Source organism: Mustelus asterias, assembly GCF_964213995.1.
Source record: "Mustelus asterias chromosome 26 unlocalized genomic scaffold, sMusAst1.hap1.1 SUPER_26_unloc_17, whole genome shotgun sequence".
Classification (NCBI taxonomy): Eukaryota; Metazoa; Chordata; class Chondrichthyes; order Carcharhiniformes; family Triakidae; genus Mustelus; species Mustelus asterias.
In genome coordinates this window covers 254,756-326,844 of record NW_027590084.1, presented here as the reverse complement: position 1 = coordinate 326,844, position 72,089 = coordinate 254,756, and positions in this window count along the sequence as shown.

The window sequence follows — 72,089 nt, the reverse complement described above, 5'->3', positions numbered from 1 at the left end:
TGCACAGTATGGTTGTCCATATTTATTGGTTCATAAAAACAATATCACTGCACATTTCTGATCCCTATCTCTCAATTAGGTTACAAAAAGATCACAGTGCACAGTTCTCGCTTTCATGCGACGCACTTAGACAAGATTGAGATCATTGTGCACTACTCTGATATCAATATCGTACATTTAGACAGCAGAGGGGACGATATACATAGTTAAACGGCACACTGGCATAATGGTTAACACTGCTCCCTCACAGCACCAGGGACTCGGGTTCGATTGCCAGCTTGGGTCATCTGTCTGTCTAGAGTTTGCACATTCTCCCCGTGTCTCCGTGGGTTTCCTCCGCATGCTCCGGTTTTTTTACCGCAGTCTGAAATACATGCTCGTTGGGTGCATTGGCCCGAACAGGCGCCGGACTGTAGCGACTAGGAGAATGTCACAGTAACTTCATTGTAGTGTTAATGTCCGCCTTACGTGTGACTAACAGGTAATCGTTAACTTTACTTTATCTTCTTCACATACTTTTGGACCGCACTGGGACTATTAAGTGCTGCACGTTTCCCACATATCTTTTCTCTTGAACACATTTGGAATACTGCACATAGTTCTTATATCCAAACCCTTCATTTTGAATCCTCTGGGTTCATTGTGCACAGTCCGACCATCGATCACCCTCAACTGGACAAATCCTACGATACTATCCTTTGCTGCCCATATTTCTATTATGCATTGCCAGGAGTTATGAGCACATTTTAGGTCTCAATATTAATTACTCTGACAACAATGTGTCAGAGCAATGTGTACAGTTCAGATATTAAATATCTTCTGCAATATTGGTTGTTGTGCGCACAGTATCGTTATCCATAATCCACAAAGGCAAAAACTAAGGTATTGCTAAGAACAGTGGCAGGCTAGAAGGTTAGGAAACTGTCAAACATAAAGTAAGGAATAAAAAAGTAATGAAAGGAGCTAAGGTAAATTACAGAAGAAAACTAGCGCAAAATAGCATGAAGGATAGCAAAAACATCCATATAAAAAGGAAGAGAATCACTAGGGTGAAAGTTGCCCATTGGAAAATGGAACCGGAGAGTTAATATTGGAGAACACTAAAATGGCAGTGATGCTCAATCAACTACTTTGCCTCAGTTGTCACGGTGGACGACAATAGTACCATTCCTATAGGAACGCCAAGTCATAGTTAATAGAAAGGGTAAAATTTAGAACAATCAACATCGAAAGGGAAGAGGTACGCAGCAAACTATTAGGATTGAGGACAAATAGATCCCCGGGGCCTGATGGCCTCCATCCCAGGATTCCTCGAGACAGGATTTACTCCGACATGGAAATAACTGGATGCATTATCTAGAGCAACGTGTTTTTTGAAGGGGAGGTCCTGTCTCACTACATTGATCGAGTTTTCCAAGGAAGTGACGAAGATGATTGATGAGCATATGTCAGTGGATGTTGTTCAGTGGGTGGACTTCAGTAAGGCCGTTGACAAGGTCCGTCATATAAGATTGGCACAGAAGGTTAAGTCGCAAGGGATCACAGAAGAGTTGGCAAGATGGATACAGAACTGGCTTGGTCACAGAAGACAGAGGTAGCAGAGGAAGGGCGCGTTTCCGAATGGAGGGCTGTGTTAAGTGGTGTTCCTCAGGGATCAGTGCCGGGACCTTTGTTCTTTAAAAATGTATAAATGATATAGAGGAAAATGTAATTGGTTTGATTAGTAAGTTTGCAGAGGTCACAAGTGTTGTGGAATTGTGGGTAGCGATGAGGACCGTCAGAGGATACAGCAATGTATAGACCGTTGGAGACCTTGGTGGAGAGATGGCAGATGGAGATTAATCCGGAAAAAATGTGAGGTAATGCATTTTGGAAGATCCAATACAGATGGGAAATATATAGTAAATGGCAGAACCCTTAAGAGTATTGATCGCAGAGGAATCTGGATGTAAATATACACAGTCACTGAAAGTGGCAACACAGGTGGAGAAGGTAGTCAAGAAGGCATACGGCATGCTGGCCTTCATCGGCCGGGGCATTGAGTTTCAAAATTGTCAAGTCATGCTGCAGCTTTATATCAACTTAGTTAGGCCGCACTTGGAATATAGTGTTTATTTCTGGTCGCCACACTACCAGAAGGATGTGGAGGCTTTGGAGAGGGTACAGTAAATATTTACCAGGTTGTTACCTGGTATGGATGGCATTAGCTATGAGGAGAGTTTGGATAAACTTGGTTTGTTCTCACTGGAAATTGAGGAGCGACCTCATAGAAGTCTACAAAAATATGAGAGGCATGGACAGAGTGGATAGTCAGAAGCTTTTTCCCAGGTGGAAGAATCAATTTCTCTGGGGCAGAGGTTTAAGGTGCGAGGGCAATGTTGAAAGTAGATCCACGAGACAAGTTATTTACATACAGGGTGATGTGTCCCTGGAACTCGCTGCTGGGGGAGATCATGGAAGCAGATACGATAGTAACTTTTAAGGGGCGTCTTGACGAATACACGAATAGGATTGGAATAGAGGGATATGGTCCCAGGAAGAGTAGGGGTTTTTAGTTCACTCGGGCAACATGGTTGATGCAGGCTTCGAGGGCCTAAGGGACTTTTCCTGTGCTGTAATTTCCTCTGTTCATGGTTCTCTGTTCTTTCTTCAATACTTCAAATACATTTGAAATGTCAGCATAAACGTTTTAAATCATAATTACTTGTTTAAAGCTCTTGCTGCATTTAGGTGCGTGTAAACTGTTCTCTTGTTCGCCTATGTTCCTTTTCTTTTAGAATAATTGAACACTTTGCTGGTTGTTCTGTCAGTGCCTGAATGTCTCATGTTTAAAAATCGTGTTAACCGATGAGTGCCCCAAATCCATCCCCCCTTCTGACCATTGGCGAGCCCAATACTGGGCCAGTAAATAGAATAGCCTAAAACTTCAGCGGTGATTGGTTCTTGATTTATTCCTTCTCAAACTTGATAGTCATTGCTAATGTTATATAAATTGTATATAACTGCATTTAAAACATGACCCTCGCTAATCCTAAAAATCCCAAGAAAAAACAATATAATCTCATGTCGTCCTTCAGACAGATGTCTGACAATACATATTTTCATGTGCTGGAGCAGAGCTTGGTAATAAGGACAGTTCCTTGTCCACCTGGATCGATCCAGGAGAACACGGAACTGTCGTTGTTACCAAGCGCTGCTGCACCCTCTATGGATTTTGCTGCTAAATAACAGCAGCATTTAAAAATTTGTATAAGCACAATGAACATTAAGATAGCAATGAAGAAGAACACTAACCCTTGCATTATGTTTGATCCAAAATAACCCATCCAGCCATTTGCCCAGTTCCGGAAGGAAAATTATGTTGGTTGATTACGTTTTTCGACCTCATTTCGAATGTGTGTGACCAAGTCGTTCTCTTCTCTGAAGTGTCAGGCATGAATGTGCAACACTTTGATCCAATCAAAGCACACGGTCATCCCTTAGCCGCCAAAATGAAGAATAGTATCGTTCAAATCTGCAGCACAACAGTCCGCATTGCAACCATCTCGTCACTCCACTCAATGAGAGCTGCATCAGTGTCATTTGCAACCTGTTTCAAAACGGACCTAACAGTTTCAATATCGATTAACATTCTTTCATATGCAAACGGGGCATCATTATACCAACGAATTGGTGTATTCTCACAAGGACACGTCGAACACTCCCAGACGGAAGAATGATACAAAAATGGGACTACATATCCAAGGAAACACGATGCTTTCCATCGAATAGGGAGCGATGGATATTCCTTGTTCCCAAAAAAATGCAGTAAGTTCAATTGAGAGTCCGATAAGTGGGTCTCCCCTGAAAGCAATATGAAAAGGTGTCGAACAGATCTTTATGATTTTATTATTTTATTATTTTTATTAATGACTTAGAGGAGGGGGCTGAAGGGTGAATCAGTAAATTTGCTGATGACAACAAGATTCGTGGAGTAGTGGATGAGGTGGAGGGCTGTTGTAGACTGCAAAGAGACATAGATAGGATGCAAAGCTGGGCTGAAAAATGGCAGATCGAGTTTAACCCTGATAAATGTGAGGTGATTCATTTTGGTAGGACACATTTTAATGTGGATTACAGGGTCAAAGGTAGGGTTCTGAAGACTGTGGAGGAACATAGAGATCTTGGGGTCCATATCCACAGACCTCTGAAGGCTGCCACTCAAGTGGATAGAGCTGTGAAGAAGGCCGATATTGTGTTCGCTATTATTATTGGAGTTTAAGAGTAGTGGGGTTATGCTGCAACTGTACAGGACCTTGGTGAGGCCACATTTGGAATATTATGTGCAGTTCTGGTCACCTCACTATAAGATGGATGTGGAAGCGCTGGAAAGAGTGCAAAGGTGATTTACCAGGATGCTGCCTGGTTTGGAGGGTAGGTCTTATGAGGAAAGGTTGAGGGAGCAAGGGCTGTTCTCTCTGGAGCGGAGGAGGTTGAGGGGAGATATAATACAGGTTTATCAAATGATGAAGGGGATAGATAGAGTGAACGTTCAAAGATTATTTCCTTGGTTGGATGGAGCTATTACAAGGGGGCATAACTATAGGGTTCATGGTGGGAGATATAGGAAGGATGTCCGAGGCAGGTTCTTTACTCAGGGAGTGGTTGGGGTGTGGAATGGACTGCCTGCAGTGATAATGGAGTCAGACACTTTAGGAACATTTCAGCGAATATTGGATAGGGACATGGAGCACACCAGGATGATAGGGAGTGGGATAGCATGATTTTAGTTTCAGATAAAGCTCGGCACAACATCGTGGGCCGAAGGGCCTGTTCTGTGCTGTACTCTGTTCTCTGTTCTCTGTTCTCTGTTCCACGTTCGATCATTACTGAATGGGTTCAGAAAAGAGAAACGGCCTGGTTACATCTCCTGAGTGTTAACATTTGCCTGTGCCCAAGTTCACACCAAGGCCTTTTTTCATTCTTCACAGGTAATATTCCTTTTGGTTTTGTTTCTGCTTGTTCAACATAAAGTTGGGTGCTGGACTGAATGTGTTAAAAACAGAGGAGATTTCAGCAGTCTCTATCAATCCTGACAGATGATCGCCTCATCTAAAACCCACAACGATGATAACTCAGGGCCCACTCCAATATCCAATGAAGATTGAAGGTTTATGGTCGTACCCTCTGTTATTTCCGTCTTTCCATCCTTCCCTCACAGGTGCCATCCCATGCAGACCGGGTTACTGTTGTATTTTGTGACATAAAAAGTGCTGGATTGAATGGGGTTAATTGAAGCTGTTTGTCCAATGACTGTGATTAACATCAGTCTCCATGGATACGGCCATTGTCACTGGAGGATATCCATCTTCTATTAATAATGCATTCCGTTCAGTGTGTTATTCCATAGAGTCAGCGGGAGTCACAACTCCGAGACTAACAGAGATCATCAGTTGCAGAGACAGTGGGAGGAGCGAGCAGACTCTGAGAAAAATGGACTGGAACGTTTCAACAATGGATCAGAATCTGGGAACAATGCATCGGAACATTCCACCCCCACCACCCCCACCGCCTGTTTATTTTGATACAAGTGGCACTTTCACCGAGGGTCTTTATTTCGTGACAAGTGATGGATTTTATCGGCTACCATTGTCACGGCGGATTCTAAGTGTACTCTACTTTGTTCAAGGATTTTACTATCCCATTCTGGCTGTGATTGGTGTCCCTGGTAAGTGTCAAGTCCAGTACTTACTTCTGTAAACCCTATTTAACTTTATTCCTGATCTTGCCATTTGTTCTGCACTGCTACTGTTGTTACCGTTGCTGTTGTGTCTCTGTGTCCATTAGTGAAGCAGACAAAACAGTGAAAACTGTTTGAGTGTATTTGATAGCTCAGATTATCTAAATTTCTCCCATTGTGGTATCGGGTAAGCCTCTATATCAGCGATTATATTTGTAAACTATCTTTCAATGTATTACTGTCTTTGTTAGTTGAGGATTGGGAACATGGGCATTGACTTCAATGGCTCTCCCAATCTCGTTTCCCTATCTACTGACAACATCCCTGTACCTAAGGTTAGTTCACAATGATTGCAGCCTCTGCTAACTCTTTTACCCTGAGCTGAAATCTGAACCCATATCCTCTCCATCATTAATCCTGTTACTGTTGCCTTCGGAATGTTATACTCTAGCTTCCCCAGCTGTCATTCCGAATACCGGACACAAGTATATCAGTTCTCTGATGACCAGCCTCCCACTTAGAAAGCTGCTGAACCAAAGCACATCTGTTGTCCATGTACCAACTCCCACCAAATCCCATTTACCCATCATTCGTGTGCTCATTGAATTCTGTCACCAGTGCTCTGGAAAAGCCTGAGGTTACTCACTCACCTGATCAAATCTCTCCATGATTTGTTCATCTGATTCCCCCATTCTCTATCAATTTCACAAAATGTCTCTGTTTGTTCACAGCCATACAGTACCTGAAAATACACACTCAACTCAATCTCCCTTTCCCCAGTCCCACAACATAAATCTTCCTGACAGCAATGTTCACTGCTACAGCCCCTCTCGTACCCATGATATGGAAATCTAGATCCACATACACAACAGCCACACTGCTCGTCTGCTCCAGTGTGTCCAGTACATCTCCCCATGCTAGGAAGGTTTCTTCTAATGGCTGTATCGAGCTTGGGCTGGGAATAGAAGGCGAGCGCCAAATGTGACATCAACAAGCCAGTTCAATCAATCTAACAGTACCCGAATTTAATATTCCCATTCTTACGTTTGAATGTTTTCTCTAGTGTGTTGCAACCCCTTTTTCCAGTTCTCTGGAGTAGTTCCGTTTAAGTATTTTTGGAATTCCCTGATTAAAGTGAATGTATGTCCCTCTATGTCTCGGGTTTGTATTTTGTGCTCTGTAGAATCATTGGTGACAATGTGACAGAGTTCTGGAAAAAGGAAACCCTCTGGTTTGTGTCCCTGTTGTCTCCCGTGTGGAGCTCCATGATGGACAGGAGGTTTCAGCAGCTCTGTCATATGTGTGCGAAACTTGGACGTGGTCTGTCCACTGAACGTATGTGTTAGTCACACGCAGGTTAATTTGTGTTCTGCAACATGATGAACCTGGCATGGGAGCACAGTGGTTAGCAGTGCTGCGGCCACTGTCTGTGTGGAGTTTGCACGTTCTCCTCGTGCCTGCGTGGGTTTCCTCTGAGTGCTCCGGTTTCCTCCCGTAATCTGAAAGTCGTGCTGGTTAGGTGCATTCACCCGAACAAGCGCCGGACTGTGGCTTCTCGGAGAATTTCACAGTAACTTCATTGCAGTGTTGATGCCAGTCTTACTTGTGACTAATAAATAAACGTTACTGAAATTTAAATATTCCATGAATCGAGCTTGCAGCTGAGGAGCTATTGACTGACTCTTGTGATTGGAAAGTTATTGGAGGTGATGTGGATAGATTTCTGGAGGTTGTTTTGTGAGTTGCTGCATACCCTCAGGGAGGACCGAGGATTTGCTGGCTGAGCTCTGTAAGATGTATAATGATGCATTTGAATCTGAGAGCATGGTCCTGAATTTCAGTAACGATAACTATGATGGTATGAGGCATGAATTCTCCATGGCGGAGAAACATCAGATTTAAGGAAGACGCATACAAATTGGCAAGAAAATTGGCAAGAAAAGGCAATAGGCCTGAGGTTTGCAAGCCGTTTAAAATTCAGCAAAGGAGGATCAAGGGATTAATTAAGAAGTGAAAAATATGGTATGAAAGCAAGCCTGCAGGGAACATTAAAAAAAAAACTGACAGTAACAATTTCTGTACATATGTAATGACGAAAAAGATTGACAAAAACGAATGTAGTGCCCTCGCAGTCAGAAACTGGGGAATTCATAACATAAGAACATAAGAACTAGGAGCAGGAGTAGGCCATCTCATCCCATGGGCCTGCTACGCCATTCAGTCAGATCATGGCTGATCTTTTTGTGAACACAGCTCCACTTACCCGCCCGCTCACCATAACCCTTAATTCCATTACTCTTCAAAAATGTATCTATCCTTGCCTTAAAACATTCAATGAAGTAGCTTCAGCTGCTTCACTGGGCAGGGAATTCCACAGATTCACAATAGTTTGTGTGAAGAAGTTCGTCCTCAAATCAGTTCTCAATCTGCTTCCCCTTAATTGAGGACATGCCCCCTCATTCTAGTTTCACCCGCCAGTGGAAACAACTTCACTGCTTCTATCTTATCTATTCCCTTCATAATCCTATATGCTTCTATATGATCTCGCCCCATTCTTCTGAATTCCAATGAATATTTTCCAAGTCTACTCAGCTTCCCCTCTGAACTCCAGAATCAACCTCGTGAATCTCCTCTGTTACCCCTCCAGTGCCAGTGGATCCTTTCTCAAGTAACAAGACCAACACTGTACACAGTACTCCAGGTGTGGCTTCACGAGCACCTTTTACAGCTGCAACATAACCTCGCTGTTTTTCAACTCCATTCCTCTGGCAATGAAGGACAGAATTCTATTTGCCTTCTTAATTACCTGCTGCATCTGCAAACCAACTCCTTGTGATTCTTGCACAAGGACACTCAGGTCCCTCTGCACAGGAGCATACTGCAATTATTTACCATTGAAATAACAGACCATTTGCTGTTATACCTACCAGAATGGATGACCTCACATTTCCTCACATTGTACTCCATCTGCCAGACCATTGCCCCCTCATTTAGACAATCAATATCCCTTTGCAGACTTTCACCGTCCTCTGCACACTTTGCTCTGCCACACATCATAGTGTCACCACGTCACTTGATCCCCAACTCCAAATAATCTATGTAAATCGTAAACCATTGCGGTCCCACACTGACCCATGAGGCACACCACGATGCACTGATCACCTACCAGAAAAACAACAAACTTTACCCCCACTATTTGCTTTATGTTAGTTAGCCAATCCTCTATCCATGCGAAGACATTACCCGTAATACCATGCACCTTTATCTTATGCAGCAGCCTTTGGTGCGGCAGCATGTCAAATGCCTTCTGGAAATCCAGATACACCACATCCACAGGCTCCCCATTGTCCACTGCGCATGTAATGTTCTCGAAGAATTGCGCCAAATCAAGTCTATGTAACATCCTGGTAAGTATTTTCTGCACTTTTTCTTGTTTAATAATATCCTTTCTATAATAGGATAAACGGAAGTGTACACAGAATTAGAAGTGCAGCCTTACCAATGTCTTGCACAATTTCAACAAGACGTCCCAACGCTAGTTTCCAATGTTCGGTCAACGAAACCAAGCATGCTGAATGCCTTCTTCATCACTGTGTTCAACTGTGACTCCAATTTGAATGAGCTATGAACTTCTATCACTAGATCTCTTTGTTTTATAACTCTGCCCAACAACCTACCACCCTGCCATAGTTCGATCTTCCAAAATGCATCACCTCGCATTTATCAAAATTTAACTCCCGCTGCCACTCATCAGCCCAATTGATCAAGATCGTGTCATCTTCAAACTTACTAATCATGCCTCTTAAGTTATCATCCAGATCATTAATATAAATGACAAATAACAGTAAACCTGGCATAGATCGCTCAGGCACAACGCCGGTCACCGGTCTCCAGTTTGTAAAACGAAACCATACAACTACCTGTTGTCTTCTGTCATCAAGACAATTTTATCTTCAATTGGCTACCTCACCTGGATCCCGTGAGATTTATCTTTATGCAACAACTTACGTGCAGAAACGTGTCAAAGGCCTTGCTAAAGTTCATGCAGACAGCATCAACCGCACTGCCTTCATCAACCTTTTTGGTTACCACTTCGAAAAAATCAATCAAATTCGTGAGACATGATTTTCCACTCACAAAGCCATGCTGACTGTGCCAAATCAGGCCTTGCTTCTGTTTAAGCCTGTAATCCTGTCTCTCAGAATACCTGCTAACAACTTACCCACTACAGACGTTAGGCTCACCGGCCTGTAGTTTCCAGGCTTTAACTTCCAGCCCTTCTTAAGCAATGTCACAATAATTGCTAAGCTCCAATCTTCAGGTACCTCACCTGTGACTAATGATGATTCAAATATCTTTGCTCCGGGATCCGTTATTTCCAACCTCGCTTTCTGGGATACATTTCATCAGGTCCCGGGGATTTATCTACCTTGATGCGCTTTAGGATTCCAACACCTCCTTCTCTGTAACATGTACTCTTCTCAGGACATCACTATATATTTCCCCAAGTTCACTGAATCCATTGTTTTCTCAGCAGCAAATACTGGTGGTACGGTAGCCCAGTGATTAGCACCGCTGCTTCACAGTGCCAGGGATATGGCTTTGATTCCCTGCTGAGGTCACTGTCTGCGTGGAGTTTGCACGTTCTCCCCTTTGTGTGCGTGGGTTTCCTCCACGTGCTCCGGTTTCCCCCCACATTATAAAAGACGTGCTGGCTATGTGCATTGACCCGAATAGGCGCCGGACTGCGGCGACTCGGAGAATTTCACAGAAACTTCATTGGCAGTGTTTTTTAAGCCTTACTTGTGTCGAATAAATATGTTTCATTCATTGGAAATGTTGAGTTAGTATCTCACCCAACTCTTGTGGATCCTTATGGGTCCCTGCTCTCTCCCTAGTTACTCCTTTGCCCTTTATGTATTAGTAAAAGCTCTTTGGGTTCTCATTTTCTTGATATGCTTAAGCAATCTCGTGTCCCCTTTTTGCCCTCCTGATTTCTCTGCTAACTATACTCCGACACTCCCTATAGTTTCAAGGGATCCCAATTGTTTCAAGTCAAATGCCTCCTTCTTCTTCTTGACCATGGCCTCAATATCCCGTGTCATCCAGGATTCCCTAGTTCCGCCAGCATTGCCCTTCACTCTAAAAGTAATATGCTTACCATGAACCCATGCTGACACACTTTTGAAAGCTTCCCTTTTACCAGATGTCCCTTTGCCTGCCAACAGGCACCCCCACGCAAATTCTGAAATTTCCTGTCCAATGCCATCAAAATTGGCCCTGCCCCAATTTAGACTTTCCACTTTGGGCCAGCCCTAACTTTCTCCATCACTATCTTAAATACAATGGAATTCTGGCCACTGGTCCAAAAGTGATCACTCATTAACAATTCTGTCACCTGTGCTCCCTTATTTCACAAGAGGAGGACAGGTTGGCCCCTCTCCAGTTGGGCTTTCCACACACAGAATGACAAATTCATTCTGAATACTCTCACAAATTCGTTCTCCATCCAAGCCCCTAATACTATGGCTGGCCCAGTCACTGTTGGGAAAGTTAAAGTCTCCATCTCTTACCACCCTATTTTTCTTGGTGCTCTCATTAATCTTCTTACACTCTGGAGTTTCTGATCTGGATTAGAACATTTGGCTGCTCTTTGAAAGGTTGAAATCTATGTTAGATAGATCGAACAATACAGCACAGAACATGCCCTTCGGCCCACGATGTTGTGCTGAACTTTATCTGAAACCAAGATCAAGCTATCCCACTCCCTATCATCCTGGTGTGCTCCATGTGCCTATCCAATAACCGCTTAAATGTTCCGAAAGTGTCTGACTCCACTATCATTGCAGGCAGTCCATTCCACACCCCAACCGCTCTCTTCGTAAAGAACCTACCTCTGATATCCTTCCTATATCTCCCACCACGAGCCCTATAGTTATGCCCCCCTGTAATACATCCATCCACCCGAGGAAATAGTCTTTGAACGTTCACTCTATCTATCCCCTTCATCATTTTATAAACCTCTATTAAGTCTCCCCTCAGCCTCCTCCGCTCCAGAGAGAACAGCCCTAGCTCCCTCAACCTCAATGTTCCTACGTTTATTTTTGATTAGGGGACTTCAAGGCAGTGAGTGGTGAGCATATGTGTGTTTTCATTTCAGATGCTGTATTCAGGTTTACATAGGGATGATTTGTGAAAAAATTGCACTTTCAGAGGCTACGAAATTTCTGGGAGTGGAAGAATTCATGCAGATTGTTTTGCAAAAGGTGACTAGGACAAAACTTTTGGAATTGGCAAAAAAGTTGCTGTTGACATTACCTAACAGTGTAAGGAAAGGGGAGATAATTGTGGCGATAACACAGCATCTAAAATTGCCAAAAATACATTCAGAATCATTCGAAATGGAGTTCAACGACAAATGAAAAAAGCTGAAACATGAAGAAGAATTAAAGCAGCTTGAATTCGAAATAAAAGCAAGAGAGTAACAGCAAGCAACATAATTGAAACAGTTTGAATTTTAGCAAGAAAATAAACTGAATCTGCTTGAATTCAGATAAGAAAAAAACAAAGAGAGTGGATAGCCCAAGTGGAACAAGAACAGTCAGAACCAAAACTTTGGGAAGCCGATAGTAAGCAAGAATCATATCATAAAGTTTCCTGTGCGGGAACGCATATTGCAACTTCATGAATGGGCTCTGGAAGGAACATGTGCCCTGATGCGGGATCACGTGTCTATCCAGTTTGGCAATGATCCGGTGGGAACGTTCACTTTGACACTTATAGTGAGCGTTTCGGGCAGTGGTTCCCAAAGGGTGCAGAGCGCCACACTGGCACGACGAGAGAGGATGGCAAGTGTGGCAGGAAGATTCAAGGACAATCAAAGAAACATTTAAACCTAGATAGATATTTTTCCAAAGTGAGAGCAAGAGCATCAAGTGATGCTGAGGACGATGTCCCATGATCATATTATAAAGTAGCTGTGGTCTATGTTATGAATCAAGCACTGCTAGGAGTTGGCTTTTTTGTTTTTGAATGTATTTCTTATCAATAAAAAATTTGGTGTGGGGCGAGCAAATTTTTATTCCGAAATTGCAGCCCAGTGAAAAAAGTTTGGGAACCACTGGCCTAATAGATAACGATTTCATCGCAAGAGAGACGTGTCCGTGCTTGTTTTTAGAATCTGTTTCACATTTATCACCCACAGTCGTCTGTGTTCATAAACTTGTTTTAATAATTTTATTGCTGTAAACGAAAAGAATGCAAAATTCTGATAAATCAAATGACATATGACTCAATATTGATAGAAACAAAACAGATTAAGTATATTATGTAATCACTGAGGCAATTGATTATTCAAGAACCTTCTTTCGCATTTAATGCAATTAAACTCAAATTCGTAAACCCATCGCAATTTATTAGAATCCAGACCCGAGGGCTGCTGCATAAGAATCACACACCTCACAGAATCATCGAATCCCTCCGTTGCCGAGGGAGGCCATTCAGCCCATCGCGCCTCCACACACAAACATCCCACCCAGGTCCTATAACCGTAATCCCACATATTTACGCTACTAATACCCCTGTCACTAAAGGGCAATCTAGCATGACAAATCAACGTAATCCGCACATCTTTGGACTGTGGGATGAAACCGGTGCGCCCGGAGGAAACCAACGCAGACACGAGAGAATGTGCATATTTCGCACAAACAGTCAACCAAGGCCGGGAATCGAAACTGCGTGCCTGGCGCTGTGAGGCAGCAGTACTAACCACTGTGCCACCGAGCCGCCCCATCTTGTAAACCATAATTTTGAGGGAGGTTCCAAAGAATTGAACGCACCAGTGCAGTGACTGCACAAAGGTAATGATGACACACTGGAAGAAAAGGCTAATAAATGCAAGCACAAATCTATCAGCAGGCTTGAACACAAGCGGTTTCAGTAACAGCACGGACGCAGAGTGGTTAGCACTGCTGCTTCACAGCGCCAGGGACTTGGGTTCGATTCCCGGCTTGGGTCACTGTCTGGGCGGAGTCTGAACGTTCTCACCCGTATCTATGTGGGTTTCCTCCAGGTGCTCCGGTTTCCTCCCACGTTCCGAAACGCGTGCTGTTTCGGTGCATTGGCCATGGTAAATCCTCCCTCAGTGTACCCGAACAGGCACTGGAGCGTGCTGACTCGGGGATTTTCACGCTAACTTCATTGCAGTGTTAATGTCAGGCCACTTGTGACACGAATAAAATAAACTTTTAAACTAACATTTTTATCAACAACCTTTCTTGATTAGTGCCCTGCACCCTCAGACGCTCTCCACCTACAGGGAAACATCCTTTCTCTCGATCCAGAATTTCAGTGACTTCCCATTCACAGGAAAATAGATCGACATATTGATTGTAGTCCTTCAGTACTTTTAATTCACAGAGATATACATTCTAAATATGTCTCTTTGTGCATCTTTATCCACACCACCCATCCATTGACTCTGTCTACGGCTCGTGCTGCCTTGGAAAAGCAGCCAAATAATCAAGGATCCCACGCAGCCCGGACATTCTCTCTTCCACCTTCTTCCATCGGGAAGAAGATACAAAAGTCTGAGCTCATATATCAACCAACCCAAGAACAGCCTCTTCCCTGCTGCCATCAGACTTTTGAATGTACCTCCCTCCCGTAAAGTTGACCTTTCTCTAGACCCTAGATATGACTGTAACATCCAGCACCCTCGTCTTTCCTTAGAATCATAGAAACACGACAGTGCAGAAGCAGGCCATTTGGATCAACGGGTCTGCACCAAAAACAATCCCTCCCGAGCCCTATCCCCGTAGTCCCAAATTTTTACCCAGCTCATCCCTCTTCCTACATATCGTCGGATACTAAGGGGCAATTTATCATGGCCAATGCACCTAACACGTGCATCTTTGTATTGTGGGAGGAACACGGACCCAGAGGAAACCCACGCAGACATAGGGAGAATGTGCAAACTGCACACAGATAGCGACCCAAACTGGGGATCGAACCCAGTTCTCTAGAGCTGTGATGCAGCAGTGCCAACCATTGTGCTGCCGTCCCACTCACCACTGTGCAATATTCATTCTCTGTATAGCGGGCAAGTAACAATAATTTTCACTGTTTACTAATAATAAATCAAATCAAATCAAAACAAATGAACGCAAAATTCAATAATTTAATTCATTCCTCCATCTTTCAACTTGTTACCCATTCTGTTATATTAAAAAAGAGATCTGGTTCACTAATAACCCTTAGGGAAGGAAATCTGCTGTCCTTACCTCGTCTGGCCTAAATGTGACTCCAGAGCCACAGCAATGTGGTTAACTCTCAACTGTCCTCAGGCAAGTAAGGTGGGCAATAAATGCTGGCCAGCCAGCGATGTCCATGTCCCATGAACGAAAAATAAACTAACCATATACCTACATCCCCGGCACTAATCTTTGCAATACTTTATAAGTTACAGCCAACCAGCCTGAATGTGCTTTTGTATCCCGACTCACTGTTCCGTGCCTGCTCACAAATTATCTATCCAATCCAGGCTGTCAACCTGAGGTCCATGAGCCACAATATGACACCACAACTCTTTGCGCTGCACGCTGTGGGATTGTTGTAATCCAAGTCTATGACATCGACTGGCTCCATCGTGTAGGGCAGTTAACTCACTTGTCTACATGGCAAGTGTGTGATTCAGTATGCTACCAATGATATGAGTTTAATCCCCCTAAAGGCAGCAGAGATTTGTAAATATTATCTCCACACCTTGTCCAAGAGTGGCATGGGCAGAGTGGATACTCAGATGCTCTTTACTAGGGCAGAAAAGTCAAGTACTCGGGGACATAGTTTTAAGGTGCCTGGGGAAAACGTCAGAGGAGATATGCGAAGCAAGTTTTTTTACACAGAGGGTGGTGAATGTCTGGAATGTGTTGCCCGCAGAGGTAGTGGGAGCTGGTCCAGTAGCGGCATTTAAGGGGCAACTAGAAAAACACATGAATAGGATGGGAATGGAAGAACACGGACTCTGTAGATGCATATGGTTTTAGTTTAGGGAGGCATCATGATCGGCGCAGGCTTGGAGGGCCGAAGGGCCTGTTGCTGTGCAGTATTGTTCTTTGTTCTTTGAGTGGTGAACTGAACTGGGCGACACAGCGGCACAATGGTTAGCACTGCTGCCTCACATTGCCAGGGAGCCGGGTTCGATTCCTGGCTTGGGTCAGTGTCTTTGGAGAGTCTGCACGTTCTCCGTGTCTGCGTGGGTTTCCTCCGGGTGCTCTGGGTTCCTCCCACAGTACGAAAGACGAGCTGGTTAGGTGCATTGGCCATGCTAAATTCTCCCTCAGTGTGACCGGAACAGGTGACGGAGTGAGGCGACATGGGGATTTTCACAGTAACTTCATTGCAGTGTTAATGTAAGCGTACTTGTGACACTAATAAAAACATTGCATTTACCGTATCTGTAGCTATCTATTTCAGAGCAGTGAAGTTGGCTTTCGATTTTGGCGATGTTATAGGGTTTTAATCCCTCGATTTATTCCCATACTTCCTCCTCCAGATGTTAACTTATTGGAGATCCTTGTTCTTATGAGTAAGTCCATTGGTTATCCTCTATTACTGCTATAGAAATTATGTGTTCCACTGTGAAAACAGATGCAGAATACAGGATCCTAGAAATAAAGATACAAAATGGTCCAGACGGGGAAATATTTCACACAGAGGGTGGTGAGTGTCTGGAACAAGCTGCCAGAGGCAGTCGTAGAGGTGGGTACAATGTTGTCTTTTAAAAAGCATTTAGACAGTTATATGGTAACATGAGTATCGAGGGATGTGGGCCAAATGCGGGCAATTGGGATTAGCTTAAAGGTAAAAACTAGGCGGCATGGACAAGTTAGGCCAAAGGGCCTGTTTCCATGCTGTAAACCTCTATGATTCTATAACATAGGAACACAGTTTACTCAATCTCTGCTCATAGCTAATACCCTCCAGACCAGGCAACATCCTGGTAAACCTTTTCTGTACTCCCTCCAAAGCCCCGACGTCCTTCTGGTGGTGTGGCGACCAGAACTGGACGCAGTTTTCCAAATGTGGCCGAACCAACGTTCGATATAACTGCAACATCATATGTCAACTTTTACACTCTATGCCCCGTCCAATAAAGGAAAGCATGCCATAAGCTTTCTTTACCACCTTTTCCACCTGTGCTGCCACCTTTAAGGATCTGTGGACTTGCACACCCAGATCCCTCAGTATGTCTATACTCCTGATGGTTCTGCCATTTATTGTATTAGATCCCCTGCAGTGGATCAATCAAAATGCATCACTTCGCATTTATCTGGATTAAATTCCATCTGCCATTTCTCCGCCCAATTTTTCAGCCTATCAATATCCTGCTGTATTCTCTGACAATGTTCATCAATATCTGCAACTCCAGCAATCTTTGTGTCGTCCGCAAACTTACTAGTCAGATGAGCTGGACCGGAGGATGCAAAATGTAGTGTTAACGTCATAGTTAGGGTTCTAGAGAAACGTCAACTTAATCTGAGGGAAGTCCATTCAAAAGTTTGATGGCAGCGGGAAAGAAGATATTCTTGTTTCGGTTGGTACGTTTCCTCAGACTTTTGTATTTTTTTCCGAGGGAAGAAGGTGGAAGGGAGAATGTCCGGGGTGCATGGGTCCTTGATTATGCTGGCTGTTTTTCCCGAGGCAGCGGGAAGAGTAGCCATAGTCAATGGATGGGAGACTGGCTTGTGTGATGGACTGGGCTTCAATCATTACCCTTTGTAGTTTATTGTGGTCTTGGACAGAGCAGGAGCCATATTCAAGCTGTGATACAACCAGAAAGAATGCTTTCCATGTTGCATCTGTAAAAGGTGGTGAGAGTCGTAGCAGGTGTGCCAAATTTCCTTAGTCTTCTGAGAAAGTCGAGGTTCATTGTTGAATGCACTAAATTACTAAACATTTATTACTTTTCCTTTTGTGCTGTACTTATTCAAAAGAGAAATAATTGAAAAGATATTACTCTGCTCGTTGCTGGTGTCCTTTTGTTAGTCTCGATTTAAATTAGTTTCTTATCCATTCGACGGACATGGGTATCTTTGGCTGGCCAGCATTTATTGCCCATCACATAATTTTGAAAAGAATGCAGCTCATAACAAGACTAGTGAAACAAGGTAATACATAGAACATAGAACATAGAACAGTACAGCACAGAACAGGCCCTTCGGCCCACGATGTTGTGCCGACCTTCATCTGAAACCAAGATCAAGCTATCCCACTCCCTACCATCCTGGTGTGCTCCATGTGCCTATCCAATAACCGCTTAAATGTTCCTAAAGTGTCTGACTCCACTATCACTGCAGGCAGTCCATTCCACACCCCAACCACTCTCTGCGTGAAGAACCTACCTCTGATATCCTTCCTATATCTCCCACCACGAACCCTATAGTTATGCCCCCTCGTAATTGCTCCATCCACCCGAGGAAATAGTCTTTGAACGTTCACTCGATCTATCCCCTTCATCATTTTATAAACCTCTATTAAGTCTCCCCTCAATCTCCTCCGCTCCAGAGAGAACAGCCCCAGCTCCCTCAACCTTTCCTCATAAGACCGACACTCCAAACCAGGCAGCATCCTGGTAAATCTCCTCTGCACTCTTTCCAGAGCTTCCACATCCTTCTTATAGTGAGGTGACCAGAACTGCACGCAATATTCCAAATGCGGTCTCACCAAGGTCCTGTACAGTTGCAGCATAACCCCACGGCTCTTAAACTTCAACCCCCTGTTAATAAAAGCTAACACACTATATGCCTTCTTCACAGCTCTATCCACTTGAGTGGCAACCTTTAGAGATCTGTGGATATGGACCCCAAGATCTCTCTGTTCCTCCACAGTCTTCAGAACCCTACCTTTGACCCTGTAATCCACATTTAAATTAGTCCTACCAAAATGAATCACCTCACATTTATCAGGGTTAAACTACATTTGCCATTTTTCAGCCCAGCTTTGCATCCTATCTATGTCTCTTTGCAGCCTACAACAGCCCTCCACCTCATCCACTACTCCACCAATCTTGGTGTCATCAGCAAATTTACTGATCCACCCTTCAGCCCCCTCCTCTAAGTCATTAATAAAAATCACAAAGAGCAGAGGACCAAGCACCGATCCCTGCGGCACTCCGCTAGCAACCTGCCTCCAGTCCGAAAATTTTCCATCCACCACCACCCTCTGTCTTCGATCAGACAGCCAGTTACCTATCCAATCGGCCAACTTTCCCTCTATCCCACACCTCCTTACTTTCATCATAAGCCTACCATGGGGGACCTTATCAAACGCCTTACTAAAATCCATGTATATGTCATCAACCGCCCTACATTCATCAACACACCTAGTTACCTCCTCAAAAAATTCTATCAAATTTGTGAGGCACGATTTGCCCTTCACAAATCCGTGCTGACTATCCCGGATTAATCCGCATCTTTCTAAATGGTCGTAAATCCCATCCCTAAGGACCTTTTCCATCAATTTACCAACCACCGAAGTCAGACTAACCGGTCTATAATTACCAGGGTCATTTCTATTCCCTTTCTTAAAGAGAGGAACAACATTTGCCACTCTCCAGTCCTCTGGCACCATCCCCGTGGACAGCGAGGACCCAAAGATCAAAGCCAAAGGCTCTGCAATCTCATCCCTCGCCTCCCAAAGAATCCTAGGATACATTTCATCAGGCCCAGGGGACTTATCGACCTTCAGTTTATTCAAAACTGCCAATACATCCTCCCTCCGAACATCTATTTCCTCCAGCCTATTAGCCTGTAACACCTTCTCTTCCTCAAAAACATGGCCCCTCTCCTTGGTGAACACTGAAGAAAAGTATTCATTCATCACCTCGCCTATCTCTACTGATTCCATACACAAGTTCCCACCACTGTCCTTGACCGGCCCTAACCTCACCCTGGTCATTCTTTTATTCCTCACATAAGAGTAAAAAGCCTTGGGGTTTTCCTTGATCCGACCCGCCAAGGACTTCTCATGTCCCCTCCTAGCTCTCCTCAGCCCCTTTTTCAGCTCGTTCCTTGCTAACTTGTAACCCTCAGTCGAGCCATCTGAACCTTGTTTCCTCATCCCTACATAAGCTTCCCTCTTCCTTTTCACAAGACATTCCACCTCTTTTGTGAACCACGGTTCCCTCACTCGGCCATTTCCTCCCTGCCTGTCAGGGACATACCTATCAAGGACACCCAGTATTTGTTCCTTGAAAAAGTTCCACTTTTCATCAGTGCCTTTCCCTGACAGTTTCTGTTCCCATCTTACGCCCCCTAATTCTTGCCTAATCCTTCAGAAGGAGGAATACACTTCAGAAGGAGTGGTGATTAAACCCTATCATGGTCGAGTCAGGCCAATCGTCTTACATTGTTGGGGTCAGTCTGCAATGCAACGTGGTCAAATAACCCATAAATGTTCACTCGGGGGCCATCGTGGCCGCTTGAGTTGCTTTTGTTTTTAATTCCCATTGACAAATATGGAAATAATGAGGCGGTTCAGTAAATTTGACCACACAGCTGTCAGAATAATATTTTCCTTGGGACAAAAGGGATCGAGGGATACTGGGGGGAAGGGGGGATCAGGATACTGAATTTAGTGATCAGCCATGAGCATGATGAATGGTGGAGCAGGCTCGAGGGGCCTACTTATGTTTCTATGTTTTTAAATATTGCCTCTCAATCTCAAGGGACTTCTCTATTTGAATCCTATCAGGAAGGGCATAAAATATTGTAACTCGAGAAGGAGCAGGCCATTCGGCCCTTCGAGCCTGCACCACCATTCATTTTGACCATGGCTGATTATCCAATTCTGTATCCTGATGCACTCTTCCCCCCATCACCCTCGATCCCTTTCGCCCCAAGAGCTGTATCGAATTTCTTCATAAAATCAGACAATGTTTTGGCCTCAACTACTTTCTGTGGTAGTGAATTCCACACATTCACCTCCCGCTGGGTGAAGAAATTTCTCCTCACCTCAGTTCCAAATAGTTTCCCCCTTATCCTCAAACTATGACCCCTAATTCTGGACTCCCCCACCATTGGGAACATTCTTTCTGAACCTACCCTGTCTAATCCTGTCAAAATTTTACAATTGATCTACCTTTTTGGCAGATGGGGATTTTTCATCATTTCACTTCAAGTTTAAAGTTTTATTTATTGGTGTCACAAGCAGGCTTACATTAATACTGCAATGAAGTAACTGTGAAAATCTCCTATTCACCACAGTCTGGCACCTGTTCGGATACACTGAGAGAGAATTTAGCACGGCCAATCCACCTAACCAGCACGTCTTTTGGACTGTGAGAGGAAACAGGAGCACCCGGAGGAAACTCACCTCTACACTGGGGAGAACGTGCAGACTCCACGCTGACAATGACCCAAGCCAGAAATCTGTCCGAAAGATGTGCTGGTTAGGTGCACTGGCCATGCTAAATTCTCCCTCAGTGTACCCGAACAGGCGCCAGAGTGTGGGGACTGGGAGATTTGTACCGTAACTTTATTGCAGTGTTAATGTAAGCCTACTTGTGACTCTAATAAATAAACCTTTATTTTTGAAATTACTGTTTTTTGCCCGCTACACAAAGCAGAACGGACATAGCGAAGGAAAGGAGGGGGTGCAGAATGCACTGTTACAGTCATAGCTAGGATGTGGAGAAGGATCAACCAAAATCACAGAATGCCTGCAATGCAGAACGAGACCACCAAGCCCGTGCCGACAACAATCTCACCCAGGCCCGATCCCCATAACCCCACATATCCCTGCTAATTCCCCTGACTTAACCTGCACATCACTGAACTGTGCGAGGAAACCGGAGAACCAGGAGGAAACCCACGTAGACACAAGCAGAACGCAGAAACTCCACAGGGACATGACCCAAGGCTGGAATTGAACCCGGTCTCTGGTGCTGTGAGGCAGCAGTGCAAACCACTGTGCCATATGAGGTAGGTCCATTCAAAAGTCGGAAAGCAGCAAGGAAGAAGCTTGAGTCGGTTGGTGCGTGTCCTCATACTTTTGTATTTAATTCTCAACAGAAGAAGGTGGAAGAGAGAATGTCCTGTGTGCGTGGGTCCTTGATTATGCTGGCTGCTTTTCCGAGGCAGCGGGAAGTGTAGACAGAGTCAGTTGATGATAGGCTGGTTTGCATGATAGGCTGGGCTTAACTCACGGCCCATTGCAGGTTAGATGCAGCTGTGGTTGTAAGGTGGACATTTGATTTGATATTTGGGGTGGCAATATGGCACAGTGGTGAGCACTGCTGTCCCACAGCTCCTGGGACCCGCGTTCAATTCCGGCCTTGGCTCACTGTCTGTGTGCAAAGAACAATACAGCACAGGAACAGGCCCTTCGTCCCTCCAAGCGTGCACCGATCATGTGTTCCCAACTGGACCATCCGTTCGTATCCCTATTTTCCCAGTCTGTTCATGTGGCTATCGAGATAAGCCTTAAATGATCCTAGCATGTCTGCCTCAACCACCTTGCTTGGTACTGCATTCCAGGCCCCCACCACCCTCTGTGTAAAATATGTCCCCCGCATATCTGTATTGAACCTTGAACTTGTGACCCCTTGTGTTTGACATTTCTAACCTGGGAAAAAGCTTCCAACTGTTCACCCTATCTATGCCCTTCATAATTTTATAAACTTCAATAGGTCGCCCGTCAACCTCCGTCTTTCCAGGGAAAGCCTCGTTTACTCAATCTCTCCTCATAGCTAATACCCTCCAGACCAGGCAACATCCTGGTAAACGTTTTCTGTGCTTCCTCCAAAGTACGTCCTTCTGGTAATGTGCCGACCAGAACTGGACGCAGTATTCGAAATGTGGCCTAACCAACGTTCTATATAACTTCAAAATCATATGCCAACCTTTCTACTCTATGCCCCGTCCAATAAAGGGAAGCATGCCATGTGCCTTCTTCGCCAACTTTTCCACCTGTGCTGCCACCTTTAAGGATCTGTGGACTTGTACACCCAGATCCCTCTCCTCTGTGTGTCTATAGTCTTGATGGCTCTGCCATTTATTGTATAGCTCCCCTCTGCATTAGATCGACCAAAATGCATCACTTCGCATTAATCGGATTAAATTCCATCTGCCAATTCTCCGCTCAATTTTTCAGCCTATCTATATCCTGCTGTATTCTTTGACAATGTTCAACACGAGCAGCAACTCCAGCAATCTTTGTGTCGTCTGCAAACTGACTAATCAGACCAGCTGGTGCCACTGGGAGAATGCAATCTTTGTGTCGACCACAAACTTACTAATCAGACCAGCTGGTACCACGGACAGAACGCACCAACGTGCAGTTGGTACGTTCTCCCCGTGTCTGCATGGGTTTCCTCTGAGAGCTCTGGTTTCCTCCCACACTCCAGAGACGTGGGGGTTAGGTTGATTGGCAATGCTCAATTGACCCTAGTGTCAGGAGTAAATACATGGAGTTATGGGAATACGGCCTAGGTGGGATTGTGGTCGGTGCAGACTTGATTGGCCGATTTGCCTCCTTCTGCACTGTAGGAATCTGTGATTTGATGTTTCATATAGACGTAGATTTGTAGCATTAGTCGTGATTCTCCCATCGCGACCCACAACTTTTCTGTTGGGTCGCGGTGGGAGACGCGCATCACCGGCCGGGAACGCATGCGCATCTCCCAGAGCTGGCGAACAGTCGTCGGTCAGACCATGCTGGAAACTGGCGGGAAGGCAGGTAAGTCATTGAATCTGTTTTTAATGCATTTTAAGTATGTTAAGCAGTTCATTATTGGGACCTTTCAGTTCCTGATTGTATCTCCTACCCTTCCAGGAGAACTTCATTCCGACGGGTTTCAGACTAGCTCCCCACATTCGGGGAACTAGTGGGAGACCCCGCTGGAGTGGAATGGGGGGCAATCGGGACTCCCCAGGGGGTAGGGCGGCAGGGGCTGGTGCCCCCTGGGCATGGGCACCCTGGCAGTGCCAGTCTGTGCCCCGTGGCACTGTCCAATGGGAAAAGTGCCCATGCCCAGGGGGCACCTTGGCACTGCCTCATTGTAAGCTATACTAGTTCCTTAATAGAAAACTAAAGATTAATTCCTGTAAAATTACATTGTGCATCATGTCATTGAGTTGACAGCAAATTAGCATCATGGCATTGCTGTTTTAACGGGAGAATCTGGCCTAAAAATCTCTTACTTATAATGTTGTGCGGAATAAAAAAAGACATTCCTTCTCATTTTAAACATCGGCAGTGTGTGAAACATGGGAGCTACAAAAACTTAGCACTGGAGTTATTCATGATGAAGCTTTGCCCGGAAGGCTCCCTTCTCATTTGGATTGAAACCATCAAGTAATTCCCGGTGGCCACATGATGGTTTTGCCTTGTTAAGTTTTGCATGATTTGGGGTTGAATGGAATCCAGTGGTTCAGTTCCATTTTTCCATTGGCTTCAAGCGGATCGAGTTTATACAGCTTGAAATTCCATGGCATGACTTGAGCATGATCTTTGTCTAAGTGGAAACCGGTGTCTGTTTTATGGTTCCTTTCCCAGTTAACTCTTTGTGTGCCAGTCCGTCATTTTAAAGTGTGCTTTCCTTACGTTTTTCCCCTTACAGTCCCTCCTTTTGGTCGGATTATAGCTTCAACAATACCTAGACCAACAATTATACATTCACATATACAAATTTTAGTTCTTCTCTGCTTCTTCGTTTACTCTGATGTCTTCATTTCTTCTGATGTCTTCGTTTCTTCTGATGTCTTCGGGGATCTTCATTAGGTGCTCTTCTTCGATGTACACACGGACTCCTGGCAAAATTCTCGTCAACATTATTTTAAAACAGAGTTTAAGTCATCCAACAGTTAGACAACAGACAATTATAATTGCAATGAGGATGACCAGTCCATGTAACAGGTACGACTCCCAGGACCCCCCCCCCCCCCCCCCCGGCCACTCGCCATTCCAGCCAACTACGTCCTCTCTTGGGTCCCTGTCTGAAGCAATCAAGTTGTTTCCTGATGTCGTTGATGACCTGTGTAATGTTGTAAGACTCATCTGTGACGGGTTATGCATTTATTGCCCATGATTGCACATACTCCCCCTTGTTGTGCTAACTGGTAGTCCACTGTGTATCCACTGTGTATTTTGCCATTTCTCAAATTAAATCGGGATAAATTGGGATAAATTGTTGAGCTACCTTCTAGTTGAAAATCGAAATGACCTGGAAGATTTATTGATATCACATGGACAGGTAGTTGGGAATATGTACACGTGCTAGAATTGTGAAACCTGATGTAGATGAGGGAAATGCTGTTCCAATTAAATAGCATCCTTATAAGTTTAACACTCTACAATTGGCGCAGTTTCAAAAGGAGATTGAAAGTATGCTCAAAATGAGATAATTAAATTGACTTTCAGCGAGGGGAGTTCACCCAAAGTGATAGGGCCAAATGCAGATGGCACAAATAATTATGTGTGGACGCCAGGGAAATTATTGCTGTTACAAAATCAGGCTCAGTCTATTCCTCGGTTGACCGACTGCATTGAGAAGGTGTGACAATCTTGTTTTCTCTCAAGACTTGATTTACTCAAAGTTGACTGGCAGGACCTGTTGACTGGTAGAAATAACAGTTAAGAAAACTACTATTTAAATGGTAAAAAAAGTGCAGCATGCTGCTGTGCAGGGGGACCTGGGTGTCCATGTGCAGGAATCTCAAGGAGTTGGTTTGCAGGTGCTACAGGTAATTAAGAAGGCAAATGGAATTTTGTCCTTCATTCCGAGAGAGATGCAGTTTAAAAACAGCGAGATTATGTTGCAGATGTATAAGGTGCTGGTGAGGCCACACCTGGAGTACTGTGTACAGTTTTGGTCTCCTGGCTTGAGAAAGGATATGCTGGCACTGAAGGGGGTGCAGAGGTTGATTCCGGAGTTGAGAGGGTTGGCTTAGGAGGAGAGACTGAGTAGACTAGGGCTATACGTTTTGGAATTCAGAAGAATGAGGGGATATCTTATCGAAACATATAAGATTAAGATGGGAATAGATAGGATAGAAGCAAGGAAGTTGTTTCCACTGGCGGGTGAAACTATAACCAGGTGGCATAGCCTCAAAATAAGGGGAAGCCGATTTAGGACTGAGTTGTGGAGGAACGTCTTCACCCAAATGGTTGCGAATCTGTGGAATTCACTGCCCAGTGAAGCAGTTGAGGCTATCTCATTGAATGTTTTTAAGGTAAGGATAGATAATTTTTTGAAAAGTAAAGGAATTAAAGGTAATGGTGAGCGGGCGGGTAAGTGGAGCTGAGTCCACAAAAAGATCAGCGATTATCTTATTGAATGGCGGAGCAAGCTTGAGGGGCCAGACGGCCTACTCCTGCTCCTAGTTCTAATGTTCTTATGTTGTTATGTACCCTTATCCGAAAGGGCACAGGATATTTCAGTCTTTCTGAAACCAAATGGTTTTTACCACTTCAGAGTAATTAGGGAGCAGAAGTAAGCAAATGCAGACTTTCGAACCTGCTCTGGTATTCTATCACATCATAGCTGATCTCTCCCTGGTCTGAAATGCAACTTCACGATCTGTTCCCTATATCCATCTTTCTTTTTGTTTAGAAACATGTCTTTCTTGGAGTTTATGACCGTTTGAAGTATGGTAGGATGACTGATTGGCACACCAGGTGGGATAGTTCTTTTTTCACCCAAGAGTGCTTAGTTCCAGTGTGCTTGCTGATTCGTTAGAAGGTGCGTAGATTTCGGGCTGGGTGCAGCGTTCTGCATCCCTCTCCCTGGTATTTTTGGACGTTTTTCTGACTTCAAGCATATCTGGGTGTGCTTTAAATTAGCTGCAGAATCCAATAACAAAACGTGAGAAAAGAGCTTTCCCTGCTAACCCAAACAGAGTCTGTTTATGGGGATTGTTGGAATGGAAGAGTCCATTTAATTGTTAAGGTTTATACAAAATCGTGGTGTTTCGTTATTTGTAATTGATACAAGTTAATGCTAATTTGCTTTCTATGTGTTAACTATTTCAAATAAAATGTATTTTCTAAAAGCTCCTTCGAGGATCACTCGAATCATGCCTGAAGTGAAACATCTCATGCTTACTCTTGCAAACTTCAAAGTGCAAAACATATAGATTATAAGAACAGGGGGCAGATCCAGGATTAAAATGTATCTTCCTTGCTTACATTTGGATTTTTGGACTCAACGATTGTGAGGGGTGAGCATATTTGTGTTTTCATTTCAGATCTTCTATTCAGGTTGAAATAGGAATAACTTGTGAAATTAAGGGTTACTCGGATGCGAAAGAGTTCTTGGGGTGGAAGAAATCAATGAGGGTGGTTTGCAAGAAGTGACTAAAACGAAGAATTTGGAATAGGCGAAAAAGTTGCAGTTGACATCACCTGAAGGCGCAAGGAAGGGTAATAGATAATGCTGGCGATAGCTCAGCGTTTAAAATGCCAGACACACAGTCAGCATCATTGGTAATGGCTTGAAGTCAATTTGAAATGAAGCAGCTCGAATTCTATGCAAGGAAAGACAGAGATCACCAAAGCCAAATAAAAGGATGCAATTACAGCAGGAAAAGATAGAGAAATGGAAGAACAACAAGCAAAAGAATTGAAACAGTTTGAATTCCAGATTGAAGAAGAGATAGGACAGCTTAAATTGCAGGCTGAGGAAAAAGTAAATGCAAGGCGAGCCCTAAAAAGTAAAGTTTATTTATTAGTCACAAGCAGGCTTACATTAACACCACAATGAAGTTACTGTGAAAACCCCCTAGTCGCCACACTCTGGTGCCTGTTTGTGTATGAGGGATACTTTAGCATGTTTAATTCGCCTAACCTGCACATTTTTGGTTGTGGGAAGATACCAGAGCACCCGGAGGAAACCCACGCAAACACAGGTAGAATGTGCAAACTCCACACAGACAGTGATCCAAACCGGGAATCGAACTTGGGTCCCTGATGCTGGGAGGCATCACTGCTAACAACTGTGCCACCATGTCACCCACACGGCGCCAACAAAAGCAAAACAAATCGGAAAAAGAGAGAGCATATGAAATTCGGAAACCGGAAATAAAAAGTGAACGTCAATTAAAATGGCGGCGGTAAAGGGAAGCGTATAGGTTGGAGTCGTGATGCAGGCGTTGAGGAAGAGCGCGACCGTGTTAGTCAAAGGCCAGGTGGGGTCAATTTAAATATGTGCAAGCGTCGTCAAGCTTTGATTAGGAGAATAAAGAAGCAAAATCAGTTTCTAAGTAGAGCTCATGAGGTGTTTGCGTCACTATCGGAAAAGCTGTCTGGGAATTCTGACGAAAAAAGCCATCGTGGGTGCATCTGAGCTTATGTCAGAAGCCTACAGACAATGGGTTCGAAATCTAAGGAAAGAACATTGTCAAACGTACATAGAATTTGAAAGCATCAAACCGAATAGTTTTGACAAGTGGATAAAGGCTTTGAAAATAGCTGAGACGTATGAAGCTCTTAGAGAAGGGATTCATGCGCAGGATTTTAAAAATGCATTTTCCGATGCAATAAGAACTCATGTGGAAGAGCATCGGGGTAAAAATGCTTGATGAACTTCAGAAATGACAATTGAAGAAAAATCAAAGAACAAGGACAATTATAGCAATGGAACAGGTCCTTCGTCCCTCCAAGCCTGAACCAACGAAGCTGTCCAACTGAACTAAAACTCCCTACCCTTCCAGGGACCATATCGCTCGATTCCCATCCTATTCATGTATTTGTCCAGACGCCCCTCAGAAGTGACTATTGCATCTGCTTCGACTATTTCCCAAGGCAGCGTATTCCAGGTATCCACCACTCTTTGTGTAAAGAAACTTGCCCCATACACCTCCTTTCAACATTTTCCCTCGCACCTTTATCTGATGCCCCCTCGTAATTGACTCTTCCGCCTTGGGAAAAAGCTTCTGATTATCCACACTGTCCTTGCCCCTCATAATCTTGTAGATTTCTATCAGGTCGCCCCAACACCCCCGCCACGTCTCACCCCCCCCCTCCCCGCCATCGTTCCAGTGAGAACAAACCAAGTTTATCCAAACTCTCCTCATCACTAATGCCCTCCATACCAGGCAACATCATCTCTGTACCCAGTCCAAAACCTTCACATCCTTCTGTTAGTGTGGCGACCGGAATTGAACTCTCTGGGCCCAATCTTACCATTGCGTCGCGCGCGTTTCCAGGCGGGAAAACGTGGTAAATTCGGGTGTGCGGCCAATAACGCGATCTGCGCCCAAATCCGCGCAGGTGGCCACTTTACCAAGACCAGGGAATGGCCGTGATCAGATTCACGCCCGAAACGGGCGCAATGGCGACTTAAATGCATTTGCATGCATTTCACTTGAAGTAATGAACTGCCTGCCCAACTTTATCAGCATTTCGCCCTTTACCACAGCGTTCGCCAATCCAGGATCGCGCTGAAATGGACATGCTGAATAAAAGTCTAATTCTGGCGCTCCAGCTGCTGAAGACGTGAGTTCAGAGCTTCCAACGGCTCTCTGACTCAGATCGTTGTCTGATTTGGGGCGGCGGGGGTGGGGGGGTGGGGGTGGGTGGGGGGAGGGAGGCGGCCACTCATTCTCTGGCGAGGGGGGTGGATGGAGGAGGAGGTGGATCGGATGTACCTCTGCGGTGGCGGGGGGGAGTGTCGGGGGAGGGGAGTGCATCCAGATCATTGTCTGGGGAGCGGGGCGGGAGGGAGGAGGAGGCGGGTCAGATGTATCGCTGGCGGGGCGGGGAGGGAGGGGAGTGAGAACAGATCATTCTCTGGGGGTGGGGAGGAGTGAGGACAAATCAATCTCTTGGGCGGGGGAGGGGGGTGGGGGGGCAGGAGAGAGGCGGATAAGATGTATCTCTGGCGGGGGGTAGCGGGGAGGCCAGATGGATCTCTGGTGGTGGGAATGGGGGAGGGCAGGGGAGGGTCCGCTGCCACTCTGCGGGCGATCTGTGGGGGGGAAGGGGGCAGGGGGTCAAGATCGGTCTGGGTAGCGGGTGGGTGGGTGGATAAGTGGGACCGTGATGTCTGTTGGGGCCATCACTCCCGGTTTTCACTCCCGGGTCACTTTCTCCGCAGTTTATGGCCCGGGAGCGAACTGACATGGCACGCTTTTGAAATTTATTTTCTAATTGCGCATGCGCAGTTCAGAGCTCCGATCGTTTCGGGTGCGCTAAGCCCCGCCCACAGCGCGAATGGGACTGGCGATTGTTTTTTTTTTCAGTCTAAGTGCTAATAGGAGCGCCTGAAAGCAGATTCCCAACTCGCATCTAAATTGTGCCCAAATTCAGCACTTAGAATGAAAATGGTAAAATCAGACCGTAAAATTTAAGTGGGCCTCAACTAAGTTTCGAAAAGGTTGCAACATGGCTTGGCAGTTTTTAAACTCAGTGCCCCGGCCGATGAAGGCAAGAATGCCATATCCCTTCTTGAGTACCTTCTCCACGGCATTGGCACATTCGGTGGTCTGTGTGACTGTACCCCCAGATCCCTCTGTCTATCAATACTCTTAAGGTTTCTGCCATTTATTGTATATATCCTATCTGTATTGGACCGTCCAAAAAGCATTACCTCACATTTGTCCGGATTAAACTCCATCCACCATCTCTCTGCCCAAGACTCCAACTGATCTATATCCTGTTGTGTCCTCTGACCGTCCTCATCAATATCCAGAAATCCACCAACCTTTCTGTCATCTGCAAACGGACTCTTCAAACAAGTTACATTTTCCTCCAAATCATTTCTTAAATTACAAATAACAAATTTCCCAGCACTGATGCCTGAGGGGCGCCATTTGTCACAGCCCTCCATTCAGCACAGTGGTTAGCACTGCTGCGTCACAGCTCCAGGGTCCCGGGTTCGATTCCCGGCTTGGGTCACTGTCTGTGTGGAGTTTGCACATTCTCCTCGTGTCTGCGTGGGTTTCCTCCGGGTACTCCGGTTTCCTCCCACAGTCCAAAGATATGCGTGTTAGGTTGATTGGCCAGGTTAAAAATTGCCCCTTAGAATCCTGAGATGCGTAGGTTAGAGGGCTTAGCGGGTAAAAATGTGGGGGTAGGGCCTGGGTGGGATTGTGGTTGGTGCAGACTCGATGGGCCGAATGGCCTCCTTCTGCACTGTAGGGTTTCTATGAGAAACACACCCTTCCACCTCTACCCTCTGCCTTCTATGACAGACATGATGCGAAGATGCCGGCGTTGGACTGGGGTAATCACAGTAAGAAGTCTCACAACACCAGGTTAAAGTCGAACAGGTTAATTTGGTAGCAAATGACACTAGCTTTCGGAGCGCTGCCACTTCGTCAGGTGAGTGGGAGTTCTACTCACTCACACGGTATTCTATACACAGTGGGAGTTCAAACTGTTTGTGAATGGAACTCCCACTCACCTGACGAAGGGGCAGCGCTCCCAAAGCCAGTGGCTTTTGCAACCAAATAAAACTGTTGGAATTTAACCTGGTGTTGTGAGACTTCTTTCTATGACAGAGCCAGAGCAGTATCCGTCTCACCTCTGACCCCATGCCACTTTTCCTTCTGTGCCAGTCTGCATTAGGGGCCTTGTCAAAGGCCTTACTGAATTTCATTTAGACAACATCCACTTCCCTACCGTCATCAATTATTTTCGTCACTTCCTCGAAAACCTCGATCACGTTAGTGAGACACGACGTCCTCTTCACAAAACCATGTTGCCTCTGGCTAATACGTCAACTTATCTCCAAGTGGGAGTAAATCCTGTATCGAGCAATCCTCTCCAATAACTTCCCTACCACTGATGTGAGGCTCACCGGCCTGCAATTACCTGGATTATTCTTGCTACCCTTCTTAAACAAAGGAAGAGCATTGGCTAATCTCCAATCATCTGGGACCTCCTCTGTCGAGAGTGAGGATACAAAGATTTCTCTCAAGCCCCCAGCAATTTCCTCCCTTGCCTCTCTCAGTATTCTGGGGTATATCACATCAGGCCCTGGGAACTTGTCTATAGTAATGTTTCTCAAGAACCCCAATACCTCCTCCTTTTTGATCTCAACATGACTCAAATTATTTACACACCCTTCCCCAGACTCATCATCCACCAAGCCCTTCTCTTTGGTGAATACTGACGCAGAGTATGCATTTAATACCCTGCCTATTTCCACTGGCTTCACACATAGATTCCCTCCTGTTGTGGGAAAAATCCACTATTAGTCAGATCTCAAGGTTCCAAAAAATAGAGTTTCTTCAACGGAGCTCCGTGGAGACAAGGCACAAGTCAGTAGCAAACCTTCTCTCAGTAAAATGACGGGAATGGCGGTCCATCTTTATACTTTTTACACAATAGATGGACCGGAGATTTGAACATTATCACATCGTTATAGGCAGATACAAACAGATACAAACATTTAACATAGTATTGTTCTTATGAACGGGTACATTTCCTATGTCTGTGGCTGTCAATGGTTGGTTTCGGCTCATTCAGGTTCTCATCGGTTTTCCTGCATTCATATTTTCCCGCTCTTTCTATGACGAATCTACTCCCTTTGTCTCGGGTTTTCCTTGTCTAAAAGATGTCTCGATCTTTGGCTGTCTGTGATTCTAAATGGCTTGTCTGTTGGGTTTGATTTCAAGTGATCTTTGTCTAAGTGGAAGCCGGTGTCTGTTTTATGGTTCCTTTCCCAGTTAACTCTTTGTGTGCCAGTCCGTCATTTAAAAGTGTGCTTTCCTTACGTTTTTCCCCTTACAGTCCCTCCTTTTGGTCGGATTATAGCTTCAACAATACCTAGACCAACAATTATACATTCACATATACAAATTTTAGTTCTTCTCTGCTTCTTCGTTTACTCTGATGTCTTCATTTCTTCTGATGTCTTCGTTTCTTCTGATGTCTTCGGGGATCTTCATTAGGTGCTCTTCTTCGATGTACACACGGACTCCTGGCAAAATTCTCGTCAACATTATTTTAAAACAGAGTTTAAGTCATCCAACAGTCAGACAACAGACAATTATAATTGCAATGAGGATGACCAGTCCATGTAACAGGTACGACTCCCAGGACGCCCCCCCCCCCCCCGCCCCACCACTCGCCATTCCAGCCAACTACGTCCTCTCTTGGGTCCCTGTCTGAAGCAATCAAGTTGTTTCCTGATGTCGTTGATGACCTGTGTAATGTTGTAAGACTCATCTGTGACGGGTTATGCATTTATTGCCCATGATTGCACATACTCCCCCTTGTTGTGCTAACTGGTAGTCCACTGTGTATCGTGTCTGCTGTGCATATAATCTCAGTTCAGCCATTTCTTGGTTAACAGCCTCCAGTGCTTTTGAAGTGCTGTTTCCCAGGATTGTTAGTCCACAAACAATATGGTTTCTATTCTTTGCTCCAATTACCCCGGCTGACACCACCCCCCCCCCCCCCCCGCCTCCCAGAGATAAAGCTCCAAGGAACCCATATACCAGTGAGGATCCCATTGTGCCCGGGGCTTCCCAGTCAGCGCAGAATTCCTTGCTGATAGCGCAAGTTACTATTCTCCTCCGAATATACCCCTTCTGTGGGCATGGAACAGTCAGTGGTCCGATTGTTCCTACTGCAAAACGGTTTGGGAGGTTTGGTGTTTCTGTCATGTAGGTACCATTGAAGAGGAACACATATCCCTTCTTAGCCCGGTAACACGTAGTGTGCCGATTATGAGTTTGCTCATACTACCAATTGTTCAGTTTACTTGGTTTCCCGTTTGATTCCACCACCTGGTCAGTATCAAAGGGATATGTCCATTTGGCTGAGCTTACGTGAGTTCCATTGCAGTGCCCACAAATAAGCTGTCTTCCCGCGGTTATATTTAAACATTTCCGTTCATCACAAATACAATCTGTCCCTTGTGAACCCGACAATGAAACAGCACTGTATACAGTTAGTGTTCGAGTAAATTTAAATGGTTTTCACAGTAGTGATCTTTGAAAGCACAGTCAAAATGGTATCTGACAGCAAGGAAGACAATTTGTTCTGTGTCTTTGTCAAAGAATATGCAGAACCTGATGGGGTAAGGTCAAGATGACACAAAGTGTTCGAATTGCTTATCAGAGGAGGGGTTCCGGCCAATGAATAAGAAAGGGCACAGAGGTAAAAATACCTTTCTGAATGTTCCAGATCATGTTCTCCTCCTGATCTTGCCCAGTTCTTGGAGAACATTGCCAAAGCTAATTTATCATCGTAACAACTCAAGTACATTTGGAATGAGAACCAATGTAGGAAAAAGAACTGAAGGAATATTGTAAATCAATCAGTTCGTCAAATATGTGATTTCAAAAAGTGTCGACATTGGAAAACAAGGACAGAAATAAGTGTAGTACTGTGATCTCAGCATGTTTTGATTTTGTATAAGACATATATGTTTATTGCTGAATAGTAGCAATGTGGAACGGAAAGGTTTTGAAAAATGAAACCATCTTTGAATGTTGATAGTCCATTTATTTCTGTAGTGGGAGGAGTCACGCCAGTTTGCCTTTGAAAACTGTATTTTTAATCATGTTTTCTGAAGTTATAAGCAGACTTAGATATCTCTGCTTCAAAGTCCTTTATGGCTTAAATGGGGTTTTGTTTATTTCTGCCTCGGGACTCCTATTCTTCCTGGGATTCTTATGATCCTTAACTGTCGGAGAAAGAATGATTGACAGTTCAGTTAACAGGAGTTGTTTAACTTTGAGTTTCGGGCTGCTGGAATCACTTTTGGTTTAGAAGGTGCTTGGAAATCAGACTGAACAGTTCTGTTTCATGCTGGCATGCTGAAAGCTGGCCTTTTTGCCTTCCTGGATTGAAACTTCGACTGTTGGTTGCTTGCTCGCTGGCAACTAGTGTGTCTCTATCTCTTGAAGTGCTTTGCAGATTTTTTAAAAAGTGTCCAGCAATGGCACTATCGCTACCTCGAGGGATGTTGGAGGTTACAAGGATGGGAAGTCAGAGTTTCAATTCTCCAAACAAAGGACTAAGTTCCAGCATTACGTGGACAGTCTTTTTTTCGGTGTTAAACATTTGACTGGGGTATGTTGATAAGGAGGTTTGTTTGTTTGGAACTTTTCATATAGTTGTTTATGTTCTTACATTATCATGGGCTTTTATCTCTTGTTTCTAATTGGTAGAAGTTACTGTGACAAGTTAATTATACTTTAAATAAAATTTGTTTCATCAAAGCTCCTGGTGGGTCACTTGAATCACACGTGATCTAACATCCTATGCTGACCATAGCCAAATTCAACTTGTAATATTTATGATCCAGGCGGACCTATAAAACTGTTTGGAGTTTCTGACCTGGGTATTATACCAGTGTGTGTGTGTGTGTGTGTGTGTGTGTGTGTATGTGTTTGTTTGTGGCTGTGTGTATATGTGTGTGGGTCTGGTTCTATGTGCGGGTGTGTGTGGTTGTGTGTGGCTGTGATTGTTTGTATGGCTTTGTGTGACGGTTTACTTGCATTGTATGTGTTGTGAGTGTCGGTGGGTGCAAATTTGTTTGTCTGCCTGAGTGAGTGGGTGGGTGGGTTTAGTCCTGCATGTGTTTGTGAGTCTGTGTATTTTTGTGTGTGTGTTTGTGTGAGTCTTTCTGCAAATGTGTACATTTGTGTATTTGCTTCAGAAAATATTATTTATGCCTGTGTATCTTTACATGGTTCTGTTTTTGTTTATGTTTCTCTGTGTGTGCATGCCTGCATGAGTATCTGTGTGTATCAATGAATGGGGGCGATTCTCCCAAAAAATACTAAGTGTCGAATTTGGATTAAAATTAAAATTGGAATAAACCGCGTTGTTTCTTCCAGCAGGAGTTTCAAAAAGGAGCTCTCACATTCTGTACTCTGCAAAGGTCACCAGCGTGTCCGTTAGCACAAATCAGTGGGTGGAGCTTATTCCCGTCCGAGAACACAACAAGGTAGCGCATGCGCCGATCTGTCAGTACCGAAAGCGACGCATGCGCCGTGGCCCACATTGCCAGTGGAACATAGAACATAGAACAGTACAGCACAGAACAGGCCCTTCGGCCCACGATGTTGTGCCGAGCTTTATCTGAAACCAAGATCAAGCTATCCCACTCCCTATCATCCTGGTGTGCTCCATGTGCCTATCCAATAACCGCTTAAATGTTTCTAAAGTGTCTGACTCCACTATCACTGCAGGCAGTCCATTCCACACCCCAACCACTCTCTGCGTAAAGAACCTACCTCTGATATCCGTCCTGTATCTCCCACCACGAACCCTATAGTTATGCCCCCTTGTAATAGCTCCATCCACCCGAGGAAATAGTCTTTGAACGTTCACTCTATCTATCCCCTTCATCATTTTATACACCTGAAGGATTGCTGGAAAATTGGATCGCAGTCCAAATGGGTCCCCCGCACATGGGGAGCAATTGTAAACCCTGGTCAAGTGAAATACTCCTATCTAAGGGGACGGGAGGCGGGTTGGCGGAGAGGTTCCTAGACCCAGATACTTCAGCTCTGGGCCCTCTAATTACATTTTTTGATTTTGATTGTATTTATGATTGAAAAATGTATGACCATACAGTGAAAAGTCATGTTTCTTGCGCTCTATACAGACAGAGCATACCGTTCATAGAGAAGGGAACGAGAAAGTGAAGAATGTAGTATCACAGTCACAGCTGGGGTGTAGAGAAAGATCAACTTAATGCAAGGTAGGTCCATTCAAAAGTCTGACGGGAGCAGGGAAGAAGCTGTTCTTGAGTCGGTTGGTATGTGACCTCAGGCTTTTGTATTACAACATGTGGTCATCGCTATTTAAAGAATTCATGCAGCTCCACACCGATTGCTGGCGTGGAGCTGATGGGGCTGGATATCCGGCTGCCGGAGAGTCACGGAGGTTACAGCGCCCAATGGGGAGCCCGCTAGACAGCCTCTAATTGAGTCTCTCAACCAGCTGTGCTGCTAATGTAGTGGAGAGGCTCGGAGAATCGCTGGCAGTGTATTTGTCTGGGAGAGTGTTTTATTGTTTGCCTTTGTCGGTTTGTGTTTGTGTGATTTTGTAATGCTGTGTATCTCGGGGATTGTGTGTGTGTTCCTTTGACATCGGAGAATTTTTGTGTGTGTGTTTGTGTTCCTGTTTCTCCAGGAAAAAATGTATATGTGAGTGTGTGTTCCTGTGACTAGGAGAGTTTGTGTGTGTAGCGTTGTTCTCTTCTGCCTCGAGGAGAGTTTCTGCGCATGTGTCTGTGTCCATGTGTCTCTGGGAGATTGTGTGTTTTTTTTATTCATTCGCGTGACATGAGCATCACTGACTGGCCAGCATTTATTGCCCATCCCTAGTTGCCCTTGAGAAGGTAATGGTGAGCTGCCGTTTTGAAATGCTGCGGTTCATATTTTCTATGTTCTATTAGATGAGCCCAGAAGGGAAGGAAATTGTTCGGCGCAACTTGTGGGCCGAAGGGCATGTTTGCGCTGTAGCTTTTCTATGTTGTCTATGTTCTATATTCTGCGGGTTGTCGCACAATGCTGTTAAGGAGAGAATTTCAAGATTTTGATCCAGCGACTGCGAAGGAACAGCGATATATTTCCAAGTCAGGATGGTGAATGGCTTGGAGGCGAACGTGGAGTTCGTGGCATTCCCATGTATCTGCTGCCCTTGTCCTTCAAGATGGAAGTGGCCGTGGGTTTGCAACGTGCTGTCTAAGGATCTTTGGTGAATTGCTGCAGTACATCTTATAGATGCGACTGAAGCGTCGGTGGTGGATGGATTGAATATTTGCAGATGTGGTGTCAAACAAGCAGTCTGCTTTGCCCTGGATGGTAGCAAGCTTCTCGAGTGTTGTTTGAGCTCCACCTATCCAGGCAAGTGCAGTATTCCATCACATTACTGACTTGTGCCTTGTAGATCGTGGATAGACTTTGGAGAGTCAGGAGGTGAATTACTCGCCACAGTATCCCTCGACTCTGATCTGCTCTTGTAGCCACTGCATTTATGTGGTAAGTCGAGTTCAGTTTCTGGTCAATGGTAATCCCAAGGATGTTGATAGTGGGGGATTCATTGATGGTTCCATTATTGAATTTCAAAGGGCTGTAGTTAGAGTGTCCCTAATTGGTAGTGGTCATTGCCTGGCATTTGTGTGGCGCAAATGTTATTTGCCACTTGTTAGCCAAGCCTGGATATTGTCCAGGTCATATTACATTTGAACATGCACTCTTTCAGGATCTGAAGAGTCACGAATGCTGCTGAACACTGTGCAATCATCGGGGAACATCCGCATTTTTGACCTTATGACGGAGGAGGAAGATCATTGATGAATTAGCTGAAGATTGTTGGACCGAGGGCACGACCATGAGGGACTCCTGCAGAGATATCTTCGAACTGAGATGACTGACCATCCACAACCACAACCATCTTCATATGTATCAGATATGACTCAAACCTGGGAGTTTGCCCTCTGAAACCCATTCGTTCCAGTTTTGCTGGGGCTCCTCGATGCCACAATCTGTCGATCTTGATGTCAAGGGCTGTCACTCTCTCCTCACTACTGGAATTCAGCTCTTTTGTCCATGTTTTAATGAACGCTGTAATGAGGGTAAGAGTTGAGTGAAACTGGCGAAACCCAAACTGGGCGTAACAGATCAGGTTATTGCTGAGCAGGTGCTGCTTGATAGCACTGTCGATGACCTCTTCCATTACTTTTACTGATGATCAAGTGAAGACTGATTGGGCGGTAACTGGCTGGGTTGGATTTGTCCTGCTTTTTATGTACAGGACATACCTGGGCAATTTTCCACATTGTTGGGTAAATGCCAGTTTTGTAACTGTATTGGAAGAGCTTGGGCAGGGGAGCGGCATGTTCTGGTGCACAAGTCTTCAGTACTATTGCCAGAATGCTGTCATGGCCCATTGCCTTTTCAGTATCCAGTGTCTTCAACTGTTTCTTGATATCACGTGCTGTGGATTGAATTGACTGGAAACTGGCATCGGAGATGCTGGCGAACACTGGAGGAGTCAGAGATGGTTCATCCATTCGACACGTCTGGCTGAACATTGCTGCGAATACTTCAGCCTTATCTTTTGCACTGAAGTGCTGGGTTCCTCCATAACTGAGGATGAGGGTATCTGTGGAGTCTCCCCCTCCAGTCAGTTGCTTCATTGTCCACTATCATTCTCGACTGGATGTGGAAGGACTGCAAACCTAAGATCTGATCCGTTGGTTGTGGGATCACCGAGCTCTGTCTATCACTTGCTGTTTTGCCATTTGGCACGCAAGCAGTCCTGTTTGGTAGCTTCGCTAGGTTGACAATTCATTTTTAGGTAGGCCTGGTGCTGCTCCTGGAATGCCATTCCACATTCTCCATTGAACTAGGGTTGATCCCCTGGCTTGATGGTAATGGTTCGTGGGGGATATGCTGAGCCATGAGGTTGCAGATTGTGCTCGAGTACAATTCTACTGCTGTTGATGGCCACAGCGCCTCATTGGTGCCCAGTCTTGATTTGCTATATCGGATCAAGTTCTATCCCATTCAGCACGTATAGCGCCACAAAAAGCAGTGGATGTTATTTTCAATGTGAAGGCGGGACTTCGTCTCCACAAGGACTGTGTGGTTGTCACTCTTACCGATTCTATCATGAACAGATGCATCTGCAGCGGCATATTGGGAAGCATGATGTCAAGTATGGTATTTCCTCTTGTTGGTTCCTTCACCATCTGCTACAGACCCAGTCTCGCAGTTATATACTTTCGGACCCGACCAGCCCGATCACTAATGCTGCTGCCAAACTTGGTGATGGACATTAAAATCCCCCACCGAGAGTACATTCTGCGCCCTTGCTACGCTCAGTGCGACCTCCAAGTGCTGTTGAACATTTTGGAGTCCTGATCCATCAGCCAAATGAGTACGGTATATGGTAACCAGAAAAAGATTTCCTTGCATTTGTTTAACTGAAGACATGAGAATTGATGTGGCCCAGAGTCGATGTTAAGGACTTTCAGGGCAGCTCCCTCCCAACTGTGTACCACTGTGCCGCCACATCTGCTCGCTCTGTCCTGCCGATGGGACAGGACAAATCAAGGGATGGTAGCGGTGGTGTCTGTCGTGTTACCTGTAAGCTATGATTCCGTGAGAATGACTCCGACAGGCTGTTGCTTGATTAGTCTGTGAGACAGCTCTCCCAAATTTAGCACTAGCCCCAGATGTTAGTGAGGAGGATTTCCAGGTTCGACAGGGCTGTTTTTATTTTCCGTAGTCTGTTCCAGTGCCCCGGTCGATGCCAGGTCGTCCGTCCAGTTTCAATTCTTTGTGGAGACTTTGTAGCGATTGTTACAAATGAGTGGCTTGCTCGGCAGTTCCACAGGCAGTTGAGAGTCAACCACATTAATGTGGCTCTGGTGTCACATGTAGGCTAGATCAGGTAAGGACGGTACAAAAGGACATTGGTGAACCAGATGGATTTTTCTGACAATCGACAATGTTTTCATGACCATCAGGAGACTCGTAATTCCAGATTATTTAACTGAATTCAAATTCCACCATCAGTCGTGGGGGGATTAGAACCCAGGTCCCCAGAACAATATCTGGGTTTGGGACATAACAATCGAGCGATAATACCACTGGCCCTTCGCTTCCTATGTGTGCTTGTGTTCTAATGTCTCGGAGAGTTTGTATGTGTGGGTTTTTGTCCCTCCGCCTCGAGGAGGTTATGGGTCTTTGTTTGTCTCCCTGTGTCTCTATGAATGTTTGTGCGCATGTGTTTGTGTTCCTCTGTCTCCAGGAGAGTTTGTTTGTGTGTGTTTGTGTTCAGTGTCTCTCGCAGAGATTGTGTGAGTGTGTGTGTTCTTGTGTCTCTCGGAGAGTTTGTGTGTGGGTTTCCGTTTCTGTGGGTCTAGGAGATATTGTGTGTGGGTTTGCATTACGGTGTCTCTTGGAAGGTTTGTGGGTTTGTGTTTGTGTTTCTGCGTGAGTGTTTGTCTGTTTGTGAGTGTGCATGTGCTTTGGTGTCTCCAGGAGAGTTTGGGTTGTGTTTGTGTTCTGTGACTCTACGAGTATTTGTGTGTGTGTTTGTGTGTGTGAGAGAGAGAGAGAGGCGAGGAAGGAGGGGGGGGGGGGCGCTGTTCTTGCGCTGCTAGGAGAGTTTGCACCAAGATGTGTGTTCCTGAGTCTCAAGGAGAGTTTGTGCGTGGGTTTGTGTTCCTGTGTCTCTCGAAGAGGTTATGTGTGCGTGTGTGTGTGTGTGTGTGTATTTTTGCGTCTTTGTCAACACCACCTCAGTGAAACTGGTGATTTCTTCTCCAGCCTGTTGTATGATTTTGTTTTTTATTTCTTTGCCTTCTAGTGAACATGCTCACAATTGTGACGCTGAAGAGCCGGAACTGTGGTCTGTCCAAATGCGTCACTCGATATCTGGTGTCCATGTCATTGGGGGATCTAATGGTCGTTTATCTTGACCTGATACTGAGACATATTCCCATTGTTCATGCGGAACATTTTCAATTCCTGTTGTCCATACCCGTGTGTAACATCCACGCCGTCCTGCTTTATGCAGCCACTGACTGTTCTGTCTGGTTCACTGTCACTTTCACCTTTGATCGATTTGTGGCCATTTGCTGTGCCAAGCTGAAAAGTAAATATTGCAGTGAGAAAACGGCAGCTGTGGTTCTGGGAACAGTGACGGTGCTGAGCTGTTTAAAGAACATTTTCTGGTATTTTATGTTAACCAGTGATTATTGGCTGAAGAACATACCCTGGTTTTGTAGCTCTACATCATATGTTGACTATTCTCTGGCCTGGGTGGGAATTGTGTTCCTCCACAACATTCTGAACCCATGTGTTCCATTTGTCCTGATTTTGCTGCTCAACGTCTTCACCATCAGACAAATTTTAGTGAGCAGCAGAGCCCGCAGGAGACTCCGAGCTCATAGCAGTGGGGAGAATCCCAGAGACCCCGAGATGGAGAGTCGAAGGAAATCCATCATTTTACTGCTTTTAATATCAGTCAATTTCATTCTGCTATGGTCAATGACCATGGTTTATACGACTTCTGAACGGCTTTTGTGGTTGGGGTATCAGACTAAACTTTTTCCTGTTTGCTTTCGGGAATTTGGCTTCATGCTGCAGCTCCTGAGTTGCTGCACAAACACTGCAATTTACGCTGTGGCACAGACTCAGTTCAGACAGCAGATGAAAAATGTGTTGAAATTTCCTTTCACTAAAATTCTTCAATTCATTAAACTCTGAGGAAAACCCACACACACGGCCTCTCTAATTTCCAATTGGACATTCAAACTTTATTACACAAACCATCCTCATACTGATTGGACAGATGAAACAGCACCATCAGCTCTGCTCTGCAACTGATCACTCCGCCTATCCATCATTGTGGTTCTTGACAGTGACTGGACAGAAATGGGCCATTCACCATTTCTGCTCTTCCATTTGTCAGCCAAATTGCCCATCGTCACAACCCGTCACCAGCCTCCCAGTGCTTCTGCCACTTCATTGGCCAGTCAGTATGTTCATCACCTTCATCATTTACAAAGATTGGATCCCAATCCTCCAATCAGGAATAGTGGTTCATGGTTGGCCGGGGGTGGGGGGGGGGGGTGGGGAGGGAAGTGGGGGTACGTAGGATGTGAGGTAAATGGGTTTGCACAGGCAGGTGCACTACAGCAGCACCAGCCACAAGCTGAGCAAGGCCAACTGACTGACCGAGCAAGTGAGGACAACTACACCAAAAATCAGGAAAAAAGTTAAAAGGAAGGAGAACTCAGGAAGTGTTAGAATCCAAAAAGAAGGTACAAAAACTAGCATAAGGGCACTTTATCTGAATGGTCATTGCATTCAAAACAAGGTAAATGAGTTGACGGCACAAATCATTGTGAACGAATGTGATTTGGTGGCCATTTCAGAGACATGGTTGCTGGATGGTCAAGATTGGGAGTTACATGTCCAGGGGTATCAGATTGTTTGGACGGACCGAGAGGGAGGTGGTGTAGCTCTGATATTTAAGGATGACATCAGGGCGGTAGTGAGAGACGATTTTGGTTCTATGGAACAAAAGGTTGAATCTATTTGGGTGGAAATTCGAAATAGTGAGAAGAAAAGGTCACTGATAAGCATAGTCTATAGGCCACCAAATAAGGACATCATGGTGGGGCGAGAAATAAACAAAGAAATAACTGACGCATGTAAATATGGTACAGCAATTATCATGGAGGTTTTAATCTACACATCAATCGGTCAAACCAAGTCGGCCAAGGCAGCCTTGAGGAGGAGTTCATAGAATGTATCCGCGATAGCTTCCTTGGACAGTATCTAATTGAACTTATGAGGGAGCAAGCTGTCCTAGATCTGGTCCAGTGTAATGAGATAGGAATAATTAATGATCTTGCAGTGAGGGATCCTCTCGGAAACAGTGATCACAGTATGGTTGAATTTAAAATACAGATGGAACGTGAGAAGGTAAAATCCGATACGAATGTCTTGTGCTTAAACAAAGGTGATTACAAATGAATGAGGGAGGCGTTGGCAAAGGTAGACTGGAAGCAAAAACGTCATGGTTGGAGAATTGAGCAACAGTGGAGGACTTTCAAAGCGATCTTTCATAGTGCACAGTAAACGTATATACCCGTGATAAGGAGCGACTGTAGAAAAATAGATAATCGGCCATGGATATCTAAGGAAATGAGGGAGGGTATCAAATTAAAAGGAAATGCATACAAAGTGGCAAAGAGTATTGGGAAATTAGAGGATTGGAAAGTCTTTAACGGTTAACAGAAAGCCATGAAAAAAGCTATAAAGAAAAATAAGATGGATTATGAGAGTAAACAAGCTCAGAATATAAAAACGGATTGCAAACGTTTTCACAACTGTATAAAACGAAAATGAGTAGCTAAAGTAAACATTGGTTCTTTACAGGAAGAGAAGGGGGATGTAATAACTGGAAATGAGAAAATGGCTGTGGCATTGAACAGGTATTTTGTGTCAGTCTTCACAGTGGAAGACACAAATAACATGCCGAAAATTGGTGACAGGAAGTCTCTGGCAAGTGAGGGCCTAGAAACTATCATTATCACGAAAGACGTAGTGTTGGACAAGTTAATGGGGCTAAATGTAGACAAGTCTCCTGGTCCTGATGGAATGCATGCCAGGGTAATAAAGGAAATGGCGGGAGAAATAGCAAATGCACGAATGGTAATTTACCAAATTTCGCTGGACTCTGGGGTTGTTCCCGCACATTGGAAAACAGCAAAAGTGACGCCACTGTTTAAAGAAAAAGGTAGACAAAAGGCATGTAACTATCGGTCGGTTACCTTAACGTCGTTAGTGGGGAAAATGCATCAATCTATCACCAAGGAAGAAATAGCGAGACATCTGGATATAAAATGTCCCATTGGTAAGACGCAGCATGGCTTCATGAAGGGAAGGTCAAATTTGACTGAATGACTGAGCGAGTAATGCAGACTGAATGATAAGTGAGGCCGACTGACCAACTGGCCGAGTGAAGCTTTTTGGGTGGCATGGTGGCAAATTGCTTAGCACTGCTGCATCACAGATCCAGGGACCCGGGTTCGAATCCCAGCTTGGGTCACAGTCTGTGTGGAGATCGCACGTGCTCCTCGTGTCTGTGTGGGTTTTCTCTGAGTGCTCCTGTTTCCTCTCACATTCTGAAAGACGTGCTGGTTCGGTGCATTGACCCCAACAGACCCCGGATTGCGGCGACTCGTGGAATTTCACAGTAACTTCATTGCAGTGTTAATGTGACTTGTGACTAATCAACAAATGATCAAGCAAGCCAGTGTGGCTGAATCACCGACCAATTGAGTGAGGCTGAATGCTGAGACCGATACATATACCAAGTGAGCGAGGCCGACTGACTGACCGAGCAAGTGAGGCCGACTTTCCGACTGATTGAATAAGGCAGACAGGCCAAAAGATAAATGAAGACTGACCAAGCGGGTGAGGCTAACTGAGCAAGCAAGGCCGACTGACCGACTGAGTGAATAAGTCAGAATGACCAAGCAATTGAGGCCGATCTCCCTCGACAGATTTATGAGAACAACTAAAGTAAAAATTCAATGTGCATCATTATCTGGCACGATATCAAAACAAACACGAACATGCACCCCAGGCAATAATATCAAGCTCAATAACGCAATTAATTGCTAAAACATACTCATGTGCCTTATCAATCATGCACGCTGCAGCAACAACCTGAAAGTTTATTCAATTCTGTGTGCTTAGAAAGTTTTACATATCCTGATAATTATTGTTTCATTTTGCAACTTAGAATTTCGTTTCTCGATTGGAACACAGATTTCTTCACCTTTATATTGGCTATCAAGCTGCTTTTAAATTCATTGTAACAAAAGAAAATTAACGCAGTGTTACCAGGTCGAATCTAAAATGATAGATAATCTCATACAGCCTGCATTTGTTACACTGTCCAACGTTACAATTAATTGCGAATTGATCATCGAATTTGCTGTCACAGGGATACATCAAATAACAGAATCTATGTCTGAAAGAGAGCATCACCCTCCATCAACTTTAGCCTTCTGAGTTATGAAGGCACAGATCAGTGGATTTTTGATTATGGATTCTGGGCTCACAAGAAAGCTAGAGCCATTATGTTTCTTTGTGATTGTGGTCTTGCTCTGTACCGCTTTATTTCCGTTATCCATCTCTGTTTCAATACAAAAAAATAGCACGAGTTGTCAAAACTCTTGTTGCGTTTGCTGAATATGGAAAATAATCAAAGCCTCTTATGTTTCCTGGTCCCGATTTTACTGCGGGAATTTCCATATAGAATTAGATCACTACAAACTGATGGGTGGCGGAAATCACATGACCACAGACAAAGGGTGAATTCAGAAATGAAAAACCGCTTTCTTTAATGGGCACGTGCTGCGGGTTGGGGGGACGGGGGCGGTGACTGGAATCAGTGATGTCCAAATTAAACCCGCTCTCTGCCCCTCGCACGTGTCACACAGTTCACCGTGATCAAATGGAATGTGCCATCTGATTAACACTTGAATTGGTTGTCACACCCGAAACAAACAACTGCATCCTTTAGGAAATTCAGCTGGTCAATGGCAGGGTATCATAATCCCAAAGGGAAACTTGAATCAGCTGCCACAAAAGGTGTGCACTCTGTATGAAACGTTGAATCATCTAAAATCGCAATAAATGCATTTTAAAACAATTATCATGATGGTTTGTATTGATTTGATTTGATTTATTACTCACATGTACTATCATACACTGAAAAAGTATTGTTTCTTGAGCTATAAACACAAAACCTGCAGCTCATAGAGAAGGAAATGAGAGAGTGCAGAGTGTAGAGTTCCAGTCATAGCAGTGTTGTGGAGAAAGATCAACTGAATGCAAGGTAGGTCCATTGAAAATTCTGACGGCAGCAGGGAAGAAGCTGTCCTTGAGTCGATTAGTGTGCGACCTCAGATTTTTGTACCTTTTTCCCGACGGAAGAAGGTGGAAGAGAGAATGGCCGGGGTGCTTGGGGTCCTTAATTATGTTGGCTACTTTGCCGACGCAACGGGAAGTGTGGACAGAGTCAATTGATGTGAGACTGTTTGCGTGATGGATTGGGTTGCATTGACCACCTTTTGTACTTCCTTGCGGTATTGGGCAGAGCAGGAGCCAGAACAAGCTGTGATACAAGCAGAAAGAATGCTTTTTATGCTGCATCTGTAAACGTTTGTGAGAGTCGTGGCTGATAGGCCAAATTTCCTTAATCTTCAGACGACATAGAGGCATTGGTGGGCATTCTTAACTATAGTGTCGGCATGGGGAGACCAGGATAGGTTGTTGGTGTTCTGGACACTAAAAACGTGAAGCTCTCGACCCTTTCTACTTCGTCCCCGTTGATGTAGACAGGGGCATGTTCTCCTTTACACTTCCTAACGTCGATGACAATCTGTTGTATATTCAAGGTCACAGGTTAATAAAAATGTAAAACGTATAACACTTAAAACACGAAACACCTTTAGACAGGTCACATAATGTTCTAAACTTTTCCTGAAGGCTTTTGATTATGTGAGCTCAGATCTTAAATCCACTTGAAGGCCTATTGGTGGGGTAGCCGAGTTGACCAGTACTGTCAGGAAATCTCAGACCATAGAACATTCACGAAGCCAGTGTTTCTGTAACAATGACCTAACTTTATTTAACCAGCAACTACCAAGTGATCATCAAAGGTTCGAGTCAGCTCTCAACTACACCAGCCGGACCACCCTGAATAGATCTGATGTTTACAATCAAAACAGATCAAAAATAGTTTTCTCATCGATCATTCCTGCCTTATATGATCTTAACAACAATCATTTTACGAGATACTTATCAACAATAATCCCTGACATGCACTTCAGCCAATTCTAGTTTCCCATTCAGCATAATGAGGTCTTATTCGTCCATGGAATCCGGTTAGAAAGATAGGGTGGTAATCGTCGGAGATTTTAACTTTCCCAGCATTGACTGGGACAGCCATAGTATTCGAGGCTTGGATGGAGTGAAATTTGTTGAGTGCATTCAGGAGGAATTTTTCATTCCGTTTGTGGTGACAGAAGTGTTAGTGAGGGATCACTTTGGGACCAGTGACCATCATTCTATTACTTTTACGAGAGCTATGGACAATGATGGGTCTGGCCCAAAAGTTAAAATTCTAAATTAAGGCAAGGCCAATTTTGATGGTATCAGGCAGGAACTTTCAAAAGTTAATTGAGGAGTCTGTGGGAAGGCAAAGGGACGACTGGTAAGTGGCACGCTTTCAAAAGTGTGTTCATCAGGGTTCAGGATAAACACATTCCTCTTAGAGTGAAGGGCAAGGCTGGCAGAAGTAGGGAGCCCTGGATGACTCGGGATATTGAGGCCCTGGTCAAGAAGAAGAAAGAGGCACATGACGTTCATAGGCAGTTGGAATCAAGTGAATCCCTTGAAGAGTATAGGGGGTGTAGGTGTACAGTTAAGAGAGAAATCAGGAGGGCAAAAAGGGGACACGAAATTGTTTTGGCAGATAAGGCAAAGGAGAATCCAAAGAGCTTCTACAAATATATAAAGGGCAAAAGAGTAACAAGTGGGAGAATAGGGCCTCTTAAGGATCAACAATGTCATCTATGTGCGGATCCACAAGAGATGGATGAGATCCTAAATGAATAATTCTCAACAGTATTTGCTGTTGAGAAATGCATGGATGCCAGGGAACTTGGAGAAATAAATAGTGATGTCTTGAGGAGTGTGCATGTTACAGCGAAGGAGGTGCTGGAAGTCTTAAAGCGCATCAAGGTAGATAAATCCCCGGGACCCGATGAAGTGTATCCCAGGACATTTTGCCAGGCTAGGGAGGAAATTGCGGGTCCCCTAGCCGAGATATTTGAATCATCGATAGTCACGGGTGAGGAGCCTGAAGATTGAAGAGGGGCAAATGTTGTACCTTTGTTCAAAAAGGGCTACAGGGAAAAGCGTTGGGAACTACAGGCCAGTGAGCCTCACATCTGTGGTAGGTAAATTGTTGGAAGATATTTTGAGAGACAGGATCTACAGGCATTTAGACATGCCAGTACTGATGGGAACAGTCAGCATGGCTTTGTGAGTGGAAAATCACGTCTCACAAATTTGATTGAGTTTTTTGAAGGGGTAACCACGAAAGGAGATGAGGGCAGTGCAGCTGATGTTGTCTACATGGACCTTAGCAAGGCCTTTGACAAGGTACCGTATGTTAGATTGTTGCATAAGGTTTAATCTCACGGGATCCAAGGTGAGGTATCTGAATGGATACAAAATTGGCTTTTTGACAGAAGCCAGAAGGTAGTTGTCGAGAGTTGTTTTTCAAACTGGAGGCCTGTGACCAGCGGTGTGCCTCAGGGATCCACTGTTATTTGTCATTCATATTAATGATTTGGATGAGAATATAGGGGACATAGTTAGTAAGTTTGCAGATTACACTAAATTGGTGGCATAGTGGAAGTGAAGAAAGCTATCTTCAATTGCAACGGGATCTTGATCAATTGGGCCAGTGGGCTGAGGAATGGTAGATGTAGTTTAATTTAGCAAAATGCGAGTTGTTGCATTTTGGTAGATTGAACGAGGGCAGGACTTACTCAGTTAATGGTAGGGCGTTGGGGAGAGTTACAAAACAAAGAGATCGAGGGGTACATGTTCATAGCTCCTTCAAAGTGGAGTCACAGGTGGACAGAGTGGTGAAGACGGCATTCGGCGTGCTTGGTTTCATCAGTCAGAACATTGAATGCAGGAGTTGGAATGTCTTGTTGAAGTTGGACAAGATATTGGTAAGGCCACACTTGGAATACTGTGTGCAATTCTGGTCACCCTATTGTAGAAAGGATATTATGAAACTAGAAAGAGTGCGGAAACGATTTACCAGGATACTACCGGGGCTTGATTGATTGAGTTATAAGGAGAGGCTGGATAGACTGGGACTTTTTTCTCTGGAGCGTAGGAGGCTGAGGGCTGATCGTATACAGGTTTATGAAATAATGAGGGGCACAGATCAGCTAGATAATCAATATATTTCACCAAAGGTAGGGGAGTCTAAAACTAGAGGGCATAGGTTTAAAATGAGATGGGCGAGCCACAAAATTGTTCAGAAGGGCATTTCTTTCACACAGAGAGTGGTAGGTGTCTAGAGCAAGCTGCCAGAGGTAATTATAGAGGTGGGTACAATGCTGTCTTTTAAAAAGCATTTAGATAGTTACATCGGTACGATGGGTATAGAGGGATATGGGCCAAATGCGGGCAATTGGAATTAGCTTAGGGGTTTAAAAAAAATGAGCGGCATGGACAAGTAGGGCCGAAGGGCCTGTTTCAATGCTGTCAACCACTATGACTCTGTGACTAATACTGGGAAGGGGGTGAGGGGATAATCTTTCCAGAGTGTGGATGTTTACTCATGAAGACTGCTCAGATGGATGGAATATAAACGGTGGTGGGGGGTGCTGTTTAGATGGACAGCGTTTGGACAATCTGGGATTCCAAAGGGAGAATGGTTTCATGTCAGTGGGACTTTTCTGAAGGATGAATTTCTCGGAGTACGTGGTGGGGATGGCGAAAACGTGCATGACTTAAATGGGATTTTAAGTTGTCGAGCGGTTTCCTCATGGTCAGTGTTCATTTACACGGAGGATCACGAAGATATAGAAGGCATGAGTATTCAGCAAAAAGTTATAGATGAAGCGAGTTATTGCAGCAGACGGGAGCGATGTAGATAATGAATTTGTCTGCAGAAAGAAAAAGCTGCTGGTATTGTGTGGGTATCTATTAAAAAGGCGCTGTTCAAGGCACATTGAAGAAGAACGAAGACCAACATTTCGAGAACCACACGCAGGCAGTTGTGTTATATTTGGTTGTCAGCAAGTAACTTGGAAGTGGAATAATTATTTCGATGGGGTTTTTAGCATCTTCTCCTAATTGCGGGCACCCACACGTTTTCCAGTATTCGGGACATATGATTATTATGGGGACATTATTTTGTTGGCTGCAGTTGGCGTTATTTTTTTCTGGAGGCATTATCTGGTGATAGAGAAATACATAGTTGTTTGGAGATGCATATTTATTTCAAGGGCTGAAGTGGGCTCCATCATTTTCTGCGCGCTATGTAACTTCCAATATTTACTCCCAGGCACATCACAGGCAAACTTTAGACATTTGGGCCTTTATCTATGAGAACATAAATGAGTGACTGGTGATCATTTTCAAACATATAAGATCCCGAGGCAGCTTCACAGGGTGAATAGTGGAATCCGTTTTCTACTTGTGCAAGAAAATCGGGCCAGTGTGGCACTGTTCAACTTGGAGATGGGAAGATTTATTTTCTCTGTTCTCGGAGAGTGGTAGTGGCTGGGCCAGTGAATATCATTGAGTTAATATAGTTAAATAGTTTATTGCCTAACACGGGACTCAAAAGGTTATCGGGGATGGCCAGAATGTAGATTTGGACACAAACAGATCAGTCATGATCTTATGTAATAATGGATCCGGTTTGAGTGATCTACTCCTCATCTCAATTGCTATGTTTTGACGGAGAAATGTTGTTGCTTTATTTTGTCAATTTGCCTGTCGTCATCGAATCAAAATAAAAATGTGGGTTATATTTTGAAATCACGACCTGCAATTATATGAATGTCCGTTTGCGTCCATTTATTTCCCATCCCTACATGCCCTTGACATATGTCTCGTGCTTGGCTTTTTCAGAGAGTATTTAAGAGTCAACAAGATTGCTGAGCTTGTGAAGTCAAGTGCGCCGGAGAAGGTAAAATGGCAGATTTCTGCCTGAAACTGTTGTCAAGGTTTACTGTCAATTGACAATGATTCGTGGACATCATTGGTGTTTATGGCCTGATATTTATTCCATTCACTTTTCAAATTCTGCCGTGTTGGGATTTGAATCCTGTTTCCTCCTTGAGATATGGCCTGTTTTTCTGCCAGGACGAAACAAACGATAATACCACAATGTCACCCACTTCCCCACATTCGTGAGCTGAAATATGTCTGATCCCAGAATAAATATAAAATTTGACATGATTATATTTGCCCAATATATATGGTACCAATAATGCTGCAAGCAGTTAATGTGAAATTTGGACGATCGAGTGGGATGGAGAGTGAAATTACTGCAGAGAGAATGCTTTTGTTTTTGGTCAGTTTAGAACTTAAAGTGTACATGTGAAGTGTACCCCAGTGTCTCCAGCAACTCAACTGAAGCTTTTGAAGTAGGGTGCTGGCTGTTGCTATTTTCCTATCTGTCTGTGAAGGACGCTCAAACTCTGCTCAGGTTCACCTCTCCATCTGTTTCTCCTACATCTTTGGCTGCCGCCATATTGGTTAGCACCACCGTGCCAAGATATTTTAATGAAGAAGGCGAAAGTAAGAAGCGAATCTTTCAGGATCAAGAAGCAACTGAACTGCGGAGCTACGAGAATGTGGATAATCAAGAAAAAAAAAGAAGATGCAACGTCAGTTCAAAAGATTGCGAAGTTATGCTTCTGGGGATTGATCCCCCTCTTCTATTTCAACATGGCGCATGACTGATAGAGGCTGTTCCCAACCGCAAGTGATTGTGGAAAACTGGACCAGTTTTGCGCCATTACTCACTGGGCCAATTTACTCAATATGTTTCTCCTATTTAATACCCTGTTATTTTCTGTTGAGAAATAAGGAAATTGATATCACCACAGGACTAAAATATCCCATTCATAGTATTGCCTTTCCTGTGGTGTCCCAATGCATAGTTCAATTGCAAGGGGTTTGCAAGTTCAATTACTCTAATGCGAATGATTGTCTTGACTTAATTGGCTGCTTGGTTGGTTTCAAGGACAGATAAAACAACGACTTGGGATGTCTCTTGCAGCTCCACAAGTTTCAGAGTTGCGTGTGACATCTCACGCTTGTGAGCCCTGGGCAGAGAGCAGCATGCGGTGTTTAGCTTTCGGAGCGCTGCTCCCTCGTCAGATGGAGTGGAAATGTGCTCTCAAACAGGGCACAGAGACACACAATCAAGTTGCTACCAAATAAACCTGTTGGACTTTAACCTGGTGTTGTTAAAACTCTTACAGAGAGCAGCAGCCAGCTTTTCAAGAAATATGGCTTTACAAACCCTGCGCTCCCACTGGTAATCATACACACATTGAGCCATAAAACAGGGACTCACTGGAAAGCTGGAACTCTTACCCTGGCCTGCAAAACGTTCTGTTATCTGTTACTGCCCGCAGGGACAGTGTGCCCACTCCAAGGATTTTGGGTGAGAGGAAAGACATTTCGAACCAAATATTTTTTATGAAAATTTTAATGCTGGAATCTAATGAATGGATTCGCTGGGAGGATTGCCTTCAAAATACAAGTTATCTGCGGTTGAATTACAGATGTGAATGTATTGAAGTCCGCACGGTTTTCAGTGATGTCTGGGAGTAAATTAATGACTGGAGTGTAGTCGAGGGCTTTTGTTGTGGGAGACGGATTGCAAAATAGGTTACTGGGTCTATTTGAATGCTGGAATATGATTGTAGGCCTTCAATGGTTCACGTGATCCATTTCATACATATCTAACATCACAAATATCTGAACGTCTTTCTGATTTCATCACACCGATAAAGTTCTGTTATTTCAGAATTGCACTGACTTTGATTTGACAAACACAAGTTCAAAACTTTTAACATCGCCATCAGAATCGAGATAATATCGTCATAAATCACGTTTTGGGTACTTTTGGGTACTTTTCCCTCTCCGAATAGTTTTGAGCTTGGGATGTTTGAAAGCATGTTAACTTAAGTGCTGTATTTTACGTTAATTCTTTCAAACCTCAGGAGTAATGAAGAAAAGTTATTCATTTTAAGTTCCGTTGTGTGACCTTACAAGCCTCAGTAACGAAATACATAATCAATTTAATAATGCAGTTTCTGGTGATTCTTACAAACCTAAATTAAGAAATGCCTAAATAGTTTAATCAGGTAGTTTATGTTGATGCTTACACATTTAAGTAATGATTTTAAAAGCTTTAGGGAAGTTTAATGCCTCAGTTGATGTATGCAAGCCTCCTGTAAGCTGATGTGAACTATCTCCCTGATGGTTATTTAGAATCCTGTCCAGATTGTAAATCTGGAGTCATGTCCCACAAGTATTGAAACCTCCAGCTATTAACAATGAGTTTCGCAATCACTAGTACTCTTTTGCGGCTTCAGTGAAGGTGCAGACATCATGAAAGACGAGTCAGGCTACATCTTGGCCCGAAGAGAAGGCAAATCAATTACCCACCCGTTAGAATGTACAGGCAAAGGACATCATATGAAATGATATCAGAGGAGATGTGTGCCAGGAGACTGCGCTTCAGCAAGGAAGCAATGGGATGTCGTTTTGAAATGTTGACTGAAGACCTGAAACCCAACGCTAACTGCCGCACTACCTTAACAGTGGAGATGAAAGTCACAACAACAGTGAGGATTTTGGCAGTTGTGTCCTTTCATGGCAGCAGTGACATTTGTAACATTTCAAAAATGAAAAAGATTCCTGCAACGTGTTGTTTAATGCACAACTATGGCCTTGAGCATGGACTCGGCATTCATCCAGAACTTCAATTGCCGACGGAGATGGAGGAGCTGGATGAAGGTAATATGGAGCCTGATGGGGAAGCCGGAGCTCCAGGTGACGCAAGGGCAATTCGAGATCGCCTGGCGCTACTGCTTTTGGACAATGAGCTTTTAAAATGTTTGTTTCGTATGTCCAAACAATCCCCTTCACTCCCTTGCATCCATTCCTCCCTCCATTCCCCTGACCACCTTGTCTGCAAAAAGGCAGGAACCGTTATGTTAAAGAAGAAAAATAATATTGTCCATGGTGTTAAAGTTATAAACGATAGTTTAGTGCATTTGTTTAAGTTGAGGTAGTTCAGTTAAATGTCAGCACGAATAAAGTTGTTTAATTATAAAACTATTTTGTCATTTGTTTAATATTTTTCCATTTCACTTGACAAAATTGTACAAATTATTTATTCAAATATCAAAATGCAACATTCAAATATGAGGATACTAATTGATTAATTGAAGTAAACGAGGCGGAAATATGAACCACAAAAGAATTGGAATAAGCAACTAAAAATGGAATATTCATCAGAGGAGAGGGATGCTGAGGGAGAGGTAGCAGTGTTGGAGGGTGGGCAGTGGGACCCTAATTCTTCCTGCGTCATCCCCGGGCCCTACCCCGTCCACAAGGCGTATCTCCCTGCATCCCTGATGGAGCCGGGTCCTGCCCAGTGGCAACTGCCTCTGAATGGGGTGGCTCATCCTCAGAGGGTGCAGCAGCAGGTGTCTCGACTTCATTTATGAACTCCAGACGAAACTCATTTTCCTTTCTTAGTCGCTCATTCTGCTGCACCAAACTCTGTCCCAGTATCTCATTCTGCTGCACCAAACTGTCTCAGCAATTCATTCCGCTGCACTGAACTGACTCAGTGGCAGATTCTGCTGCAACAATCTCTTTCTCAGCAGCTCATTCTTCGACACTGAACTCTGTCTCAGCAGCTCATTCTGCTGCAACGAATGATGCTGGGTCAGTAGCTCATTTGCAATTTGGAGCTCCGGGGGAGACATCACTCAGCGCTCAAGCCTGTCTCCTTCCAGTTTCAGCATAACCTTCAGCCAACACCATTGGAAGCTCATACAGTTTATGAATAATCATTTGCTCACTGCCATTGACTGTAAGAAGTTGAGGTTCACGAGGTGCGGAGGCTTCCATCTCCAGCAACGAATTCTCCTCACCTCCTGAAGGTTCAGGGTGTTCCTCCTCCATTACAATAGCCGTGTCATCACTGGCCTCCCCCTTCCAACCACTTGACAACCCAAAACATCAGTATCAATGTCAAATAATTCATCAGGATGCAAGGCGTCCCCCTCATCTGGAACAGATTAAGAGCTTCACTGCTGTGATGTACCAGCTTTTCCTAATCATCACCAGATGGTGTGGCCTGATTCTCGGTCATGTTCCACTGTGTTGTCATCCTGGCATCTATGAAATTTGAAAAGAGCGCAATTATTTTACTTTCCTAACAACAGTCTTGTGTGTCTATATTTATAAATAATATATATATATGTATATACTACCTTGACCAAACCCAACATCCCAACCATCCCATAATTCGGGGTTGGAGAAACACAGCATGTCACAAGCAAGTCCCTCCTGTTATGTGAGATGCTTCTTGCCCGCCTCCAGTCAGTGAACGCTCTCAGGAATATGTGACTTTTTTGCCTTCAGAAATCAATTCGAATGTCATTTAAAATCTTGCTATCAACTTGTAGGTCAGTGACAGCTAAAGCCAGTAAGCCGCGGGGCCATGTTCGCAAGCTGCAATGTTTGGAACGAGACTGTACTGCTTACACAGCTTCAGATATCATCACTGTTTTTCAATTTTACGATTCTGATGCAAATCTGTGAGGAGACAGAGCTATTGACCATACCCAAAGCAGACTAAAATCCTGATTTTGAGAACGATTTTGTTTCTGTTATAGATTTTCATCAAAACATCTTGCATAACCTGTTTGAACGCATCCAATTGTTACGTTTCTTGCGACACTAATCCGCGGTCCTCGACACTTCACTATCTGCATACACCAAGGTTGCAATTTCCTTCCAAGCCACAGCTTAAATTTTCGTTGTTGACTTTGATTTTCCATTGCCCAAAATTTGAACATTCCTCTGTTCCACTTCATGCATTAAGTTTTCGAAATCATGGTCAGAGAAATTCTGAGTTCTCTTTTTCCCAGGGAACGTTTCAGTGGCCATATTGTAAATTAAATCACACAAACACTTACAAGCATGCCACGCATATTATAAAGTTACATAAGAATAATAATACAATGCAGACTTTGGGCGACACGGTGGCACAGTGTTTAGCACTGCTGCCTCACAGCCCGGGTGACCCGGCTTCATTTGTGGCCTTGGGTCACTGTCTGTGTGGAGTTTGGATGTTGGCCCCGTGTCTGTGTGGCATTCCTCCGAGTACTCCAGTTTCCTCCCACACTCCAAAATGTGCGGGTTAGATTATTTGGCCATGCAAAATTGCCGCTTGCTGTCAGGGGATTAGCAACATAAATTCATGAGGTTCCAGGGATAGGGCCTGGGTGGGATTGTTGTCGATGGCTGCTCGATGGGCTGAATGGCCTCCTTCTGCACTGTCGAGATTTTATGGATGGGATGTTCCGGCCGTGTTTGCTCCAAAACAGGAAAGTCCCGCCTGAGGTCAATGGACCTCTCCATGGTCCACCTTTCACATGTTACGTTTCCCATGGCGGGTGGATGGGAAAATTCACCCATCCTATGACTCTAAATCGTAGTTTCACAAATTTGGAGCAAATTAAACATTTGTTTATTTATACAATTTTAATTATACACAAGTTCAGTAATTAAAATGAATTTGAAAATGACAGTTTGAGTGAACCAATAAGTATTAACTACTTAAAAACAGCAAAAACAATGAAAAACAAAACCAAATACATACCTTGGGGTCCCTTTGCCAATGCAAAACTGCCTTTTGGAACCTGGAGCTCAATGGGCGTCCCCAGGATTGCCGCGTCGCCAGGGGGCGTGGTTTGCAATCTCCTGCGACGCGCAAAGGGCTGGTGAGACAGCTTCGCTGTGGGTCCGAGGCGGCTGCAGTCCTCAGTAGCTTCGGCGGAACAGGTAAGGAAATGTAAACATGCAATTGTTTTCTTCTCGTTCTGGCGCAACATGCCTTTGACAAGGTACCACATGGTAGGTTGTACATCAGGTTAAATCTCACGGGATCCAGGCGGTAGCCAAATGAATACAAAATTCGCTGCTGACAGAAGACAGGGTGCTTGTAGAGGGTTGTTTTTCAAAATGGAGGCCAGTGACAAGCGGTGCGTCTCAGGGATTGGTGCTGGGTCCACTGTTATTTATCATTTATGTTAATGATTTGGATGAGAATATAGGAGGCATAGTTAGGAAATTTGCAGATGACACCAAGATTGGTGGCATAGTGGACAGTGTAGAAGGTTATCTCGGATTGCAACGGGATCTGGATCAATTGGGCCTGTAGGCTGACAAATGGCAAATGGAGTTCGATTTGGATAAATGCGAGGTGATGCATTGTGGTCGTTTGAACTAGGGCAGGACTTATTCACTTTATGGTACGGCGTTGGGGACAGGTATAGAAGAAAGAGATCGAGAGGTTCAGGTTCATAGCTCCTTGAATTTGGCGTCACAGGTGAACAGACTGGTGAAGAAGGCATTTGGCATGCTTGGTTTCATTAGTCAGAACATTGAATGCAGGAGTTGGGACGTCTTGTTGAAGTTGTACAGGACATTGATAAGGCCACAGGTGGAATACTATGTACAGTTCTGGTCACCCTATTATTGATAGAATATTATTAAACTCGAAAGATTGCAGATAGAAATGCTAGGATGCTACCAGGACATGATGGTTTGAGTTATAAGGAGAGGCTTGATAGACTGGCACTTTTTTCTCTGGAGCAATAGAGGCTGAGGGGCTGATCTGATAGAGATCAATAAAATAATGAGGGACATCGATCATCTTGATAGTCAATGTCTTTTCCCAAAGGTTGGGGAGTATAAAACTAGAGGGCATAGGTTTATTGTGAGAGGGAAGAGATACAAAAGAGTCCAGAGGGGCACTTTTGTCGCAGAGGGTGGTGAGTAACTGGGACAATCTGCCAAAGGTAGTGATAAAGGCGGGTACAATTATGTATTTATAAAAAAGACATGTTGACAGTTGCATGGGTATGATGGATATCGAGGGATATGGGTCAAACACGGGCAATTGGGACTAGCTTAATGGGAGAAACAGCGGCATGAGAAGTTGGGCTGAAGGGCCTGTTTCCAACCTGTAAACCGCTGCGACTCTATGACGCTATTGCAATTTTACAGGGCCTTGTTGAGATCACAACTGCAGTACTACGTGCAGCTTTGGTCTCTCTACCTAGGAAATGCTATACTTGTTATTGAGGGACTGCATCAGAGGTTCACTAATCTGCTGCTAGGTTTGGCGGAATAGTCCTATGAGAGGAGACTGTTTCGACTGTGTCTTTGTTCGCGCTAGTTCTGAAAGGTGAGAAGAGATTTAATTGACTGTACTAGACAGACTAGATGCAGGGTGGATGTTTTCCCTGGTTATGGAAACTAGTCCCAGGCCACGAAATATCAGGATATGGGATTGAACATTTCGGACTGGGATGAGAAAAGAAAATCACTCATAGGGTAGTGATCCATGGGAATTCTGTACCACAGAGGGCTGTGGAGGCCATGTCAATTAATGCATACAATAAAATATAGTTCCTTATTTAGATTTTAATTTCACCGAGGTACCTGAGGGCTGAGGCATATATGACACTAAGATCGAGGGTCAACAATGAATCATATTGAATGGCAGAGCAGACTCGAAGTGCCGAAGACCTACTCGAAGATTCGATATTTCTCTCTCATTCTTGACTATGTTCCATAGTGACTCCAGCCACTTGTCCATATGCAAAACGTAAAATTTGAGATACTGCAGCTGGAGACACTTCCTAAACAGATGGTGCCACTTGCCTCCAGAAGTGTCACTGACTTAATAAATGGCATGGAAGGTGCTTTTGAAGTGACAGAGCTACCGGCGATGAGTTTCCCTTCAATTACTGCCTATAGTGTGTTTGTGAGATCTTGAGCGAAACGTTACATTTAGTTTTGCGCCTATCTTAGTGTTTCAATTAACAGTAAGTTTAGTATTCGGATTACTGTTAGGCATAGGATCAGTGTTACACTTGCCATGACTGTGAGGGGTGCAGTTTGCGATGAAGTTAGCATTAGGTTTATGGTTGAGTCCAGGGTATGTTTTGGACCTTCCTTCCTTTTTTGGAAATTATTTTTATGTTTACACTGAGAGACAGGCTTCAATTTTGTTTTAGTGTTAGTGTTTGCGTTCCATTAGGTTTCTGGTGAAGATTAGTATTTGTGTTAATGAGCTATGTTTAGGATTGGATTCATGGTTAGAATGGAATTTCGACATCAGAGATGGTTCAGATCATAAAGTGTGAATTTCAGCTCTGGTAATTGCGTTGCCATTTACTTGTGGGTCGTCTGCCTTTTCTAGTTAGGAATAGAGTTACACGAAAGATTACAGTGGATTTTGAGTTAAGCTTAGGTTCAGTTTTGCGTTTGGGTTTTGTTTACGTTTCAGTTATGCTTTAGGTGAGAATATATTTATGGCAGATGATAAGAAAGATAAAGACAATTAGAGACGGAAAGGAGAGAGAGAGGGACAGAGAAAGAGAGGGCGGGAGAGAGAGAGTGAGAGAGTGAGAGACAGATAGAAAGAGAGAGAGAGAGAGACAGAGACAGAAAGAGTGAGAGACAGAGAGTGAGACAGAAAGAGAGAGAGAGAAGGATAGGTAAAGAAAGAGGGAGAGACAGAGAGGGAGAGAGAGGGAGATTTATAGAAGCCAAATTCTACATGGAGTTCGAAAATGAAGCCATCTCCTTAATACTTGGGCAATGATTAATTCGGGCCTGGGAAAAAGGATATAATCAGCAGTTCACAAATCGTTGTGGGTGTTAGAAGACAGTTGGAGTGGGTGCAATACAAGTTTGTGCATTTTGTAAAAAGGATGCATTATATGACTGGGAGCCAAATTTGGTCAGGCAAAGGTTAACCCGCGCTTGATCAGAGTAATCTTCATTACATAGAGGTAGAGATGGCTGACGTGAAGGAGGTGGAAATTGTCCACTTAATGATTTCCAGGTTTTGCGATGAAATGCGCTGGGAGGGCAACGGGAGTTTTCTTTGCAGGTGATATCTTACTTTGAATTCTTTAATAAAAAACAGGAGTAAACTGTCTCAACTATTGGAGAAATGAAGAATGAAGACGGTGTAGTTAAATATTCCAAGGAGTGGGGACAGGAGGAGAAGGAATAACGAGTAGCACTCACCCTTCGGCATGAAGGATGCAACTTCCGACTGTGATAAGAACCGCTCTGACATTGTGGTAAGGCAGCAATCTGATGGGCGAGACTCAAAGACAAAGTTCAGGGAAACACAAGAACCAACTTCGAAGGAGAAAACATGATCAAAGACTCTGGAGATGGAAGTGGCGATGAGGTTGGATGATAGTTTGCAAGGTCAAAGGAGACCTATTTGTTTGTGTTACTGCAAAATTGTGTGCGATATAAAAAATAAACTCGAGGAGAGAAGACATTAGCTGATATTGCAAAACGAAAGATAATCGGCCCCATCCATTCCATTTGCCATCCACTTGAGGCGTTGGTCAGCCCTGCAGTATTCCCTCTCCCTGGTCCCTTTCTCCTCGCTTAAGTACTCTGGTTAGGTTTTTCCACAATGAAAACCATGCTGCCAATAATTGTATGCCTTGGAGGGAGCAGATGGAAGGAAGGGAGAGGGAAGAAGGGAGTGAGAGCGAGAGAGAGAGATAAAGAGCGACTGCACTGACCATGTAGAAGGAGTGGACGAGAAACAGACATAAATAAAGTGTGTCAAAGAAAATGTAATACTCAGGCAGATATACTATTTTAGATCATTGCTGATTATCTTTCTGAACAGGTGTAAGACAATGATATTTGGACGAATGGAAGTGGAGGCGACACTGTGGATGATTTTATTTCATATCCTGTATACTGAAGAAGAGCGATCACAATCCTAATATTCCCTTCTATCGCACCAATCGCAGCCAGCCTCCTCTCCCCTTTCTGACCGCTGCTGGTATTTGGCGAACCATTTCGATTCAGCTAATTGTTGGAGACTAGTGGGTAAATATTCAAAAGATGAACTGACAACACTGGGAGTCACAACGGAAATCTTTGCAGATATTTTGTTTATTAATCCGATGTGTATTTAATCTATACAGAATTTTCGTCACGCTGTTCAAATGCCCTCTGAACGTGGCCCGAATCATCCCAAAATAATTGTGTTCACAAACAATTTATATTTTGCATCATACTGAAACCTTTTCCAAATCTAAATTCTGAACAGCTGAAATGTATGGATTTGTTCCTACAATTTTATCAAATAAGAATGATATCCCAGCCTGCCTCTTTCTCTCTCTCTCCATGAGAACAATCATTCTGAACCTCATTTGACAGTTTTCACCTTTCACTGTCTGCGTTTTAATTTAATGAAAGGCCCCACTGCTCCTTAAGAAAACTGAGGGCATATAATTTTCCATTTCTGCCCCCATCTATCGGCTCAGATGCACTCTCATGCTTGAATCTGACAGTCATGTTTCTTGGCTGATGTAATTTTCGTCACTGGCTTCAGCATTTCTGGGAACGTCAACAAAAACAGTAGGAAAATACAATGCTTTTCTGTTTCACGCTTTATATTTTACCCTGGTCATCTTTCTATATCTTCAGCACATGCGATCGACAACTATTTCAACTCATGTCTATGGGACTTCCAGTGGCCAAACATTAACACATCAAAGACACTATCAAAACTAACCTGCTAAGCCCTTCAGAGAGAGAGAGTACAGAATCCGATCTAATTTCACCACTAGCACAGTGAAAATCCATTTGACGATTTTCAAAGCATTGGATTCCTCTGTCGGAGGGGCATCGTCGTGTGTTATGTTTTTGCTAATTTAGAAATAAGTGTGAAGGGATATTTCACCATATTATTTATCTGTGCTCTGAATTTAGTCTGTGTCACGGCATAAATACAGGTGTTTGTGCAGCAACTCAGGAGCTGCAGCATATATCCGATGAGCAGTACATAATATGGGATGTAAACACGCATATGTCCTACATAATAAATGCGATACCATATAAAATAAATCATATACACTGCCCATAACAGGATAAAATTACCAGAAATAGAAAAGAGTAAAATTATTGATTTCCTTCTGCTCTCCATCTCTTGGTCTCGGGAGCTGTCCCTATGGCTCTGAAGGCAAAGTCTCCTTCTTGCTCTGCTGGCTGCTAAAATGCTTCTGACGGTTAAAACATTTAGAAGCAGAATGAGAAAAAATGGCAACCCCGGCGTGAGAAGATAATGGATGATCTCAATTGTCGACCATATTATTGAATAGCTGACATCTCGATAGGCATGGCAAAGCCAGGGACCGAGATTCAATGAATATTCATCCAATAACATGAAGTACCAGAATATATTTTTCAAACAGCACAGCACAGTCAATGTTCCCAGAATCACAGCAGCATTTCTCTCAGTGCAATAGTTGGTTTTCAGCTTGGGGCAGCAAATGGCAACATGTCGATCAAAGGTGAATGCGACAGTGAACCAGACGGAACAATCAGTTGCTGCATAAAGCAACATGGCGTGGATGTTACACACGGGAATGGATCTCAAGAAAAAGAACTCTCTCCAATACAGAATCGGTATCTGCCTCCATACCAGATCCAGAATAACAACCAATAGATCGGCTGTTGCCATTGCGACAAGATAGCGAGTAACACTTTTGGAAAGGCCACATTTACCACGAGATAGAATCACAATTGTGATTAAGTTAACTGAGAGATAGGACAAAAGGGCAATAATACATATTAGCATCTTTAAAAAAAACTGATACATTGATGAAACTTCAATTGAATGTATTACTATCACACTCATGCAATCATCAGGTGAGTGGAGGTAGATTCACAACTACTGCATATATAGGCAAATACACAATTGCAAGATAATTGCAACTGGGAATGTGAACAATGGTTGGAATGCGATTCTTTACAGGGAATAATCATCACAGTGAGAACACCACTTCCCAGGTACACGGTACACACTCATGCAATGCAGCCAACATTGTCTACCTCATACGTTCCAGGAAAGATTATCCAGAGGTGTGGCACCAGCGAAACCATGCAGATGGATAGAAGCCACGCGACAATCGCCAGGCAGGAGTGTTCCCTTCCAGTCGGGGAACGCTTCAGTGTTCAAGGACATTCTGCCTCTGGTCTTTGGGTAAGCATCATCCAAGGCGGCTTTCAAGACGCACAACAAAGCAGACTTGCAGAGCAGAAACTGATAGACAAGTTCTGCATGCATAAGGATGGCCTCAGGCGGGATCTTTGGCTCATGCAACACTGCATGTAACCCCACCATTCCTGGATTTGCAATATCCTACAACTGTCCTGGCTTGAAACAATTGACACCTTTTTAACCTATGATTATCCCTCTGTCCATTCACACTGCTTGTACCTGTAAAGAGCTGAATACATGTAAAGACTCACATTCCAGCAATTTTTCACATTCCAAACTGTACTTATCTTGCAATTGTGTCGTTCCGTGCGTATGTCGTGTTTGTGAACCTATTTACACTCACCTGATGAACAAAACGCTCTCCAAAAGCACGTGATTCCAAATAAACTTCCTGGACTTGCACATTGTGAGACTTCTTACTGTTACCTCAGTCAAGCAGATTAGGGGAAGCACATTCCAACATACAGAAAACGCTATTCATATGAGGATGTTAGAATAGGTTCCTAATGTTCATGGTTACCAGCCATTTTCATTTTGTGCACAGTCAAACATTGTCGCAATTATTTAGGAAGCATCCCTTGCACAGTGTTGTATGCACGATGTTGTTGCATGAGGTATATCTTAAATTTCATATTTTTTTCGTGTAATTTCTTTCATATCATCCATGCATGCAATTTCATATAAGTCTGAATAATTAGTTTAACATTAGCTTCCATTCACTGCACTGCTGCAAAATAAACAGTTGACTGCTCCAAGAATTTTCTCTTTTTATTTAAGACCTACAATATCGTGGAATTCGGTTGATCATTAATACATTCATTGTGCAAATCACCCTCGGTTCCAACTGTTGACAATTATCCAATGACTCTTCGTCAATGGGTGAATTGACACCGATCAGTCTCCCAATCGATTCTCCATGATGGAGCTTTGCAAAGTGGAGATTGACCCTGAATCCCTCTCCCAATTATTATGAATTTCTAATTGGGTTCATTTGACGAAGCGACTCAGGTCAAAACTCTGAACGATAAGCTATTACGAAGTGTGTCGGTGGAGAAGTCGCCATAAATTCCTGCTCCCAAACATTTCACGAAGACGTGGAAGTCGGGCGCAAATCTGCTCTTGATCATACGGAGTGACACTTGATTAGCATGGAACGCTTGTTCTTCAACCTCACATTGCACTATTTCTCCCAGTTCGGACTGGGGAGTGAGGCCAGTTTCCAGTTATTGCTAATCACGTCGCCATCCACAGTCAGAAGGGGGAAAACATTTTTAAGCTTTGCGGACACACTGTCATGTTCAGAGGCTCGGACTGCGATTCAGGTTCTTATCTTCAGTCATTGAAATGAAATTCTTCACATTGCCCTCGGAGAGTGCATTATCATAAGGTAACAGCCCAGATTTCTGCGCCTGATCTTTATGCATTGTGGAAGGCATGCATTCTTGTTCGTGATCATCAGCAGGTGATGTGGTGGTAGTTTGAGGGTATTCATTTCATACTCCTGCATCTTAATCTTTTCCTGTGTCACTTCTGTGGCATTATTCCGATTTCGAGTCAATATGTACATATATTGGCCAGTGAATTAAATAAAAACACTATCCAACTAATTTCGAATAAATCCCCAATTGGGAAAACAAATAGGAAGTGAATTATGTCCAGAGTTTAGCTGTTAGTCCTTGGTCGGACTCTGCACTGACAAATACATTTTTTCTGTGTTTGGTTCATGTGGGTTGATGGAATCAGAACAGTATAACTCAAATTCCAGCATTGAAAAAAAGAGTTTCATAAACCATCAGCAATAGACAACATTGCCGGCCAATATCAAAAAGAATGTCAAGTCCAACACATCTGTGGAAGCTATTGGCGAATGGAATAGCGCAACCGAATTGTGTCTGGGGCAACGTCATGTCTGATGGATACTGCGAATAGCAGAATACCCCACTGGACCAGAACAGAGCAGAAGATCACCCTTGAAAATGAGAGAAGTAACTTTGAAAGCATATTAAAATGACGAACTGATGACATTTTGCTTCTTAAGATTTTCTTCATTTTGCGATCAATTGAGTGCAAATAGTATTGTGAAATATTTAGTTCGCCGAACATTCTGTCAATAAGGCGAAATGGATGTTCAACTTTCAGTTGAAATACTTGTAGTAATGGTGATGAATAATTTTGTGGTCCTCCATTGCGATGTCGTTGTCCCAATGGTGACAAGAGAATAGACTTCCAATGGGTGCAGATGGCCGACATCTACAATGCATGAGTGAAGTCGAACATCACAGGTACTCTCGCAAAAGTGTAATGGTGAAAGCACAGAAGTGACTCGTTGGCCCATCGAAGATGCTGATTGATAACTGAAGGGAAATTCATGGAGTTCCACTATGCAGTTCCTTCGTAAATTCCCTATTTTCCTACTTCAGGCTTTTCTCTAAATTCCACGTGCGATCTCATTTCAAATGCCTGTCTGTTGCTCTGCATATGTCATGCAAAGTTGTTGCCTTATTTTTTGGCACATTTGGTTCTTTCGTCAATTAAATTAAACCCATTTCTTCTAGGTCTCCTTCTTTCATGATGTGGAGGTGCCGGCGTTGGACTGGGGTAAACACAGTAAGGAGTCTAACAACACCAGGTTAAAGTCCAACAGGTTTATTTGGGAGCAAACGACACTAGCTTTCGGAGCGCTGCTCCTTCGTCTGGTGAGTGGGAGATCTGCTCACAAACAGCAAACAGGGCAGAGAAAGACACAAACTCAATTTACAGAATAATGAATAATGATTGGAATACGAGTCTTTACAGCTAATCAAGTCTTAAAGGTACAGACAAGGTATATATGGATTTTAGTAAGGCGTTTGATAAGGTTCACCATGGTAGGCTTCTGCAGAAAATGCAGATGTATGGGATTGGGGGTGATCTAGGAAATTGGATCAGGAATTGGCTAGCGGATAGGAAACAGAGGGTGGTGGTTGATAGTAAATATTCATCATGGAGTACGGTTACAAGTGGTGTACCTCAGGGATCTGTTTTGGGGCCACTGCTGTTTGTAATATTTATTAATGATCTGGATGAGGGTATAGTTGGGTGGATTAGCAAATTTGCTGATGACACCAAAGTCGGTGGTGTGGTAGACAGTGAGGAAGGGTGTCGTAGTTTGCAGGAAGACTTAGACAGGTTGCAAAGTTGGGCCGAGAGGTGGCGGATGGAGTTTAATGCGGAGAAGTGTGAGGTAATTCACTTTGGTAGGAATAACAGATGTGTTGAGTATAGGGCTAACGGGAGGACTTTGAATAGTGTGGAGGAGCAGAGGGATCTAGGTGTATGTGTGCATAGATCCCTGAAAGTTGGGAATCAAGTAGATAAGGTTGTTAAGAAGGCATATGGTGTCTTGGCGTTTATTGGTAGGGGGATTGAATTTAGGAGTCGTAGCGTTATGTTGCAACTGTACACAACTCTGGTGCGGCCGCACTTGGAGTACTGTGTGCAGTTCTGGTCCCCACATTACAGGAAGGATGTGGAGGCTTTGGAGAGGGTGCAGAGGAGGTTTACCAGGATGTTGCCTGGTATGGAGGGGAGATCCTATGAGGAGAGGCTGAGGGATTTGGGATTGTTTTCGCTGGAAAGGCGGCGGCTAAGAGGGGATCTTATTGAAACATATAAGATGATTAGAGGTTTAGATAGGGTGGATAGTGATAGCCTTTTTCCTCTGATGGAGAAATCCAGCACGAGGGGGCATGGCTTTAAATTGAGGGGGGGGTAGTTATAGAACCGATGTCAGGGGTAGGTTCTTTACCCAGAGGGTGGTGAGGGATTGGAATGCCCTGCCAGCATCAGTAGTAAATGCGCCTAGTTTGGGGGCGTTTAAGAGATCCGTAGATAGGTTCATGGACGAAAAGAAATTGGTTTAGGTTGGAGGGTCACAGTTTTTTTTTAACTGGTCGGTGCAACATCGTGGGCCGAAGGGCCTGTTCTGCGCTGTAATGTTCTATGTTCTATGTTCTATTGTGAGTGGAGAGAGCATTAAGCACAGGTTAAAGAGATGTTTATTGTCTCCAGACAGGACAGCCAGTGAGATTTTGCACATCCAGGCAGGTTGTGGGGGTTACAGATAGTGTGACATGAACCCAAGATCCCGGTTGAGGCCGTCCTCATGCCTCAGCTCATCTTTCAATCACGGCTCAATTTACACTGTTGCTTTTTTCATGAGAAGTGTACATTCATGGCAAGGCCAGAATCGCTTGGACATTCATTTTTGCAATTGACGAGACGGTGCTGAGCACGTTTCGTGAAGTCCTGATATCCATGTGGCGCTGTAATACCCAGAGTGATTTTCAGAACAGAGTGCCCATGCACAGCAACGGAAAGACAAAATTATTCCAGGACAAGGGCTGTTTGTCAATTGGGGGAAAAGTTACCGGAAAGGGGGTTTCCATGAATCTTTTCCATTTGTGCTTCATAGCTGGAGGCAGAGAATGTGCAACAGGAGAAGTCTTCCTACGGTGATCTGGTGCATCTTACATTTTACATTATGTACTAGAGTGGGGAGTGAAATTTTAACCTCTCGTATCGGATACCGCTTATGCAGATTGCTTCGTTCTGTAATGTGGCAGTCGTATTATGGGCTGTTGGAGCTTTAAAGTCCTTAAATTCTTTTTAGTTCGAATATCCAATTAGAATTTCCGACCTCTGAGAAGAGGAACACGTGTTTTTTTTTCCAGTCCATGCACTTCACGGTTTCCCATGATCTATTGCTATAAAGCAGAGGTTGATCCCCCCCCTCAGAGAACTAACCACGAACAACTCAAAGAGGAATTCCTCGCTCGATAATCTCTAAAAAGTGAATGTAAATTGGTGCAATCTGCTCTTCAGCAACTTTTACCTGTCAAATCAAACACGAGCTTTTGGAATTCTGGACGAATACTTCCCCGGAGCAGATTACTTCATCCAGTAATTCCCTGGAGCACAGGAACTACGACATATTTTTCAAAACCTTCAACATGTCATTGATAACGATGGACTGCTCGCCAAGGCCAACCCCACAACCCCACTACTTGCTTTCAAAGAACCGCCCAAACTCAAATAGACCATTGTTCTCAGCAAACGACCCAGTCCTCAGGAGAACAGCGACCACGAGACCACACAATGCTTCCGCGGCAACATCTGCAAGTTGTGCCGGATCATCGATATGGATACCACCATCCCACGTGAGAACACCACCCACCTGGTACACGGTACATGTTCATGTGACTCGGCCAACGTTGTCTACGTCATATGCTTCAGGAAAGGATGTCCCGAGATGTGATACATTGCTGATACCATGCAGACGCCAGGACAACGGATGAACGGACACCGTGCTACAATACCCGGACAGGACTGTTCCCTTCCAATCGGGGAGAGCTACAGCAGTCAAGGGCATTCAGCCTCCGATCTTAGAGTAAGCGTTCTCCAGGACGGCCGTCAAGACACTGGGCAACACAGAATCACCGAGCAGAAACTGATAGCTACGTTCTGCACACATGAGAACAGCCCCAACCGGACTCTTGTGTTCATGTCAAACTACTTCTAACCTCCACCATACTGTCTGGGTTTGCAAAATCCTACTAACTCCCCTGGCTTGAGACAATTCACAAGTATTTAACCTGTGATTATCCCTCTGTCCATGCACACTGTGAGCACCTGTAAAGACTTGATTACCTTTAAAGACTCGCATTCCAACCATTCTTCACATTCTGACCTGTAATTATCTTTCAATTGTATTTTTGCGTATATATGCCATGATTGTGAACCAATCTCCGTGCATCTGATGAAGGAGCTGCATTCCGAAAGCTCGTGATTCCAAATAAACCTGTTGGACTTTAAGCTGGTGTTGTGATACTTCTTACTGCGCACATCCCTGTCAAACGCTGGCATCTCCACATCATGAAATCAACAGGAGACAATGTATTTATCTAACTAAGCGTGAACACAAAATTATTAAGAAACCGAAAAATAAACAAAACTCGAATGGTATGCTGTTCCAACAAATATAATTCCCACTCATTAACAAATAAATACAATTTTAGTCGCTCCCTAAATTACAACCGGGTTTTATATTCTTGTAATATCCTGGGCTTTCTCTGCTGATTCTTCTTTCTTCTATTCTCTTCCTTATTGGGTACCTTTGCTGTCAAGGCTTTGAGCTAAGAACTGTGAGCTGTGGCAGGTGGCAGTTCTTCTCTGTCGTTGTTCCACTGCCCCCTTTCTTTTATACCCCTGATGACATATCAAAATCCCCCACAATCGGACTATTCCGAGGTTGCAAAAACCATCAGAGCAAAATTTAGTTCGTTGTTGGTATTTAAGTGACCAATTGAAATTTATTGCTGAATTCAAAAGCCTGTTCTGATGCAAATTGATTGGCTAAATTCAAAAGCCTGTTCTCTTGGTTTTTCGATATAATGTTTCAGTTTGGGCACTCGATGTGCTTGCCATTTTTAACTCTAAACACAAAAGAAAACGCCACCTTTGAACAGAACCATGCAATGTTTTCTTCTTTTGCATTTTACAATTTTACAAATACCAAATTCTACGTCCTACTTTTCAATGTACCGTTAGACTAATCGACTTTGCAACACCACACCCCCCCCCACCAAGAAACAAATGAACCATCATCATAAAAAAGATGGCTTCACTCTTTTTTTAACCTTCAGTTCATTATGTTGCGAGATCCATAGTTCATTAATCCAGAGTTTCATGTTTCATAATAATTCTATTTATATATAACATTGAACTCTAGCATTTCTATCATATATAAACATTTTTCATTTAAACTCGTGATAAAGCATCCACGTTAATATTTTCACGACCCACAGCATGTACAATCTGTAAAGTAAATGGGTGTTACGGTGGTACAGTGGTTACCACTGCTGCCTCACAGCACCCGGGACCCGAGTTTAATTCCAGCCTTGGGTCACTGTCTGCGTAGAGTTTATGCATTCTCCCCGTGTGCGTGAGTTCCCTCCTGTACTTCAATAATTCGCGGGTTAGGCTGATTGGCCATGGAAATTGCCCCCTTATTGTCTGGCAGACGAACAGGGTAAATTGTGGGGTTACTGGGATGTGGTCTGGTTGGGATTGACGTCGCTTCAGGCTCTATGGGCCGAATGGCCTTCTTCTGCACTGTCGGGATTCTATGATTCTAAATGCTTTTAACATTAGACTCCAACAAAATTATCTGGTATTATTTTCCTCAAATATTTCCAGAAATATCAAACGATGGTGTACACCGTCTCTGATGCATTGTTTGCAAGGTGAACATTAAAATGTTTTAAGGCTATTACCAAATTCAATATCACTTTTTCAATGTTTGAATGTTTTTTCTGGTGGATGTTGAAGTTTTTTCTTGAAAAATAACCGATTGGTCTTTTAATTCCACAATCATACTCCTGTCACAGCACAGCTCCAACATCCACATCGCTGGCAACGATGGCGACTTTGAAGGGTTCCTGAATGTTTCGCGTGACTAAAACGGGTGTGGGAGTTAACATTGCTTCAAATTGTCAAATGCCTCCTGGCATTGTTCTGTAAGAATCATTTTCATGTTTTTATTAACATATCTATCAACGGTCTCACTACACTCCTGAAGTTTGATCCAACTTTCTTGTAGAATCCTTTCAAAGCTAAAAATCGTAGCACTTCCTGCCGCGAAGTTGGTCTTGGAAATATCTCGATGGCATTCATCTTCATGTTTCTCGATGACATCCGTCCGTATTCAATCTTTTCCCCGAAGAATGTCACTTCCACATTCGTAAATTCGGTTTTTGCCAAGTTTATCACTAACTTTGCCTCCCGCAGTTTCCTGAACAGCTCCGCCAGATGCTTCATGTGTTCTTGTATGAATGGTTGAAGATCACTTAGTCATCCATAGAGGCAGCACAATTCGTCCACCGTGCAGCAACTTTGTTCATAAGCCTTTGAAAAGCGACTGGTGCGTTTTTCATCACAAAAGGCATTACTTTAAATTGTTGTAGCCCATTTAGGGTTACAAAAGCAGAAACATATTTTGCTCTCTCTGACAAAGGTTGTTGACAATAACCGCAAAGTACGTTGATCTTTGTGATATGAGAGTCTTGCCCTACTTTTTCACCCAATCCTCCAGCCTTGGAATTGTGTATGAATCAGATTTGGTCAAACGTTTGCATTCCGATAAGTTACGCAGAATTGTTGAGTACAATCAAATTTGGGAACCAACACAATGGGCTTTGATTCGGCTCTACAATTTCTTCTTCTCGCATCGCTTCCACTTCCTTCTAAACTTGTGCTGCTTTGAGCAGATTAAACCGATAGGGGTATTGTTTTATCGGAACAGCATTACCTCTGCCAACGTCATACACTGTGGCATTAGTCTTCCCCGTTCTATTTCGACATAGTTCTTCATAGCACTGCAACCAGTGGTTCAATTAAATTACCTGTTCCTGGGGCAGATAGCTCACTACCCTATTCCATTCCTTGAGGAATTCTTCATTATTCAATTTATGCTGAGGCACATCAAAATTCAAATCGTCTGGATGTGATGTCTTACTCTTATTGGCAGTAACAAATAACTGTTTCTGCAGTTCCCTTTCACTGTCATAGTTCTGTTTCAGTATGTTCACATGACATACCCTGTCTTTTTTTTCCTAAGTGGCATCTTTACCAGACAATTAGCCTGACTTAACTTCTTGTCAACCTGATAAAGACAACTAAACCTCCTTTTGAAAGGATCTCCTACCACTGTTAATAGCGCCAAATCTTTCTAACCACAGACAAACGTACAAATTTTAGTTTTTGTATCTGCTTCTTGCTTCATTCGGTGTTGTGTCACCTTCAAATTCTGTCTACCTGATTCACCTACTTTGGTTAATCCTTCTCTCAACTCAGATACATAATCCAACTGTGTGGTCCCTGACTTATGACCTACCAACATTTC